This window comes from Ranitomeya variabilis, chromosome 2 (genome assembly GCF_051348905.1).
Source record: "Ranitomeya variabilis isolate aRanVar5 chromosome 2, aRanVar5.hap1, whole genome shotgun sequence".
Classification (NCBI taxonomy): Eukaryota; Metazoa; Chordata; class Amphibia; order Anura; family Dendrobatidae; genus Ranitomeya; species Ranitomeya variabilis.
Window position 1 is genome coordinate 370,560,376 of NC_135233.1, and position 72,089 is coordinate 370,632,464.

General features: G+C 44.8%; 2 protein-coding genes and 1 long non-coding RNA gene across 3 annotated transcripts; all 3 read right to left on the reverse strand.

Moving 5' to 3' along the window:
* Positions 1-23,689: 23,689 nt before the first annotated feature.
* Positions 23,690-33,732, reverse strand: LOC143806027 (uncharacterized). Its single transcript, XR_013221373.1, has 4 exons — positions 31,405-33,732; positions 30,962-31,328; positions 27,240-27,371; positions 23,690-26,318 (listed from the first exon to the last, which is right to left on the reverse strand). It is a non-coding gene; the product is annotated as an uncharacterized LOC143806027 (long non-coding RNA).
* Positions 33,733-38,240: 4,508 nt separating this feature from the next.
* LOC143809446 (uncharacterized) lies at positions 38,241-51,451 on the reverse strand. Its single transcript, XM_077292514.1, has 3 exons — positions 51,278-51,451; positions 39,490-39,594; positions 38,241-38,487 (listed from the first exon to the last, which is right to left on the reverse strand). Exons 1-3 carry the CDS (start codon positions 51,333-51,335, stop codon positions 38,291-38,293), a joined length of 360 nt encoding a protein of 119 aa, XP_077148629.1. The 5' UTR covers positions 51,336-51,451; the 3' UTR covers positions 38,241-38,290.
* Positions 51,452-67,460: 16,009 nt separating this feature from the next.
* On the reverse strand, positions 67,461-71,937 carry LY6G6C (lymphocyte antigen 6 family member G6C). The gene is made up of 3 exons (XM_077292517.1): positions 71,784-71,937; positions 68,717-68,824; positions 67,461-67,707 (listed from the first exon to the last, which is right to left on the reverse strand). The coding sequence occupies exons 1-3, from the start codon at positions 71,839-71,841 to the stop codon at positions 67,511-67,513; spliced, it is 363 nt and encodes a 120-aa protein (XP_077148632.1). The 5' UTR covers positions 71,842-71,937; the 3' UTR covers positions 67,461-67,510.
* Between the last annotated feature and the right edge of the window lie 152 nt (positions 71,938-72,089).

Consider the following 72,089-nt stretch of genomic DNA (forward strand, 5'->3'; position numbering starts at 1 on the left):
TCTGCCTTTTGGGAAAATTTCTCTAGAGGTGAGCCAGGACTGTCTTTTCCTCTGCTAGGATTAGGTAGTTCTCCGGCTGGCGCTGGGCATCTAGGGTTAAAAAATGTAGGCATGCTACCCGGCCACTTCTAGTTGTGCGGCAGGTTTAGTTCATGGTCAGTATAGTTTCCATCTTCCAAGAGCTAGTTCTCATATATGCTGGGCTATGTTCTCTCGCCATTGAGAATCATGACAGTTTGACCGGCCCAAAAAAGGGTTAAATTACTGGCTGAGAAAGGAGAGAAAAAAGAAGTCTGCTACAATTTTTTTTTTTTTTTTCCTCTAGTTCTGAGTGTGCTCTTAATTGAATCACTTGCTAGTCTGCCTATACTGCAGCCTTCCTCTCTTTCTCTCCTTCTAATCCTTGAATGGCTCTGTGTTCACCTGTTTCAAATGGATCTTCAGAGTGTAGCTACAGGTTTGAATAATCTCGCCACAAAGGTACAAAATTTGCAAGATTTTGTTGTTCATGCACCTATGTCTGAGCCTAGAATTCCTTTGCCTGAATTCTTCTCGGGGAATAGATCTCACTTTCAAAATTTTAAAAATAATTGCAAATTGTTTTTGTCCCTGAAGTCTCACTCTGCCGGAGACCCTGCACAGCAGGTCAGGATTGTAATTTCCTTGCTCCGGGGCGACCCTCAAGACTGGGCTTTTGCATTGGCACCAGGGGATCCTGCGTTGCTCAATGTGGATGCGTTTTTTCTGGCCTTGGGGTTGCTTTATGAGGAACCTCATTTAGAGCTTCAGGCGGAAAAGGCCTTGATGTCCTTGTCTCAGGGGCAAGATGAAGCTGAAATATACTGCCAAAAATTCCGCAAATGGTCTGTGCTTACTCAGTGGAATGAGTGCGCCCTGGCGGCGATTTTCAGAGAAGGTCTCTCTGATGCCATTAAGGATGTTATGGTGGGGTTCCCTGTGCCTGCGAGTCTGAATGAGTCCATGACGATGGCTATTCAGATCGATAGGCGTCTGCGGGAGCGCAAACCTGTGCACCATTTGGCGGTGTCTACTGAGAAAACGCCAGAAAATATGCAATGTGATAGAATTCTGTCCAGAAGCGAGCGGCAGAATTTTAGACGAAAAAATGGGTTGTGCTTCTATTGTGGTGATTCAACTCATGTTATATCAGCATGCTTTAAGCGTACTAAGAAGCCTGACAAGTCTGTTTCAATTAGCACTTTACAGTCTAAGTTTATTCTATCTGTGACCCTGATTTGTTCTTTGTCATCTATTACCGCGGACGCCTATGTCGACTCTGGCGCTGCTTTGAGTCTTATGGATTGGTCCTTTGCCAAACGCTGTGGGTATGATTTGGAGCCACTGGAGGCTCCGATACCTCTGAAAGGGATTGACTCCACCCCATTGGCTAGTAATAAACCACAATACTGGACACAAGTGACTATGTGTGTTAATCCGGATCACCAGGAGGTTATTCGCTTTCTGGTGCTGTATAATCTACATGATGTTTTGGTGCTGGGATTGCCATGGCTGCAATCTCATAACCCAGTCCTCGACTGGAGAGCTATGTCTATGTTAAGCTGGGGATGTAAAGGAACTCATGGGGACGTACCTTTGGTTTCCATTTCATCATCTATTCCCTCTGAGATTCCTGAATTCTTGTCTGACTTTCGTGACGTTTTTGAAGAACCCAAGGTTGGTTCACTACCTCCGCACCGGGAGTGCGATTGTGCCATAGACTTGATTCCGGGTAGTAAATACCCTAAGGGTCGTTTATTTAATCTGTCTGTGCCTGAACACGCTGCTATGCGAGAATATATAAAGGAGTCCTTGGAAAAGGGACATATTCGTCCTTCGTCATCTCCCTTAGGAGCCGGTTTTTTCTTTGTGTCTAAGAAAGACGGCTCTTTGAGGCCGTGTATTGATTATCGACTTTTGAATAAAATCACGGTTAAATATCAATATCCGTTACCACTGCTTACTGATTTGTTTGCTCGTATAAAGGGGGCCAAGTGGTTCTCTAAGATTGATCTCCGTGGGGCGTATAATTTGGTGCGAATCAAGCAGGGGGATGAGTGGAAAACCGCATTTAATACGCCCGAGGGCCATTTTGAGTATTTGGTGATGCCTTTTGGTCTTTCCAATGCCCCTTCAGTCTTCCAGTCCTTTATGCATGACATTTTCCGCGATTATTTGGATAAATTTATGATTGTGTATCTGGATGATATTCAGATTTTTTCGGATGACTGGGACTCTCATGTCCAGCAGGTCAGGAGGGTTTTTCAGGTTTTGCGGTCTAATTTCTTGTGTGTGAAGGGTTCTAAGTGTGTTTTTGGGGTTCAAAAGATTTCTTTCTTGGGATACATTTTTTTCCCCTCTTCCATCGAGATGGATCCTGTCAAGGTTCAGGCTATTGGTGATTGGACGCAACCCTCTTCTCTTAAGAGTCTTCAGAAATTTTTGGGCTTTGCTAACTTTTATCGTCGATTTATTGCTGGGTTTTCTGATGTTGTAAAACCATTGACTGATTTGACTAAGAAGGGTGCTGATGTTGCTGATTGGTCCCCTGATGCTGTGGAGGCCTTTCGGGAGCTCAAGCGCCGCTTTTCTTCCGCCCCAGTGTTGCGTCAGCCTGATGTTGCTCTTCCTTTTCAGGTTGAGGTCGACGCTTCTGAAATCGGAGCTGGGGCGGTGTTGTCGCAGAGAAGTTCCGACTGCTCCGTGATGAGACCTTGTGCTTTTTTTTCCCGTAAATTTTCGCCCGCCGAGCGGAATTATGATATTGGGAATCGGGAGCTTTTGGCCATGAAGTGGGCTTTTGAGGAGTGGCGTCACTGGCTTGAGGGGGCCAGACATCAGGTGGTGGTATTGACTGACCACAAAAATTTAATTTACCTTGAGTCTGCCAGGCGCCTGAATCCTAGACAGGCGCGCTGGTCGTTGTTTTTCTCTCGGTTTAATTTTGTGGTGTCGTACCTACCGGGTTCTAAGAATGTTAAGGCGGATGCCCTTTCTAGGAGTTTTGAGCCTGACTCCCCTGGTAATTCTGAGCCCACAGGTATCCTTAAAGATGGAGTGATATTGTCTGCCGTTTCTCCAGACCTGCGGCGGGCCTTGCAGGAGTTTCAGGCGGATAGACCTGATCGTTGCCCACCTGGTAGACTGTTTGTTCCTGATGATTGGACCAGTAGAGTCATCTCTGAGGTTCATTCTTCTGCGTTGGCAGGTCATCCTGGAATCTTTTGTACCAGGGATTTGGTGGCAAGGTCCTTCTGGTGGCCTTCCCTGTCACGAGATGTGCGAGGCTTTGTGCAGTCTTGTGACGTTTGTGCTCGGGCCAAGCCTTGTTGTTCTCGGGCTAGTGGATTGTTGTTGCCCTTGCCTATCCCGAAGAGGCCTTGGACGCACATCTCGATGGATTTTATTTCGGATCTGCCTGTTTCTCAGAAGATGTCTGTCATCTGGGTGGTGTGTGACCGTTTCTCTAAGATGGTCCATCTGGTTCCCTTGCCTAAGTTGCCTTCTTCTTCCGAGTTGGTTCCTCTGATTTTTCAAAATGTTGTTCATTTGCATGGTATTCCTGAGAATATCCTTTCTGACAGAGGGACCCAATTCGTGACTAGATTTTGGCGGGCATTCTGTGCTAGGATGGGCATAGATTTGTCTTTTTCGTCTGCTTTCCATCCTCAGACTAATGGCCAGACCGAGCGGACTAATCAGACCTTGGAGACATATTTGAGGTGTTTTGTGTCTGCGGATCAGGATGATTGGGTTGCTTTTTTGCCTTTGGCGGAGTTCGCCCTCAATAATCGGGCCAGCTCTGCCACCTTGGTGTCCCCGTTTTTCTGTAATTTGGGGTTTCATCCTCGATTTTCCTCCGGTCAAGTGGAATCTTCGGATTGTCCTGGAGTGGATGCTGTGGTGGAGAGGTTGCATCAGATTTGGGGGCAGGTGGTGGACAATTTGAAGTTGTCCCAGGAGAAGACTCAGCTTTTTGCCAACCGCCATCGTCGTGTTGGTCCTCGGCTTTGTGTTGGGGACTTGGTGTGGTTGTCTTCTCGTTTTGTCCCTATGAGGGTTTCTTCTCCTAAGTTTAAGCCTCGGTTCATCGGCCCGTACAAGATATTGGAGATTCTTAACCCTGTGTCCTTCCGTTTGGACCTCCCTGCATCCTTTTCGATTCATAATGTTTTTCATCGGTCATTGTTGCGCAGGTATGAGGTACCGGTTGTGCCTTCCGTTGAGCCTCCTGCTCCGGTGTTGGTTGAGGGTGAGTTGGAGTACGTTGTGGAAAAGATCTTAGACTCTCGTGTTTCCAGACGGAGACTCCAGTATCTGGTCAAATGGAAGGGATACGGTCAGGAGGATAATTCTTGGGTCACTGCCTCTGATGTTCATGCCTCCGATCTTGTCCGTGCCTTTCATAGGGCTCATCCTGATCGCCCTGGTGGTTCTGGTGAGGGTTCGGTGCCCCCTCCTTGAGGGGGGGGTACTGTTGTGAAATTGGATTCTGGGCTCCCCCGGTGGCCACTTGTGGAATTGAACTTGTGTGCATCATCCCCTCTGTTCACCTGCTCCTATCAGGATGTGGGAGTCGCTATATAACCTTGCTCCTCTGTCAGTTTCTTGCCGGTCAACAATGTAATCAGAAGCCTTCTGTGCTTGTTCCTGCTACTAGACAACTCCCAGCTAAGTTGGACTTTTGTCCTTTTGTGTTTTTGCATTTTGTTCCTGTTCACAGCTGCTGTTTCGTTACTGTGTCTGGAAAGCTCTTGTAATCGGAAATTGCCACTCTGGTGTTATGAGTTAATGCTAGAGTCTTAAAGGAATTTCTGGATGGTGTTTTGATAGGGTTTTCTGCTGACCATGAAAGTGTCCTTTCTGTCTTCCTGCTATCTAGAAAGCGGACCTCGATTTTGCTAAACCTATTTTCATACTACGTTTGTCATTTCATCTAAAATCACCGCCAATATATGTGGGGGCCTCTGTCTGCCTTTTGGGAAAATTTCTCTAGAGGTGAGCCAGGACTGTCTTTTCCTCTGCTAGGATTAGGTAGTTCTCCGGCTGGCGCTGGGCATCTAGGGTTAAAAAACGTAGGCATGCTACCCGGCCACTTCTAGTTGTGCGGCAGGTTTAGTTCATGGTCAGTATAGTTTCCATCTTCCAAGAGCTAGTTCTCATATATGCTGGGCTATGTTCTCTCGCCATTGAGAATCATGACAGTATCCTTTGCCATTGTTGTCTGATCTGTTTGCTCGGATTAAGGGGTCCAGTTGGTTCACCAAGATAGATCTTCGTGGTGCGTATAACCTTGTGCGCATTAAGCAGGGGGATGAATGGAAAACAGCATTTAATACGCCCGAAGGCCATTTTGAGTACTTGGTGATGCCTTTTGGACTCTCTAATGCTCCTTCTGTGTTCCAGTCTTTCATGCATGACATCTTCCGAGAATATCTGGATAAATTTATGATTGTGTATCTGGATGACATTTTGGTCTTTTCTGAGGACTGGGAGTCCCATGTGAAGCAGGTCAGGATGGTATTTCAGGTCCTGCGTGCTAATGCTTTATTTGTCAAGGGCTCAAAATGTCTCTTCGGAGTACAGAAGGTTTCCTTTTTGGGTTTTATTTTTTCTCCTTCTACTATTGAGATGGACCCAGCAAGGTCCAGGCTATTCATGACTGGACTCAGCCTACATCTGTTAAGAGTCTTCAGAAGTTCTTGGGTTTTGCTAATTTTTACCGTCGCTTCATTGCAAATTTTTCTGGCGTGGTTAAACCCTTGACGGATTTGACCAAGAAGGGTTCTGATGTGACTAATTGGTCTCCTGCGGCCGTGGAAGCCTTTCGGGAGCTGAAGCGCCGGTTTTCTTCGGCTCCAGTTTTGTGTCAGCCTGATGTCTCTCTTCCTTTTCAGGTCAAGGTTGATGCTTCTAAGATTGGAGCAGGGGCTGTTTTGTCGCAGAGAAGCTCTGATTGCTCTGTGATGAAGCCTTGTGCTTTCTTTTCAAGAAAGTTTTCGCCTGCCGAGCGGAATTATGATGTTGGTAATCGGGAGTTGTTGGCTATGAAGTGGGCATTTGAGGAGTGGCGACATTGGCTCGAGGGAGCTAAGCATCGTGTAGTGGTCTTAACTGATCACAAAAATCTGATTTATCTCGAGTCTGCCAAGCGGCTGAATCCTAGACAGGCTCGTTGGTCGTTGTTTTTCTCCCGTTTCGATTTCGTGGTCTCGTACCTGCCTGGTTCGAAGAACGTGAAGGCTGATGCTCTTTCTCGGAGTTTTGTGCCTGACTCTCCGGGAGTTTCAGAGCCGGCTGGTATCCTCAGAGAGGGAGTGATTTTGTCTGCCATTTCCCCAGATTTGCGACGAGTGCTGCAGAAATTTCAGGCGGATAGACCTGACCGTTGCCCACCAGAGAGACTGTTTGTCCCAGATAGATGGACCAGCAGAGTTATTTCCGAGGTTCATTCTTCGGTGTTGGCAGGCCATCCTGGGATTTTTGGTACCAGAGATTTGGTGGCTAGGTCCTTCTGGTGGCCTTCCTTGTCGCGGGATGTGCATTCCTTTGTGCAGTCCTGTGGGATTTGTGCTCGGGCTAAGCCTTGCTGTTCTCGTGCCAGCGGTTTGCTTTTGCCTTTGCCTGTCCCGAAGAGGCCTTGGACGCACATTTCCATGGATTTTATTTCAGATCTTCCAGTATCTCAGAGAATGTCTGTCATCTGGGTGGTGTGTGATCGTTTTTCCAAAATGGTCCATTTGGTGCCCTTGCCTAAGTTGCCTTCCTCCTCCGATTTGGTTCCTTTATTTTTTCAGAATGTGGTTCGCTTGCACGGCATCCCTGAAAATATTGTGTCTGACAGAGGATCCCAGTTTGTGTCCAGATTTTGGCGGATTTTTTGTGCTAAGATGGGCATTGATTTGTCTTTTTCGTCGGCCTTCCATCCTCAGACGAATGGCCAAACCGAGCGAACTAATCAGACGTTGGAAACTTATTTAAGATGTTTTGTTTCTGCTGATCAGGATGATTAGACCTGTATATGTGCTCTATATGACTGTTTCTCCGTAATAGCCTTGCTCCTACCTGCAAAGAATTGGGGGACTCCCCACCCCTATGATAGGGTATTCACAGTATGTTCTTGTAATTGTATGGGGCAGAAATACTGTTGTTACAGCTGTCAATTAGTACCATTATTAATTTTGGACCTGATGTTATTGTTGTTATTATTTTTCTTGTTTTCCCTTTTTTTTCGGTTCTTTTTAATAGATTACATGTATATATGTACAGTTCACTTATATGTTTGTATCTGTTTTACAGTGAGGTTTTGATAAAGACCCGCTGGGGTCGAAACGTTACCCGAATTGAATAGTCCGCCACCCATTTACCTCCTAAAAAATATATATATATATATATATATATATAGTAAAGAAAAGGAACAGCACAACACTTTGTTACTTATCTTCGGGTGCAAGGCCCCAGGCAACCCGTCCAACGATTGCACCAGATTCAAAAAAAGAGGCAGCACTCCATTAGTTCAGTGAAAAAAATGTGGAAGGTTTAATCGACCCACATAGCCGGGCGACGTTTCAGCTCCATCTGAGCCTTTATCAAGCAGTGAGTAACGATACCTAGTGTCTATTTATATGCGACTCAACAAGTAATACATTAATTCCAATCATAATAAACATACAATTAGTGTTTTATAAATAACTAGCTGTACTACCCGGCTTCGCCCGGGTTAATGACTGCTGTTAGCAAAATAGAATGTGTTAACAAAAATTTATTCTGCACACAAAAACCACAAAACAAATAGATAGAAATGTAATTATTAAAAGGCAAAAAGTAAGCAAATAGAAGCATTTCACAACATATATTAGCTTTGTTATACTGAGAATGTCTTTGTTGCCTATATTAACCAATCAGAGCTCAGGTTAATTAACTGTAGCAAAATAGAAGCTGAGCTGTGATTGGTTGCTATTGGCAGCCTGATAAATCCCCAGCCAACAGGAAGCCCTCCCCCCTGGCAGTATATATTAGCTCACACATACACATAATAGACAGGTCATGTGACTGACAGCTGCCGTATTTCCTATATGGTACATTTGTTGCTCTTGTAGTTTGCTTATTAATCAGATTTTTATTTTTGAAGGACAATACCAGACTTGTGTGTGTTTTAGGGCGAGTTTTATGTGTCAAGTTGTGTGTGTTGAGTTGCGTGTGGCGACATGCATGTAGCGACTTTTGTGAGATGAGTTTTGTGTGGCGACATGCGTGTAGCAACATTTTGTGTGTTGAGTTGCATGTGACAGGTTAGTGTAGCAAGTTGTGTGCAGCAAGATTTGTGCATGGCGAGTTTTGCGCGTGGCGAGTTTTATGTGTGGTGCATTTTGAGTATGTGCAAGTTTTGTGTGAGGCAACTTTTGCATGTGGTGCAACTTTTGTACATGTGGCAATTTTTCTGTGTGTGCAAGTTTTGCATGAGGTGAGTTTTCCATGAGGTGAGTTTTGCACGTGTGGCGAGTTTTGCGTGAGCCTAGTTTTGCATATGGCGAGTTTTGCATGTAGCGAGTTTTGAGTGGTGACTTTTGTGTTTCGACTTTTATGTGGCGAGGTTGGTGTGTGTGTGTGGTGAAATGTGTGCTGAGGGTGGTATATGTGTTCAAGCACGTGGTAGTGTGTGGCGCATTTTGTGTTTGTGTTCATATCCCCGTGTGTGGTGAGTATCCCATGTCGGGGCCCCACCTTAGCAACTGTACGGTATATACTCTTTGTCGCCATCGCTCTCATTCTTTAAGTCCTCATTGTTCACATCTGGCAGCTGTCAATTTTCCTCCAACACTTTTCCCTTCACTTTTTCCCCATTATGTAGATAGGAGCAAAATTGTTTGGTGAATTGGAACGCGCGGGGTTAAAATTTCACCTCACAACATAGCCTATGACGCTCTCGGGGTCCAGACGTGTGACTGTGCAAAATTTTGTGGCTGTAGCTGCGACGGTACAGATGCCAATCCCGGACATACACACATACATACATACACACATTCAGCTTTATATATTAGATATACCTGTATGTAATCTCCTGTATATAGTATATACCTGTGTGTCATCTCACCTATATATAGTATATATCTGTGTGTCATCTCCTGTATATAGTATATACCTGTATGTCATCTCCTCCTATACATAGCATATACCTGTGTCATCTCCTCCTGTATATACTATATACCTGTAGGTAATCTGCTCCTGTATATAGTATATACCTGTGTGTCATCTCCTCCTGTATATAGTATATACCTGTATGTCATCTCCTCCTGTATGTAGTATGTACCTGTATGTCATCTCCTCCTCTATATAGTATATACCTGTGTGTCATCTCTCCTGTATATAGTATATATCTGTGTGTCATCTCCTCCTGTATATAGTATATACCTGTGTGTCATCTCCCCTGTAAATAGTATATACCTGTGTGTCATCTCCTGTATATAGTATATAGCTGTATGTCATCTCCTCCTGTATTAGCCCTCGTTCACACGTTATTTGGTCAGTATTTTTACCTCAGTATTTGTAAGCTAAAATGGCAGCCTGATAAATCCCCAGCCAACAGTAAGCCCACCCCCTGGCAGTATATATTAGCTCACACATACACATAATAGACTGGTCATGTGACTGACAGCTGCCGGATTCCTATATGGTACATTTGTTGCTCTTGTAGTTTGTCTGCTTATTAATCAGATTTTTATTTTTGAAGGATACCAGACTTGTGTGTGTTTTAGGGCGAGTTTCGTGTGTCAAGTTGTGTGTGTTGAGTTGCGTGTGGCGACATGCATGTAGGGACTTTTGTGAGATGAGTTTTGTGTGGCGACATGCGTGTAGCAACTTTTTGTGTGTCGAGTTGCATGTGACAGGTTAGTGTAGCAAGTTGTGTGCAGCAAGTTTTGCGCATGGCGAGTTTTGCGCGTGGCGAGTTTTATGTGTGGTGCCTTTTGAGTATGTGCAAGTTTTGTGTGAGGCAACTTTTGCATGTGTTGCAACTTTTGTGCATGTGGCAATTTTTCTGCGTGTGGCAATTTTTCTGCGTGTGCAAGTTTTGCGTGTGGCGAGTTTTGCACGTGTGGCGAGTTTTGCATGTGGAGAGTTTTGCGCGTGGCGAGTTTTGAGCGGCGACTTTTGTGTTTCTACTTTTATGTGGCGAGGTTGGTGTATGTGTGGTGAAATGTGCACTGAGGGTGGTATATGTGTTCGAGCACGTGGTAGTGTGTGGCGCATTTTGTGTGTGTGTTCATATCCCCGTGGTGGTGTGATTATCCCATGTTGGGGCCCCACCTTAGCAACTGTACAGTATATACTCTTTGGTGCCATCGCTGTCATTCTTTAAGTCCCCCTTGTTCACATCTGGCAGCTGTTAATTTGCCTCCAACACTTTTCCTTTCATTTTTTCCCCATTATGTAGATAGGGGCAAAATTGTTTGGTGAATTGGAAAGCGCGGGGTTAAAATTTCACCTCACAATATAGCTTTGACGCTCTCAGGGTCCAGACGTGTGACTGTGCAAAATTTTGTGCCTGTAGCTGCGACGCCTCCAACACTTTTCCTTTCACTTTTTCCCCATTATGTAGATAGGGGCAAAATTGTTTGGTGAATTGGAAAGCGCGGGGTTAAAATTTCACCTCACAACATAGCCTATGACGCTCTCGGGGTCCAGACGTGTGACTGTGCAAAATTTTGTGGCTGTAGCTGCTACGGTTCAGATGCCAATCCCGGACATACATACATACATACATACATACACACACACACACATTCAGCTTTATATATTAGATGTGCATTATATTTCATTCACTTCGATTTGCACCAAGTGCTAATATATAAAGTGCCTTGTGCCTCTGTGCATTAAAACCGGACTTCATATTGTCCCTCAGATTCTCCTGATTTCTTACTTATTGCGATCATATTGTTAATATATATCTTATTATTGATCATATTATGCATAGATTTATTCACTCACCCCCGGTTATGTGGATCCATGGAGGTCGCCTTATATGTAAGTCGGCGTTCACCACCGCTCACTGCGCATGTCACGAGCGCATCATCACAAAGGAATGTCATATCGGCCAATAGGGCGCTCCGTGTGGCATTTTCCACTCGGCGCATGCGCAGTAGCGCTAAAAACCGCCATATTTGTAGTGGCAACTTTTCTTCTTACAATCTATCTTACCAGCGCATGCGCACTAGCGCAAAATGTCGCCATATCAATGGAAAACCTTTATGTTTATACTTTGCATTATGTCGGCGCTTGTGCAGTAGCACAAAACGCGCCACATATACCACAGCTACATTATTATATTAAAATATTATAATATTAAAATATTAAAAGTACCTTTTCGGCTATAAAGAGTTTTTTATTCATTTAAAGCAGAATGGACCCATCACAGAACCAAATATATTAAAGTTGATATTTACTGATATCATATGTATTCCATATATATATAGACTTTCATGGACTATATACGGTGCTTTAATGTATCTTGGCCTCACGGATGATAGCGTATTCTCGCCATCTCCGTGAGCCAATAGAGTCACTCTGCCCCACTATTTTCCCTCCGGACCAAAGTGTTGCAGCCGTGGCATCTATATGATACAAGCATCTTTGTCCTGGTCATATCACTTATCCAATAAACATTGAAACCTTTTCTTCTTTTTTATTTTTTTATTTTGATTCAATGAATGAATGACCTCGGGGAGATCAAAACATCCAACACCGCGGAGACACGTGATGGTGTCTCCGCGGTGTTGGATGTTTTGATCTCCCCTAGGTTGTTCCTTCCCGGTGAAAGACCTGGCTATTCATTGCTTGCATTGAGAAACACGTGATGGTGTCTCTGTGGCTTTTTTACATGCATTTGCATATTTCCCTTAAGGGATGGGGGCAGTGTTCTGGATCACTGCGTTGAGAAACACGTGATGGTGTCTCCGCTGTGTTGGATGTTTTGATCTCACCGAGGTCATTCATCCTCATGTTTATAGTCTTTTCACTAGGCACTGCTCCTAATAGCCAGTTTCCTACTCCACACTGATGAGGGGCAAATACCCCGAAACAGCTGACTGTGGATGGATACCATGTTTTGGCATAGGTGGTTTTCCTTTATTGGATGCTGCCCTTCCCGTGGTTGTTCCTTCCCGGTGAAAGACCTGGCTATTCATTGCTTGCGTTGAGAAACACGTGATGGTGTCTCCGCGGCTTTTCTACATGCATTTGCATATTTCCCTTAAGGGATGGGAGCAGTGTTCTGGATCACTGCGTTGAGAAACACGTGATGGTGTCTCCGCGGTGTTGGATGTTTTGATCTCCCCGAGGTCATTCATCCTCATGTTTATAGTCTTTTCACTAGGCACTGCTCCTAATAGCCAGTTTCCTACTCCACACTGATGAGGGGCAAATACCCCGAAACAGCTGTCTGTGGATGGATACCATGTTTTGGCATAGGTGGTTTTCCAGTGGTTGTTCCTTCCCGTTGAAAGACCTGGTTATTCATTGCTTGCGTTTAGAAACACGTGATGGTGTCTCCGCGGCTTTTCTACATGCAAAGCTATAAATTAGACCTGTATACCCAAAAACTTGTTCACATGTGAGGGCAGCCTGAGATGCCGATGTGTTCCACCAACTCCATTCACCCCCCCTCAGGGAGCAGAAAGCAAACTACCAGTTAGATGATTTCTATAATTTTTTTCCTGTTTATTTTTATACTGTTTTGCATAAGTTGTATGTCTTTTTATTATCGTATTTTTATACCTTTTCTTACTGTAAGCACTGAACAGTTTTGTATTAAAGTATAAAACTTTAACAAGTTGAACCTTGAATGTTGTAAAAGAATCCATAGCCTAAGGTGTGTGAGCCTTGTAAGTGATAGACAATATTATTATTAATATTTCTGGGACTTATCACCCGTGTATTCGGTGAGTGGTGGCAGCGTGTATGAGCGGGTGTGTGGCCTGGGTCGGTGTGTGATTTATGCTCCCATTACTGCATAGGACAGAGGTTGTATGCTGGACTGAGAGTGGGGAGATAGATTAACCCTTGCAGGCACAACCCCAAGTCACGTGCTGAGAGAGGGCACGTGACGAATTAGTGACACCACGAAGAAGGGATCCGTGACAATTGGTGACAGCGGTGGGATAGAATTATTTCTATTAGAACATTAGTGCATGGTTTAACCCTAGAACGCATACCTGGGGCCTCGCAGGCCTGCCAGGTTACTTGTTTTCTATTTTCTGTAAAAGTACTTTAGTTCGAATTTTGAAAATCTAGGTAATCCTCAGGTATATAGTTGTTAGTAATTTCCAGTTATTCATATATTTTTATGTTACAGACATTTCGGTATAACAACCTTTTTTTGGGACTACCCCATATTCACGCACCTGGGGCCTTTTAGGCCTGTACTAGGTTTACATGTGTCTTTTTGTCTGTATTGTTGCTGGGGAAGAACTTTTATGACTCTGCTATTGCTGCTATTGCTGGGAAGAGTGTGGATTCTGCATTCCCTTTTTTCCAATATCCTTGATGTGTCAGCCCTCAATAGCTACATTGTTTATTGTCAAACTAATCCAGAATTCCATGCCAACAGGAAAGACAAGAGACGTCTATTTTTGACAGAACTTTGTTATGAACTTTTGATGCCTACTATGATGGAGAGAAGCAGCATGATATGCTTATCAAGGCAAATTACGGAGGCAATGATCCGATGTGGAATACGCTTTCTGGAACATCCAGAGCAAAGAGAAAAAAAAAGAAAGCGCTGCTATATTTGTCCAGCAAAGAAGGAAAGAAAATCGGAGCAATTCTGTTCTACTTGCGGACAAAATGTATGCAAGGAACATTCAGCCGAAAAAATAATATGCGAGAATTGTCGGGGGAATATGTAAAGTTACAAATAAATATTCCTGCACCAAGTTTGCTAGAACCAAAAAATGTTTTCATAAAAAAATTGCATATAGAATGCCTATATTTGGCGTGCCCGTTTACTTACTTTTTTGTTGTTTTATGCACATAATTATGTTTTGAAATATACACATCTTAGGCTGTGTTCCCAATAGCGCTGGGGTTCGCCAGAAGGGGATCCATAATGGATCTGACCTCCTGGTAACTCCAGCTAAGGCTGCCAGAATGGCGGGATTCCGCCAGCCTTAGCTGGGGTCACCAGGAGGTCAGATCCATTACGGATCCCCTCCTGGCGGACCCCAGCGCTAGTTGGAATGCATCCTTACCTTGCGATTGTAAAATAAATTTTGAAAAGTATTTTTATTTGAGTTATTCCGTGTTATTTGCACACAGGCCTAAAAGGCCCCAGGTGCGTGAATATGGGGTAGTCCCAAAAAAAGGTTGTTATACCGAAATGCCTATAACATAAAAATATATGAACAACTGGAAATTACTAACAACTATATCCCTGAGGAATACCTAGAGTTTCAAAATTCTAACTAAAGTAATTTTACAGAAAATAGAAAACAAGTAACCTGGCAGGCCTGCGAGGCCCCAGGTATGCGTCCGCCAGCCTTAGCTGGAGTCACCAGGAGGTCAGATCCATTACGGAATCCCGTCCTGGCGGACCCCTGCGCTAGTGGGAATGCATCCTTACTTTGCAATAAACTTTGAAAAGTATTTTTATTTGAGTTATTCCATGATAATTGTAAACAGGCCTAAAAGGCCCCATGTGCGTGAATGTGTAGATTTCTATGGGTATGCGTTCTAGGCTTAAGCAATTATTCCCTGTACTAAAGAATTGGTATCCTTGCGAGGAGTGCACCAGTTCTACAAGGTTTAACGCAGTGCTTACTTAGACATACTTGCAAACAGTTTCCCCTCCCCGTTTTTCTTTTCTTTTATTTGGCAAAGGCTGTTCATCGATATGGCAGCCCAGGACAAGAAGCTTAGCAAAGAGGCTCTGACCGGCCTCTGTGAGAAGAGAGAGGAATAGAGACGGCCGACAGATCCAGGGAGCTGCTGATACGCGCCTTGGTCGAGCAGGACATAGAGCAAAGTGCTGGAACATCTGGGCAAGGAGAGAGCCTACCTCAGATTGACTCAGCAATGCCAGCTCTCGCACCGGAGATGCCTGATGGAAATGCCAGCAATGCCAGTGCTGAGGAGCCTATGGACTATACTTTGCAAATGGACTTACAACGGCTGGGAACAAGTGATCCCAATCTGCACATGCAGCTTATTCTACAGCACCGACAGGCTGACAGAGAGGCTGCAGAACGCCAGGACCGACAGGCTGAGAGAGAGGCTGCAGAACGCTGGGACCGGGCTGAGAGAGAGGCTGCAGAACGCCGTGACCGGGAGGAGAGAGAGGCTGCAGAATGCCGAGAGGACAGAGCTTTCCAGCTTCAGATGGCTCAAATAGAGCGGGGTATCAGTCCTCAGATAACCCCCTCCCAGGACATAAATCCAAGGAGACCACGTCTGGAAAACTTCCCTGTGATGGAGAAGGATACGGACTTAGGAAACCTTCCTTCGGAGGTTTGAAAAAACCTGCAGGCAGTACCATCTACCCCGTGAGCAGTGGGCACAGTATCTAACCCCAGGGTTGAGAGGCAAAGCCCTGGAAGTTTTTGCTGGCCTCCCACCAGAGCTAGATGGGAACTATGAGGCCATAAAAGAGGCCCTGATCAGGAAATACAACCTGACACCAGAAGTGTATCGTAGAAAGTTCCGGAACCTACAACGTGGATCAGCTGACAGCTATGCAGATGTTGTGAGCACCTTGAGGACCACGTTCCACCAATGGATCAGGGGACTTTCTGTTAACAGTTTTGAGGACTTAACGGATCTTATGGTCAAGGATCAATTTCTTCACATGTCCCCCACGGATGTACGACAATTTGTGTGTGATCGGGAGCCACAAACTGCGGATCAGGCTGCAAAGATTGCGGACTGCTATGTGGCTAACAGGATGCCTGAGGTGCGGAAGCCATCGGGATTCAGGTGGAGGGGAGGTAAGCCAAACGGGGACCCTTCCCCCTCTGCCGGCCGATCACCAGTGCTGTCCAAGCCCACCTTCTATGAGGCCCCGGGGAATAGACATTCTTTAGGTGATGCACGCTGGTGCTTCTCCTGCAACAAAGTGGGACATGTTAGCGTTGTCTGCCCTGATAGGGAGAAACACCGAGTGCAATCCAATTTTTTTTATCGGACTGCACTTTTCCATTTTACTCGCTAGTGTGAGCGAGCCCTTCAGCTGTAGCCATTTAATCTCACAAAGGATCTAGCATATTTATTGGCTGAGGCCACCACGTTTGGCATCTGGGATTGTGGTCTTCTGTAATTTGTGGCACATCAATGACGGACCAACATTTGGTGATCAGATCAGGAGGATGATCAGGACCGGTTCTGGTCATACGCGCTCACTTACACTTCAGTAATGTGTCTCCTGGCTTTCATACTCCCTCATTCATACATTTTTATCATCCTCAATGTTTGTAGGACTACACTTTTACTAATGATAGAGCCCCTCATACACATTGCCGATATCGAAGATTGATGAACGTGAATTAAAGGGAACCTGTCACCCCCCCCCCCAGGCGTTTGAAACTAAAAGAGCCACCTTGTGCAGCACTAATGCTGCATTCTGACAAGGTGGCTCTTTTAGTTATTGCTATAACTGTAGAAATAATCCGTTTTGTAATTTGTCCTAAATACCTTTCTTCAGTCCTGGAGGCAGGCCTTTCCCCCCCTGCTGCAGACGCCACACAGCCGTCACTCAAGTCTTCTTGGCACCGGGCGCCTCCTCCTCGGCGCTGTTTTGAAATCAGCCGGCGCCTGCACTCTTTTGTCATGCCTTGGGCAGGCGCAGTGAGCGCTGCCCGTCCTCTGTCCTCATATGCAGTCCAGCTAACTGCGCCTGTGCGGCCGCCCTGCCTGTGAATCCCAGCCCCGCAGTGTGAATAAATCAGAAGACACTGCGGGGCTGGGATTATACGCCCGTCCGACTGCACCCTGCCTTTTTATTTTCCAACCATGGACATTTTTGGTAGACACTTTTAGGCGGCACACCTTGATGTTTTATACCTTATTACATTTGGAACTTCCTTTGTAGATAGGTTATCTGGATGGTCGCTATGACCGCCCTGTTATCTTACAGGAGAGATGATCTCATCCAGAAATGGGAAACGTCACACCTTTATGTTCTGTCTAAAGTCCAAATTACAGGAAGATGAGACGAAGTAGTGAAGTCTAGGAGTGAAAATGTAAGGAAGAAAAACCTAAATATTGTTAGGAGCTTACTATAATATATCACAGATTTTACAGATACTCTATCACAAAGCCGAGTAGACGAGGCAGCAAATCATGATGAAGGTAGATTTTGATTCTTCATCTACCCAGATGTAAATTAGCTCCTTCACTCACCGTGGTCGTGGGCTGACTGCTACTTCTGCCCCAATGTAGACACATCTCTGGAATCCCTACATATTGTATGTCAGACATGTAGTGTGGTCAGAGCCTTAAAGATATTCTCAGCATGTATCACAAAGAGGTCTCACATGGAGAGAAGCAGAAATGATAGAAATATCGTTGTTGTTTTCTTCTGCACATTTAAGCTGATTCCACACTTCCGACATTCACTGACTACGATGTTCAGACCCATCATGGGGTCTCCAGACCTGAACTCAAACGGCTCATGAGCATATAGTATTCGAGGCTGTTGATTTTAGGACAGGAGACTTGTGGATGTGTGAAAGGAGACCTTCCCATGGACGGTTTGTGGGGAGATATTTAGGTTAAGGCTGGGGCTACATGGTGACCTCTGTCACGTGACCAAAGATTGTTAGGTGTCGCTGCTACATTGCAATATAGTGGGATTGTATTATGACCCCGGGGGTGCTGCAACCGCGAATAACGAGTCACAAGAAATCCAATTGCATTTTTTGCGATTTACTTGCACCCTCGAGGTCCCAATATGTTCCCTTTCATCTGCATTGCAATGTAGCAGCGACACCTAGCAAATAGTGATGAGCAGACGTGCTGGGATAAGGTGTACTCCATGCTCAGATGCTAACAGACTGTTTTCGGCGTTCTCAAAATTCTCAAAAAATACGTTATAGTCCCCGTGGCTGTATGTCTCACAGCTGTTAGCTGCAACACATGTACAGTTGTGCTCAAAAGTTTACATACCCCGACACAATTTTTCCTTTCTTGTCCTTTTTTCAGACAATATGAATGATAGCACAAAAACTTTTTCTCCACTCATGGTTAGTGGTTGGGTGAAGCCATTTATTGTCAAACTACTGTGTTTTATTTTTTAAACCATAATAACAACCCAAAACATCCAAATGACCCTGATCAAACATCCACATACCCTTGTGATTTTGGCCTGATAACATGCACAGAAATTGACACAAATGGCTTTGAGTGGCTACTAAAGGTAACATCCTCACCTGCGACCTGTTCGCTTGTAATCAGCGTGTGTGCATAAAAGCTGAGTGAGTTTCTGGGATCCAGACAGACTCTTGCATCTTTCATTTAGCCACTGATGTTTCTGGATTGTGAGTCATGGGGAAAGCAAAAAAGTAGTTGAACTGTATAAAACAGGAAAGGGATACAAAAAGATATCCAAGGAATTGATAATGCCAGTCAGCATCGTTCAAGCTGTGATTAACAAATGGAAAATCAGGGGCTCTGTAAAAACAAAACCACTGTCAGGTAGACCAACAAAAATGTCGTCCACAACTGCCAGGAAAATTGTTCCGGATGCAAAGAAAAATTTACAAATGACATCAGCTGAAATACTGGACTCTCTGAAAGCTAGCAGGGTGGCTGTTTCAAGACGTACAATAAGTAGGCACTTGAAGAAAAATGGGCTGCATGGTCGAGTCACCAGAAGAAAGCCATTACTGCGGAAATGCCTCAAAGTATCTCACCTACAATATGTAAAACAGCACAGAGACAAGCTGCAAAACTTCTGGAGCAAGGTAATTTGGAGTGATGAGACCAAAATTGAACTTTCTGGCCACAACCATAAACTTTACATTTGGAGAGAGGTCAACAAAGCCTATGATGAAAGGAACAGCATTCCTACTGTAAAGCATGGAGGTGGATCGCTGATATTTTGGGGATGTGTGAGCTACAAAGCCACAGGAAACTTGGTCAAAGTTGAAGGAAAGCTGAATGCAGCACGATATCAGCAAGTACTGGAGGCAGATTTGCACTCATCAGCTCGGAAGCTGTGAATGGGACGTACTTGGAAGTTCCAACATGACAATGATCACAAGGCCAAGTTGTTGTTATTGGCTACAGCAGAACAAAGTAAAGGTTCTGGAATGGCCATCTCAATCTCCTGACCTCAATATCATTGAGCCACTCTGGGCAAATCTCAAGCACGCCGTTCATGCTAGACAGCCCAGGAATTTACGGGAACTGGAGGCTTTTTGCCAAGAAGAGTGGGCAGCTTTACCATCTGAGAAAATAAAGAACCTCATCCACAACTACCACAAAAGACTTCAAGCTGTCATTGATGTTAGAGGGGGCAATACATGGCATTAAGAAATGGGGTTTGTGAACTTTTGATCAGGGTCGTTTGGATGTTTTTGGGTTGTCATTATGATTTAAAAAGAAAAAACACAGTAGTTTGACAATAAATGGCTTCACCCAACCACTAACCATGAGTGGAGAAAAAGTTTTGGTGTTATGATTCATATTCTCTGAAAAAAGGCCAAGAAAGCAAAAATTCTGTCGGGGTATGTAAACTTTTGAGCACAACTGTACATGGATTACCTGTTAGTTAGGCAATTCCTGCATGTGTTGCGGCTGTTAAACAGCTGCGAGACATGCAGCCACAGGGTCTTGAACATATTTTTGGAGTATGCCGGAGACACTCTGCACCAAGCACAGATAACACATTATCCAAGATCATCACTAATTATGATCTGACCACACTTTGTGCTACTGATTCAAATACGTGCATAGATTTCAGTGTCTGCTCCTCATCTACATCGAGCCGAGACAGATATCACAGGGTCTATGACCAGTGGCATAACTAGAGTCCGATGAGTCCTGGTGCAAGATTTCACCCGGGACCCCCCATTCTGGTGTATGTATGTATATACTGTATATATATGCCCTCCATCCGTGCATGTACATATATATATATAAATATAATGTCCTCCATCTCGGTATATATGTTACTTATCCTGGGCCCCATCCTGGTATATAACTCCTTTCCTGGTGTGTATATATATATATATATATATATATATATATCCCATCCTTGTATACAGTGCCTTGCGAAAACATTCGGCTCCCTGGAACTTTTCAACCTTTTCCCACATATCATGCTTCAAACATAAAGGAACCAAATGTAAATTTTTGGTGAAGAATCAACAACAAGTGGAACCAATTGTGAAGTTGAACGAAATTTATTGGTTATTTTAAATTTTTGTGGAAATTCAGAAACTGAAAAGTGGGGCGTGCAATATTATTCGACCCTTTACTTTCAGTGCAGCAAACTCACTCCAGAAGTTCATTGTGGATCTCTGAATGATCCAATGTTGTCCTAAATGCCTCATGATGATAAATATAATCCACCTGTGTGTAATCAAGTCTCCTTATAAATGCACCTGCTCTGTGATAGTCTCAGGGTTCTGTTTGAAGCACAGAGAGCATCATGAAGACCAAGGAACACAACAGGCAGGTCAGTGATACTGTTGTGGATAAGTTTAAAGCCGGATATGGATACAAAATGATTTCCAAAACTTTAAACATCCCAAGGAGCACTGTGCAAGCGATCATATTGAAATGGAAGGAGTATCATACCACTGCAAATCTAACAAGACCCGGCTGTCCCTCTAAACTTTCATCTCAAACAAAGAGAAGACTGATCAGAGATGCAGCCAAGAGGCCCATAATCACTCTGGATGAACTGCAGAGATCTACAGCTGAGGTGGGTCAGGCTGTCCATAGGACAACAATCAGTCGTACACTGCACAAATCTGGCCTTTATGGAAGAGTGGCAAGAAGAAAGCCATTTCTCAAAGATATCCATAAAAAGTGTCGTTTAAAGTTTGCAACAAGCCACCTGGGAGAAACTCCAAACATGTGGAAGAAGGTGCTCTGGTCAGATGAAACCAAAATCGAACTTTTTGGCAACAATGCCAAACGATATGTTTGGCGTAAAGGCAATACAGCTCATCACCCTGAACACACCATCCCCACTGTCAAACATGGTGGTGGCAGCATCATGGTTTGGGCCTGTTTTTCTTCAGGGCCTGTTTTTCTTCAGCAGGGACAGGGAAGATGTTAAAATTGATGGGAAGATGGATGGAGCCAAATACAGGACCATTCTTGAAGAAAACCTGTTGGAGTCTGCAAAAGACTTGAGACTGGGACAGAAATTTGTCTTCCAACAAGACAATGATCCCAAACATAAAGCACAATCTACAATGGAATGGTTCACAAATAAATGTATCCAGGTGTTAGAATGGCCAAGTCAGAGTCCAGACCTCAATCCAATCGAGAATCTGTGGAAAGAGCTGAAAACTGCTGTTCACAAACGATCTCATCAAACCTCACTGAGCTCGAGCTGTTTGCCAAGGAAGAATGTGCAAGAATTTCAGTCTCTCGATGTACAAAACTGATAGAGACATACCCCAAGCGACTTGCAGCTGTAATCGCAGCAAAAGATCGCGCAACAAAGTATTAAGTTAAAGGGGCCAAATAATATTGCACGCCCCACTTTCCAGTTTTTGATTTTTGGTCTCTTTATGTTTGAAGCATGGTATTTGGAAAAAGGTTGAAAAGTTCCAGGGGGCCGAATACTTTCGCAAGGCACTGTATATCTCCTCATCCTGGTATATATGTCCCTTATCCTGATATATATATAGTCCCCACCCTTGTAAATATGTCTCATCCTGGGCCCCATCCTGGTGTGTGTATGTGTGTGTATATATATATAATGTGTGTGTGTATATATATATATATATATATATATATATATATATAATGTCAACTGCTATGCCCAGCTATCGCCCCATATCACTGCTTCAAAACTCCGTGAGCAGCATGTCCATGCTCATCTTTCCTCCCACCTCTCATCTAACTTTCTCCTTGACAGCCTCCAATCTGGCTTCCACCCCCACCACTCCACCGTAACTGCCCTGACAAAAATTACTAATGACTTACTCACAGCCAAAGCTAACAGACAGTTTTCCATCCTCCTCCTTCTCGACCTGTCCTCTGCCTCGACACAGTTGACCACTGCCTACTGCTACAGATTATTCTTCCCTTGGCATCAAAGGCCTTGCCCTGTCCTGGATTCCTTCATACCTTTCCGACCGCACATTTAGCGTCTCCCACTCCCACACTACCTCCTCATCCCGCCCTCTCTCTGTTGGAGTCCCTCAAGGCTCTGTCCTGGGGCCCCTGCTTTTTTCCATCTATACCCTTGGCCTAGGACAACTCATAAAGTCCCATGGCTTCCAGTACCACCTGTATGTAGACAACACTCAGATCTACCTCTCTGGCCCAGATGTCACCTGTCCAGAATCCCGGAGTGTCTGTCAGCCATATCCTCCTTCACCTCTCGCTTCCTAAAACTCAAGGTAGACAATACTGAACTTATCATCTTTCCCCCATCTTGCGTATCCCCCCTACCTGATCTATCTATTATGGTAAACGGCATCACGCTCTCTCCCGCACCTGTCCCTGTCCCACACCTGTCTCCTGCAGCCCTGTCCTTCAAACCGCACGTCCAAACTCTTGCCACCTCCTGTCGCCTCCTAATCAAAAATATTGCCAGAATCCGTCCCTTCCTCAGTCCTCAATCTACCAAAACTCTTGTGCATGCCCTCATCATCTCCCGCCTTGAATACTGGAACACCCTCCTCTGTGGCCTCCCCGCTAACTCTCTTGCACCACTCCAGTCTGTTCTCAACTCTGCTGCCCAGCTAATCCATCTCTCTCCTCGCTACTCCCCTGCTTCTCCCCTCTGCAAATCCCTTCATTGGCTCCCAATTCCCCAATGAATCCAGTTCAATCTACTAACACTGATCTACAAAGCCATCCACAACCTGTCCCCTCCCTATATCTCTGAAGTAATCTCCCAATATCTTCCCTCACGTAATCTCCGATCCTCCCAAGACCTCCTACTCTCCTCCACACTTATTCGTTTCTCACACAACCGCCTCCAAGATTTCTCCCGAATATCCCCCATCCTCTGGAATTCAACACCTCAACACATCCGATTATCCACCACTCTCGGATCGTTTAGACGGAACCTTAAAACCCATCTCTTCAGGAAAGCCTACAGCCTGCAATAACCATTCTGCCGCCTCACCACCACCCAAGCTGCTGCCTCATCACCACCTGAGCTGCCGCCTCACCAACCACCCGAGCTGCTGCCACGTCACCAACCACCCGAGCTGCTGCCTCACCAACCACCTGAGCCGCTGCCACGTCACCAACCACCTGAGCTGCTGCCTCCTCACCACCACCCGAGCTGCCGCCTCACCACCGTCGTTAACATGTATTGCTGCGCACGGACCCGACAGGGGTCGACATCCAGTTGAAGTTTGTGCTGACGTCAGCGGCTCCCCACCCTCAGAGGCCTCTGCGACAGCAGTCGTTATGCCCCTGGCTATGAACTATCCATAATCATTCACAATAAAAAGGCCGTTCACTTTGTACATCACGACACCAGACATTTTATAATTAAAACAAACTTTAATAATGGTTACAATTGCATCGGCTTTTATAAATGTGACATTAGGTTGGCCATCGGGCAGAACGGCTACCTCTATTATCTACAGAGAGAATCACAATTGTCACCAGTTTTACAAGTTATATTCTCAGGCGGTCAGAAACCAAAGTTTTGTCTGGTATTGTAGCTCTGTCCAATTTGCATAATTGTTGCAGTACCAGACACAGCCTCTGGATTAAAGTGGAGCTGTTTCTGGACAGAGATCAGACCCTTGTTTTTATGCAATTTTGTACAGCGCCTTTAAGAAATGATGGGTTCCTTGTGACCCTCAAAGTCCTTCAACAAACAGCTTTATCAGGGTATTTTTTTCATTTTACCTCTCATTTAGCGTGCATGCATCTAGACTGAGTTTCTGCAAAGAGGCTTATTTGTAGCTCTAAGATGCAGTACAAATATCAAGTAAAATACATAATATTGTCCTATAATTAATAATATGTAAGTAATGAGTAGATAAGGACCTGCGGCTTGCAATGTTTTAGATTCTCCTGATTCTAAATTACAATTTTTCATTTTTCAGTGACGATTAGTATAAGTGGCCTGGAAAGAAAATAATAATTTCTGGGCTGAATGTGACACAGGGAGAAAGCTTTTTGTTCATTTTAAGACTAGAATATATGGTATGGGATTGGACCACGACGGACATCTCCACCTCGGCTCACTCAAAAAGCCTCATTTACTTCTTGTTTGTAAAACAAACTGAAATATTAGATATCTTCATGTTAGAAACACCCAATTCCGGCACAATTTAGGGGCTACATCTAAAAGTTGGGAAAACAATATTAATCCTGTAATTTTTTTGATAAATGTACAATTTAAAAGATATTTCATTTTTTTTCAATTAAAATGCATGTATTTTTGGCTAAAAAGCATATCTGCTGTAGAGTTTAATTATAAATTTTGGATATTTTGCTTCTACAGCCTCTATGTATCATTGTAAATAGCAGATTGCAGAATGAGTTAGCAGTGTGCTCATTCTCACAATAGGGGATCTGCCAATTTTATGTGTATTTTCCTATGCAAAGGGAAAAAGGACTTGAACTCTAGTACCGCCTATTGATGTAACAATCCTAAAAGTCAATGTTGATCTTTTCCCTTAGACCTCCCCCTGTGTTCTTTGAAGCCTGACCTAGACTGATTTATGGCCAAATCAAAGTTGAGTCATGGTACAAGACGATTTAGTAGAAGAGGGAATGGATCCTGCCGTCAAAGGAGCTCACTAACGATTCATTCATTCCACGTCTGTACAGTGATACATAGAGGCTGTAGAAGTCAAACAGTCTAAAATATGTAATAAAACCCATTTTCAATTTTTTTTAGCCAAATTTATGTATATTTATTAGTGATGAGCAAACATGCTTGGATAAGGTGTTATGCTCCTGATCATGCTCAGATATCACCTTATCCCAGCACATTCGCTCATCGCTAATATTTAGGTTTAAAAACATGACCAGAGAGGTTTCTATGCCCTTTCACATCGGGATATCTGTTGAAAAGCTTAAATAATTTTCTGTTTTGGTTAAAAAAAAAAGGGGGGATACTCATGCTTAATGATTCCCAGCAGCACCTGTTTGGATGCCCACCTAGTTCCTGCTTGCCTCTACTTCCTGTGCCCATTTCAACACAGTGGAATGGACTGAAAATGCACGCTCGAGCGCTCAGTGTCCGCAGTCATGGCCCGCTTCATCCAGTTATTGGCCGAGAAGGCATTTCCGTCCGTTTCCAGAATGTCGAAATATAGGCCTCCCAAATTTATCCCAGGAGGACACAAGTAGAAAGATTAGAAATCTGTACGTATTTTCCATTATATCTCTGAACTAGGCCCAAAACATCATGCTAATAAAGCATATTTAGTTTATTTAAAGGGGGCTATGGTATTACAGACTTCCTGGGATGTCCTACATGTAGTAATATCTGTGGGCAGGACAAGAAAAGCAAATTTATATATACACTGGACTAAAGATCTACTTATCATCCTTATAGTGGCCACTGTAGGAGAAATGTTGTATTACAACAATCAAATAGCTCATAGATGGACTTTCGAGCAAAGATCTTAAAAATAGAGATGAATCAAGTAAAGTAGAAGAAAGGACAGAAGTTTTAATTATAAAATGATTATTCTTTTAATACATAAAATCAGAATATCACCCGAAACTTGGAAGTGCTAATGAATATGATAGAATAAGAGGGGAGAATATTAAGGACATAATTATGTTTTAGCCGGTGATTTTACGATCATCTCTGAAACGTGCAGAGAGAAATATATCTTCCAAGTTAGATCCATCCAGGGTAAGTGTAGGAGCATCGACTGAGGACATTATTAACCATATGGTTTGTTCATAAAAGCCTCCAGAGAAACATGGATGTCTTCAAGACATAATATAGATTAGGAAAACGCTGAGCAGTCCTAGAACAGCCAGGTGAGGAGCTTGAGCTGTGAAGCTTCCGTTGCACATATTCGATATACAGCAGGTGGTATTGCCGAACACAAATTTGAGGACTCCTGTACCTTGTAGGCTCTGATTGCAGATTGTTGACTCAAAGCATCCAGTTTTAGCAAAAAAAGCAATGTTTGCTGTTTTTCGGGAAAAAAGAAAGAAATCAAGATGATACTTTAGTAATACAGAGCCATGAAAGATCAATATGCACTTAGGGAGCATTTTGTGTCCCAATTGGAAGTCTCCATATCAATTCAATATATGACATACAGTAGGACTTTTTAAAACATAGAATTATTTTTCATAGACCTCTTTTATGGAACATAGGTCAAACCATGTTGTACGTAGGATGGGCGTAGACGGACCACCAGTCCGAATTAGTATCTAACTTTTGGAACATTTCCAACTATCTTCTAGACCCTTGTAGCGCGGTATTTATTATTGTAAAGTGGACCACCAGTCTAACTGTAATCTTGTTGAGCTTTATTTTTAGCTATGCTTGGTTTAACTCTAAAGCTGGCCAGGTACTGTAGGTCAGTGTCATCCACACCTATCGATTTTGGCATGACTGGACAACCATCTAATGGGTATGGAGGCCTCTTGACTTTATCCCAATGGCTGATATTAAGGAAGAGAAATATCAGCTCTTGGATCTCATCACATAGCCTTTTGTTCCTAGAAGAGACAATCCACCACCAAAAGTCTCCGGCAGACAAGTACTTTAGAAGACAATGGGGACATGCATTTGTGTCGGGAGGGGGTGGTGGGGTTGAGGTTGTGGAATAATAGCTGTCAGTGGAATGACCGGTCAGCTACTATCTCGTGGATACTATCTCAAGAACGTTTTACTTGGTCAACTATATGGCATCAGATGATACATGAAATCTCCATATGCCGCCTTATCCTATTCATGGCCCCATTTATTTCATCACCATCATATCTGTGATTTATATGGGATATATAACTATGTGCAGTTAGTATGGTCAGATCTTACAGGAGGAATTCATGGGTAAACCATTATTTTGAAGTCATACTTAATAGTCATAATGAACACTTACCTAAGTTGTAGTTAGTGACTCCACAGAATGAATTTTCTTGACATTGAGCTCTGTAGGACGTGGTTAAAAAACAAGTGGATAAAAACCTAAAATTACAGGCATTACACTCTCTTACTGTTGTCTGGCCTTGTCCTAAAAGAAACAACATATAGAACAATTAGAAATTAATTATATTAGTGGTGCTGTAACTACTCTGGGAACAGTGGTTGTGGTCATACTTGAGATGTTGTAACGTAATTATGAAGCATGCCTAGAAAAATGGGGTGGTCGAGCCAGGAGGGTAACGAGGTGCCCACCACTGATTTAGAGGAAACTATATATTAGGCTGGTCTCAACATGGCAAGGCTTATAGCACGTAAACACCAGGAATGGGAGTCCTTAACCCTCAGGACCCCCATATAACCCAGAATGGAGAGAAAACGCTCACCAATCACTTGATGCACAAATGGGTTGCCACCAGAACATCTCACTGAATTGATGAGGATTAAAAAGCTGAGGACTGTTTTTTTGACACCTGGATTTTTACTTTCTAAATCTTGGACAACCCCTTTAACTGTATGCCTTAAGACTGCTCCTAAGCTCCCTCTAAGTGTTGATTGGTATTGGCTAAAATAGTTGTTACAGAAGACATTTATAAAGGGCCATGAATCACAATTGTGATGGTAAAAAGTTGCTGTTTTTTCAACACGTCATACAGGTTCTAAAATTTGCCACTTGGCACCTTTTTCTGATGCTCTCACCGTTTTCTTTTCAAATGTGGGAGGGATCAGAAATTCTGAAGGGAATAGAGAAGTCTGGAGGCGACTGAGGGGTCTTGAAGGGACAGAGCGGTCTGGAGGAGACAGAGAAGTCTGGAGGTGATAGAGAGGTCTAGAGGTGTTAGAGGAGTGTGGAGGGGACACAGGGATTTGGAGGGGAATAATAGCCTGAAGGACATAGACGAATCTGGAGGATATGGAGGAGTCTGGAGGTGACAGAATGGTCTGGAGGTAAACGAAGGGTCTGGAGGTGACAGGTTGTGGAGGGGATAGAGGAGTCTGGAGGGGATAGAGACGTCTGGAGGTAACAAAGGAGTCTGGAGGGGATCGAGAGGCCTGTAGGGGACTGATGAGTCTGGAGAGGACTGAGGGTTCTTGAGAGGACAGGGGGGCCTGTAGGGGATAGAGGAGTCTGGAGGTGCCAGAGGAGTCTGGAGAAGACTGAGGGGTCTGGAGGGTGACAGAGGGGACTTAAGGCAATAGAGGAGTCTGAAGGTCACAGAAGGGTCTGGAGGGGATAGAGGGAGTCTGGAGGTGACTTGGGGGTCTGGGAGTGACAGAGGAGACTTGAGGGGACAGAGAAGTCTTGAAGTGATAGAGCAGTCTGGAGGGGGACAAGAGTCTGGAGGGCATAGGGGTCTGGAAGGGATAGAGGAATCTGGAGGGGTAGAAGGGGTCTGAAGGTGCAGGGGGTATGAAGGAGGGCAAGAGTCTGGAGGGAATAGAGAAGTCTGGAAGCGATAGAAGGGTCTGGAGATGACAAAAGGGTCTGGAGGTGAGAGAGATCTGGAGGGGACAAAGGGGTCTGGAGGTGGACAAGATTCTGGATGGGATAGAGGAGGTTGAAGATGACAGAAGAGTCTGGGAGGATAGAGGGGACTGGAGGTGAAAGAAGGGCCTAGGGTGTAGAGGAGTCTGGAGGTGACAGAAGGGTCTGGAGGTGACAAAGGGGTCTGGCAGCAGTTCTCTCATGGAGAACAAAAGAGAGCTCTGCTGAATCGATTGCTTCTCCATATGGAGGATTCGGGAGACACAGCTGCCAGCAGAATGATCATTCGGCTGAGAAATATTTAATATTTATGGGTGGCTTAACATAACCAAGGTAAGTCAAAGATTTGTACCTAATGGTCAAAATATTTGTTTTAATTTTAGCCAACTATGGTCATTACTAGTGTCGAAATCTGGAGAATCCAAGTCATGGGACTGTAAGCAGATGTAATCCAGTAGCCGATCTTCTTTCATGTGCATTTCTCATGAAGCCACTTTGTGGATCATGAGCACAAGCGGACCCTTTATTGTAGCGGCTCCTGTATTGTGGTTTGTTTTTTTGAGATCATACACAGTCTGTGATTCATGATTCTGATCAAGTCATTACCACTAATGATGGTCTTAGCCAACAGAAGACTCGTCGTGATGGAAAATATCAGGGCGGATAACAAGAGGATAATGGGCTTGTTTTCTGAGGTTACAAACATGTCACCCGTTGTTTTATGGTGGTTAACAGAAATATGTTTTTGTTATTATCAGCAGCTCCTTCTATAACAATGGCCTGATACAGCTTCCCCAGATGCCTCCCAAAACCTCAGAATTCAGGAGCAACTATAGACCCATTATCTCACTTCTCTTCCTCTGTGTCACACTCACAGGGGTCCAGGAAGTTGAGATATGGAAACTTGTTTGACCAGATTCTCCCTAACACTCAGGGTAAAAAATAAACTTCCATATCTGTGGCATATAAAGCTTTCTCAGATCAATGAGCAACACCACCGCGGTTGGATGGGAAAAACCCTACACATATGAGGCCATCTACTCTGGAGGAATTAAGTCAGGAGTAGCTGGCTTTACCAATAGTTGGCACCCCAACCTCCCGGTCATTTATTTTGTTGACCATCCTAGCATATCCTGAAATTCATCCTCACAGAATTTGCATTTTGCTGTAGATTAACCTCATTTTGTTAGGTAATATGTGTTCCAGATTTACCAAGGTTAATTATGCCATAGTCTTAGGATATCTTCAAGCAGAGTTTTCTTGACGTGGATTTCTCAGGCTGAAAAATCCTCATTAAAAAGCTTCAAAATAGTAATTTTTTTGGTGTGCTTTTTGATGCCGTTGTTACCTATTGGATATTTTTTTCTGCTTTAGTTAATTCAGAAGCCAATTCAGATAATTTTTTTTCAAGCAGAAACATCTCAAGAAATGACATATTGACTTAGTGCACACTGAGTCTTTTTGTAGAGTTTTCTAAGCAAACATTGAATACAAACTCCAAGTTTTGGAAGATATTTGAGATTTGGAGGAGGATTCGGAGAGTTTCTGCTCAGGTTCGCTTAGATTCTGATACAAAAACTACTCAAAAAACTGTGTTCTCATGTAGGTTGTTCACAAAGAGTTTTTTGGAGTGGATTCTGCTTCAGATAAAAATCTACTTCAATTACTTTTTGAATAAGCTTTGGATATCAATAGGAATCGTGCTAATAGTGCATTTATGACCACCAATTAACAGTTCAGATACAGGTATGAAAAATTTCAGTAAATTATATTTAATTATTGAACCTAATCTACATCTTGTTTTATACCTCAGGGCTGCATTCATAATTAAGGTGGTTATTACTAGAAACCCTCATCAATCTTGTGTGTAAGCATATCCCTAGTAGCTTATCTGAGCGTATAGATTCCAAGGAGGAGCAATTAGTTTTCGTGCACCTGTACCTGGGGTTAAGACTATACTTGATACCTAAACAAGCTTTGTGCAAATATTAACTACTCAGGAAATGATAGAAAATCTTAACTTTGAAGTCTGCAGAATTGTGACTGCAGCTTTGGACTGTAATATAAGTTGCAACATGAGCACATTGGTTTATCCTCCCCTAAGCTACATAGGCTGAAGCTGGTGGCACCATTGGAAGGCCTTGCACTTTGGAGAAGCAATATAACAACTTCAATAAATATATATAAGTACATACCTGGAATTGCATAAATGGCTAGAAGACACAGCAGCAAGTAGGAGACCATCCTCTTATATTGAAGTAGTCACAACTTCCTGTATTGGGAAGTAAGCCGTATATCGAGGAGCTTAGGTGTAGCTTGGCTCTTCGGGAGTTGGGAATACACTGGTTGCCGGTTTATTAAGGTGCTCTATATGGGGGCTATCTTCACCCTTGGGAGTTTCAAGGTGGGGCTTTGGTTTCAGTGGTAAATACAAGGAGTGGGAGGAAGAGAATTCAGGATGTACATATTTGTGGTAGTGGAGGCGAGGTGTGGTATGAAGTGCTAATTGTATCTTTTTGTTGACTTGATGGTCAAGCGTCACTGATGCTCATTATCCCTGTACTGTACATAAAAATAAAACATATTTTCAGGGTTACATTACGTGATGTCTTTACAAACCCAAAAAACATCTACTTACCTTGATTTACCTGTAGAAAGATCTCTCTTAGGTCTTCTGCCAACGGTATCACCTTGAGGAACCTCTACTTTCGTTCGTACATCAAAGAACCCAGGTGCCTTCTGCCTGTGATGTATGGCCTGACTTTCCAAGCATTTTTCAAAGGGCTAACGTACCATATGGGTGATTTGAGTTGTTGCACTGGGAGCCAGTTGTATTAGCTCGATGTCACCTTCAAAGCATCTACTAATGTCTATTAGATAACCCATAAGTGACTGAGCTAGTGGTACTCATGGTTCAGAATCACTGGTGGAATATAGATATAGAGGCTTAAATGGATTGGTCCGTAAAAAAAAAAAAACAATTACCCAAAGGATAGATGATAATAGTATGATTGCTCAGGGTTCTGTTGCTTGAGACCTCATCGATCTCAAAAACAGAACAGGTCTGCTGTTTGAATGGAGCAGTAGTGAGCATGTGCGACCACCACTCCTATCAACAGAGAATGGAGCAGTGGTGAATAGAGTAGCTCACTACTGCTCGATTTATGTTCTCGTGATGAGGGTATAAGCAGATTACTTGGATGCAACAATGCAGACAAGGAGAAGGCAGAGGTAGTCAACCAACACTTTAACACAGAGGGGATCTAGACATAAGGATATAGATAGATAGATAGATAGATAGATAGATAGATAGATAGATAGATAGATAGATGCAATATTGGAAGTAATAACAATAAGGGTAGCACAGTATGTTACTATACGTATTAAGCTGAATGCAATATCTTACTCATGTTCTGTTTATATACACCGTCGTTATTATCTAACAGTTGAACATCTATTCATGCCTTTATGTCTTAACTTAACGGGCATCACTCTCAATGCTGGGCCCATTACTGTTGTACTCTTTTCAGGTGCTCTTGATTGTTACACTGGCCCTAACAGGGGTCACCGATACTTCCCGCTAGGCAGCAAGTCCTCAATAGATGAGTCGCTTGGCGCTCAGCGGGTTTGTCTTACTGACCACCTTCGTTCCCTCAAGTGCAACCCAGGACCACACCCTGTACTGTATGTCTAAGCTGGAAGTAAACCACTGATTCACTCAGAACTTGTAATCAGCACGACAGACGTTCCCTCCTGTCCAAATATCAGCACCTGACATTCGGTGTTTGACCTGCCGAGTCTGGACATTGGGCTGCAAAGCCTGGGCTCTGGGTCTTGACCAGCGAAGTCTGGGCTTTGGGTCTTGACCAACGAAGTCTGTCATTTGTGCTTGACCAAACGATGTCTCACCTGCTTCAGTATCAAGCTACTCTTCTGTATCGATGCTTCGCGGATGAACACAAGTTCTCCTTCTCACGTCTGGGCACCCGCAGAGTTTCTGCTTCGCCATCCCGACCTTTTATATTTAACAATTGCGCCACAGCTGTCTTCTCACCTTTCAAGTTCTTCCCATCAGGAATGCTTCCACCATTTTACAGTTTCTGTCTGCTCGATTTGACCGGCAGATGGCAACATTTGGTTGTGAAGGCTGGGGAACGTTAATTAATTACGTCTTCCGCTTTCCACCCTCTTACAAGGGTCCCAGCAGTCAGTCCTCCAGAGGTCATGTGTGTCATTTATCATATACCCTTTGGATAGATAATATTTGTTATTTTTCGGACAACTCCTTTAAGAAGTATTGGCTGTTTTCAGCTATCCTTAACCCCGCCATACAAATTAGATGGCTGTCAACCAAACAATGGTCTGGCCAATCATTCAACTGACAGACATCTCAGCCAACTCTGCCATAGTTGGCTGAATGAGTGCTCCTGTGTTTTCTATGAAAAAGACACCATCAGATAACTCTGCCAGCGGCTTATCTCCAGGAGAACAAGGAGATCAGCAGTACGAAATGAGACATGTCCAATCGACGTCTCCCTCGACAATCAGCGCCCCCATACCCACTGGAGTGTCTGCCAAACCAGTTGATATTGGCAGGTTCGGTCAACATTATTCTAATGTGTATGGGGTCTTTACGTTAGGTCATCATATCAAAATTACTATGAGATTGGTGGAGGTCCAATTTGCAGTACCATTCATGGCCACTACACAATGTACAGAGCTGTGCCACCTCCTATTCACAATAGTGGTATCTTCAATCAGTTTATCGTGAGGGTGCCGTAGGATAGGTCAGACTTATCAACATTAACCACTTCCTAACAGTATGAATATAAATTGTTTCACTTTTTTCCTTCCCTACAAGAGCCATAACTTATCTATTTTTCTGTTGATATAGCCATATGAGTTCTTGCTTTTTTACTGGACGGCTGTGGTTTTGAATGACACCTTTCACTTTACTATGTATCATACCACTGCAAATCTACCAAGACCCAGCCGTCCCTCTAAACTTTCATCTCAAACAAGGAGAAGACTGATCAGAGATGCAGCCAAGAGGCCCATGATCACGCTGGATGAACTGCAGAGATCTACAGCTGAGGTGGGACAGTCTGTCCATAGGACAACACTCAGTCGAACACTGCACAAATCTGTCCTTTATGGAAGAGTGGCAAGAAGAAAGCCATTTCTCAAAGATATCCATTAAAAGTGTTGTTTAAAGTTTGCAACAAGCCACCTGGGAGACACACCAAACATGTATAAGAAGGTGATCTGGTCAGATGAAACCAAAATCGAACAATATGTTTGGCGTAAAGGCAACACAGCTCATCACCCTGAACACACCATCCCTACTGTCAAACAAGGAGGTGGCAGCATCATGCTTTTCTTCAACAGGGACAGGGAAGATGGGTAAAATTGATGGGAAGATGGATGGAGCCAAATACAGGATCATTCTTGAAGAAAACTTGTTGGAGTCAGCAAAAGACCTGAGACTGGGATGGAGATTTGTCTTCCAACAAGACAATGATCTCAAACATAAAGCAAAATCTACAATGGAATGGTTCACAAATAAACGTATCCAGGTGTTAGAATGGCCAAGTCAAAGTCCAGACCTCAATCCAATCGAAAATCCAACGTACAGTGCCTTGCGAAAGTAGTCGGCTCCCTGGAACTTTTCAACCTTTTCCCACATATCATGCTTTGAACATAAAGATACCAAATGTAAATTTTTGCAAAGAATCAACAACAAGTGAAAGACAATTGCGAAGTTGAACGAAAGTTAGTGGATATTTTAAATTTTTGTGGAAATTCAAAAACTGAAAACCTTTTCTCACATATCATGCTTCAAACATAAATATACCAAATGTAAATTTTTGGTGAAGAATAAACAACAAGTGGAACACAATTGTGAAGTTGAACGAAATGTATTGGTTATTTTAAATTTTTTGGGAAATTCAAAAACTGAAAAGTGGGACGTGCAATATTATTCGGCCCCTGTAACTTAATACTTTGTTGTGCCACCTTCTGCTGCGATTACAGCTGCAAGTAGCTTGGGGTATGTTTCTATCAGTTTTGTACATCGAGAGACTGAAATTCTTGCCCATTCTTCCTTGGCAAACAGCTCGAGCTCAGTGAGGTTTGATGGAGATCGTTTGTGAACAGCAGTTTTCAGCTCTTTCCACAGATTCTCGATTGGATTGAGGTCTGGACTTTAACTTGGCCATTCTAACACCTGGATACGTTTATTTGTGAACCATTCCATTGTAGATTTTGCTTTATGTTTGGGATCATTGTCTTGTTGGAAGACAAATCTCCGTCCCATAAGTTGAAGTGAAGGACAGCATCCAGTCAAGGTGAAAGTGAAAAATTCTTCTTTATTGTGCCATAAAATGCGACGTTTCAACCCAAATGGGTCTTTATCAAGCAAGTCCCAGTCTCAGATCTTTTGCAGACTCCAACAGGTTTTCTTCAAGAATGGTCCTGTATTTGGCTCCATCCATCTTCCCATCAATTTTAACCATTTTCCCTGTTCCTGCTGAAGAAAAGCAGGCCCAAACCATGATGCTGCCACCACCATGTTTGACAGTGGGCATGATGTGTTCAGGGGGATGAGCTGTGTTGCCCATATCGCTTGGCATTATTGCCAAAAAGTTCGATTTTGGTTTCATCTGACCAGCGCACCTTCTTCCACATTTTTGGTGTGTCTCACAGGTGGCTTGTTGCAAACTTTAAATGACACTTTTTATGGATATCTTTGAGAAATGGTTTTCTTCTTGCCACTCTTCCATAAAGGTCAGATTTGTGCAGTGTATGACTGATTGTTGTCCTATGGACAGACTGTCCCTTTTCAGCTGTAGATCTCTGCAGTTCATCCAGAGTGATCATGGGCCTCCTGGCTGCATCTCTGATCAGTCTTCTCCTTGTTTGAGATGAAAGTTTAGAGGGACGGCCGGGTCTTGGTAGATTTGCAGTGGTATGATACTCCTTCCATTTCAATATGATCGCTTGCACAGTGCTTCTTGGGATGTTTAAAGTTTGGGAAATCATTTTGTATCCAAATGCAGCTTTAAGCTTCTCCACAACAGTATCACGGACCTGCCTCTTGTGTTCCTTGGTCTTCATGATGCTCTCTGTGCTTCCAACAGAACCCTAAGACTATCACAGAGCAGGAGCATTTATACGGAGACTTGATTACACACAGGTGGATTATATTTATCATCATTAGGCATTTAGGACAACATTGGATCATTCAGAGATCCACAATGAACTTCTGGAGTGAGATGGCTGCACTGAAAGTAAAGGGGCCAAATAATATTGTACGCCCCAGTTTTTGAATTTCCACAAAAATGTTAAATAACCAATACATTTCGTTCGACTTCACAATTGTGTTCTACTTGTTGTTGATTCTTATCAAAAATTTACATTTGGTATCTTTATGTTTGAAGCATGATATGTGGAAAAAGGTTGAAAAGTTCCAGGGGGCTGAATACTTTCGCAAGGCACTGTATATGCACCCTAGCCCCCCATTTATATGCATCCTGGCTCCCCTCATATATATATCCATTCTGCCTCCCCAATATATATCCATCCTGGCTCCCTCATATAAATCCATCCTGGCACCCCATATATGCATCCTGTACTATACCCCCCATATATGCATCCTGGTCCCCCCATATATGCATCCTGGACCCCCTATATATATGCATCCTGGACCCTATATATATATATATATATATATATATATATATATATATATATACAGTGCCTACAAGTAGTATTCAACCCCCTGCAGATTTAGCAGGTTTACACATTTGGAATTAACTTGGCATTGTGACATTTGGACTGTAGATCAGCCTGGAAGTGTGAAATGCACTGCAGCAAAAAAGAATGTTATTTCTTTGTTTATTTTTTTTTTAAATTGTGAAAAGTTTTTTCAGAGGGTCATTTATTATTCAACCCCTCAACCCACCAGAATTCTGTTTGGTTCCCCTAAAGTATTAAGAAGTAGTTCAGGCACAAAGAACAATGAGCTTCACATGATTGGATTAATTATCTCTTTTTCCAGCCTTTTCTGACTCTGCCGAACTTGCAGAGGCCGGCGGTGAATGTGTGTGCCCATCGCATGCGGCGCATGACACTGACGTCATACGCTGGTGACGATGGGCGCACACTTGACAGATACGATCGGGACGTGCGATGCCGCCAATTCAGGTAATGAACACTGCGTGCACGCGCCCCTGCACATTCTCTGTCTGTAGTTTTAAAGGGCCCATGCCCCTAAACCACAGACTTTTTTTTTTTTCTCTCCTTCTTCCCACTGCCAATGCCAAGGGCCCACCAGGGATTTCCCCGATAACCCGCCAGGCCAGACCGACCCTGACTATACCTATACTTCTCTGCTGTATCTGTGCATCATGAATTGTGGTATGTGTTAAGGGGGCCCACTGAGACTCTTTTACCCGGTGCCCACGAAAAGGTGGAGCCGGCCCCGATCACATCACCCTCGGCTATCACCACCTCATACATTTGCGATACTGAGTGGGTACTGTGTAATTCCCATGACGTATAGGTGACAGCACAAGGGTGACCACACTGACTGCCCCTTGCACCCATCTTCCTTTTTATGTCATTCCCACTGTCTACATTTTTTTCCCATCTTATACATTCCCATTACGTGAGTCACCGGTGGCCATGTTTGTGTAGCCGCGTATTATGGAGACGGGGACATAGGAATGAATGACGACACCATTTTTGTTTGTTATATCGGTTTTGTACGGTAATTAGAAGGCGAGGATTTGTGTATTTTGGCAGCCATTTTGATCATATGACTAATACTTGCTCATAAATAGAATAGCAGTGGTTTTTTTTGTGATGGAGTCGGGTGACTTTAATCTATTCATTTAGAGAGAGGTGAAGCTTTGTTTTTCTTTTGGATGCCATTTTGGACAAAGGGAATTTTTAGAAGGCCCCGTTATTTAGCTGTGAGAATGATGTATGGTCATAAACTCCCCTCCAAAATTCGTGACAGAGTTCCCAAGTGCTTTGTGATATTTTAGTACTGTAATACATGCTAATGGTACCATTTTTTTAAAAGGAATAGAAACGGACCATATAGGGTGCAAACTTTAGCGATTTAGTCATTTACCCCATGTGCAGGACATTGCAGTAGCCTAGGTATCCATGGTTATGATCACTAACAACTACCTGTGACTATATGAGTGGTCGTAACCATGGATACCTAAGCTACTGCAATGCCCTGCACATGTGGTAAGTGACATGTTGTAATGTGTGAGATTTAATTTACAATTTGGCAGATTTCCTCATCTTTAGTTTAAAGCCATCCAGCCCAACATCCACGTACAGTCGGCTTTCTATAGAAATGGGTTACATGGATATCTACTAGACGGGAATAAGATTGTGAGCCCTGGTGGGCTTGTGAGACTGCTGTGAGGAGATTTTGACACCATATATACAAAAATATACCAAACAGAATTTGCTTTATTTGATAAATCGGTTGGATAGGGACCAGATCAACACCTGGAAACATATAGAGACATCAGGACCAGGACGCCGGCAGAGACGAGGGACATCTTGTTAGTGATGGCAGAGTTGCACAGATCCGTATCACAGCATGTCTGCTTATAAGAAGCTCCCGATGGTACATAAGGAGGTGGAAAACTACACGTTGACGGCGGAGTGCAACCTTTTACTGTAAAGTGAATATTTTCTGCAACAGAGAGAATAACATATTGTGAGATGCTGATTTATGCGAGATATTTCCTTTCCGTAAGACCGTCCATCCGGACCAGGGTTGGTGCTGTGTATTTTTTATATACACAGCTGCAAACCTATTGCATAGACAAAGCTCCCAGGTCAGTATTCCATGTCCGGGGGACGGGAGCGCTGCCAATCACCTCTTACCTGATGTCGCTCCTCTTTTGATTACCCGTGCTGGCACGACATTGTGCGTGCGTCTCCCCAAAGAAGATGACGTCGCACCCACCCAGATACTCAGTAGAGGAGCAACGTCAGATAAGAGGTGACTTGCAGGACTCCCGTCCACCAGTCATGGAGTACTGACCTGGCTGCTACACCGGGGTCCTGTCAATTGATTCTCTCATCTCTAATTAAAGGGGTTGTTGCAACTCAGCTAATAGTCCCTACGTATGGCTTAGACAACAATTGGCAAGTCACTGGTGGTCTCGACAATGGAAACCCCAGTGATCCTGAGAATGATGTCTCTGAATTTGTGCATTCATTGTCTATGGGACCGTTGGAGATAGAAAAGAACAGCGTTAGTGGTATCAACAATAGTCCCATAGACAATGAATGGAGGGATGACTCACGCCACTACTCCATTGCAACATGGCATCCATTTCCCGGATCTTAAGATTGATGGGAGTCCCTGTGGTCAAAAGCCTAGTGTTCAGCAAACTTGGGACAACCCCTTTATTCCCTTCCTGACAAGTGACGTCATATGTGGATATACGGGGCTGGCTCAGGAGCTGAGCCCGCACCATACACAGAGGCGCGAGCTCCTGAGCCACAGTACACAATAGTCGTGAGCCTACTGAAGGCCCCTGTTGTGCCATCTTGGTGCTCCTCTGAAGCTCAACATAGAAGATTGGTAACTTTATTACATATTGCAATAAGAAGGTATTATGGAATATAAGACAGCTGGTATATGGAATATAAAATATGACAAGTGGCTGGTGTTACATGTACTCACCATAAGTAAAGGACAGTAGTAAGCATCTATATCCTGCAGAACAGGGCATTGTATGTTGGCTGTTACAGCTAGTATCCGTACACACATAGCACTGCAGGGATGTCACTGAAAAGGAAGAGAAAATCCCAGAAATATAATCACAATTCCATAAAATATTCGCCAGGAGTGACACTGTGCACCGCCTGTTGGTGGCTGTTGTGTAGTCATATACTGTACTTTGTGGGCGTTATTCATTGTTGCAATTAAAATGATCCAAATTGTACAAACTCTCTGCTGTTTGTAATAAATCCATCAGACAAGAACAATATAACAAACACAACTAATAAAACGAGTGATCTCTCCAAATTCTACATTAACTGAAATTTCAGATTCATTTATCTCTTTCCTGACAAGTATCTTTAAGACTTAGTAGAGCACCTCTGGCTGTTATGACCTGCTGCAGACATGATGCATTGCCAAACACCAGCTTTTTGCTGCAGACCAAAGGAATCTTTGCTCATTCCAGAAGGGCAATGACCTCCAGTTTTATCTTGTCTTCCATATGCTACAGATTTCCAGGGTCAAAGAAAATTAATCTGTCCCAAAGCAGCACTGATCACCCTCCATGCGTCACTGTAGGCATCACCAAGATACCACCATGCTATACCATAGACATCACCATCACTGAGCCACAACCATGCTTCATTGTAGGCACAACCATGCTATACCGTAGGCATCACCATCACCAATCCACCACCATGCTTCACTGTAGGCACCAACGGCCACCACCATGCTTTACTGTAGGCATCACCATGCCAACACCATACTTCACTGTAGTCAGGATTTTCTTTTCAGCATATGCCTCATTATTCTTCCTCCAGACATATCACTGATCTATAGATTCAAAATGCTTCAGTTTTATTTACTCCCTCTGAAGAACAGAATCCCAAAACTTCTGTGGTTAATTCTATCATTTTGAGAATATTGGAGGTGACTCTTCTTGTGCTTTTGGATCAGTAGAGGTGACATCTTGGAGTTTGGTCATGGAGACCTTCAAAATTTAATGTGCACCTCAATACTCAAACTGAAATCTCAGCACCTGCTGCCACCAAATTTTGGTGCAAGTCTCTTCCAGTTTTTGAACAACAGGTCTCCGCAAGAATCTGGTGACAGCTGGTGACATCTTCCTCTTACTACCGGGCACACTCAGGGATTTTTGGTGCAAGATCAAAATTTAATACATACAGTAGCCACTAGTTCCAAACGTTTCAGTCGTGATAGACCTTCATCAGTGTACTAGGATTAATTTTTAGATGCTAGTGTGAGTAGAACACAAACAGTTGCCAAAGATCAGCTTAAGGATGTAGCCCAGAGTGTGGGTGGTCAGTGACCTGCAATCAGGTATACTGTGACTCAAACTAGATATGTGCCGAGTATCAGAGTATCATATGTCACGGTGTCCACCGCAAGACAAAGAGGTGTCACCTCTTTGTCTTGCGGTGGACACCGTCACATCTCCTCACACTACTACACCATGACATGTATACGCAGCACAGTGCACACAGCAGTGTCATCTCCTCCTTACACTTCTACACCATAACATGAATACGCAGTACAGTTCACACAGCAGTGTCATCTTCTCCTTACACTACTACACCATGACATGTATACACAGCACAGTGCACACAGAAGTGTCATCTCCTTCTCACACTACTGCAACATGACATATATATACAGCACAGTGCACACAGAAGTTTCATCTCCTCCTCACACTACTACACCATGACAGGTATACCCAGCACAGTGCACACAGCAGTGTCATCTCCTCACACAACTACACAATGACATGTATACACAGCACAGTGCACACAGCAGTGTCATCTCCTCTTCACACTACTACACCATGACATGTATACACAGCACAGTGCACACAGCAGTTTCATCTCACACTACTACACCATGACATATATACGCAGCACAGTGCACACAGCAGTATCATCTCCTCCTCACACTACTACACCATGACATGTATACACAGCACAGTGCACACAGCAGTGTCATCTCCTCACACTACTACACCATGACATGTATACGCAGCACAGTGCACACAGCAGTGTCATCTCCTCCTCACACTACTACACCATGACATGTATACACAGCACAGTGCACACAGCAGTTTCATCTCACACTACTACACCATGACATGTATACGCAGCACAGTGCACACAGCAGTATCATCTCCTCCTCACACTACTACACCATGACATGTATACACAGCACAGTGCACACAGCAGTGTCATCTCCTCACACTACTACACCATGACATGTATATGCAGCACAGTGCACACAGCAGTTTCATCTCCTCACACTACTACACCATGACATGTATACGCAGCACAGTGCACACAGCAGTGTCATCTCCTCCTCACACTACTACAGCATGACATGTATACACAGCACAGAGCACATAGCAGTGTCATCTCCTCCTCACACCACTATACCATGACATGTATACACAGCACAGTGCACACAGCAGTGTCATCTCACACTACTACACCATGACATGTATATGCAGCACAGTGCACGCAGCAGTGTCATCTCCTCCTCACAGTACTACACCATGACATGTATACATAGCACAGTGCACACTGCAGTGTCATCTCTTCACACTACTACCCCATCACCTGTATACACAGCACAGTGCACACAGCAGTGTCATCTTCTCACACCACTATATCATGACATGTTTACACAGCACAGTGCACACAGCAGTGTCATCCCCTCACACTACTACACAATGACATGTATACACAGCACAGTGCACATAGCAGTGTCATCTCCTCCTTACACTACTACACCATGACATATATACACAGCACAGTGCACACAGCAGTGTCATCTCCTCCTTACAATACTACAACATGACATATATATACAGCACAGTGCACACAGCAGTGTCATCTCCTCCTCACAGTACTACACCATCACATGTATACATAGCGCAGTGCACACTGCAGTGTCATCTCCTCTTCACACTACTACCCAATCACCTGTATACACAGCACAGTGCACACAGCAGTGTCATCTCCTCCTCACACTACTACACCATGACATGTATACACAGCACAGTGCACACAGCAGTGTCATCTTCTCCTCACACCACTATATCATGACATGTTTACACAGCACAGTGCACACAGCAGTGTCATCTCCTCACACTACTACACCATGACATGTATACACAGCACAGAGCACACAGCAGTGTCATCTCCTCCTCACACTACTATACCATGAAATGTATACGCAGCACAGTGCACACAGCAGTGTCATCTCCTCCTTACACTACTACACCATGACATGTATACACAGCACAGTGCACACAGCAGTGTCATCTCCTCCTCACACTACACCATGACATGTATACATAGCACAGTGCACACTGCAGTGTCATCTCTTCACACTACTACCCCATCACCTGTATACACAGCACAGTGCACACAGCAGTGTCATCTTCTCACACCACTATATCATGACATGTTTACACAGCACAGTGCACACAGCAGTGTCATCTCCTCACACTACTACACAATAACATGTATACACAGCACAGTGCACAAAGCAGTGTCATCTCCTCACACTACTACACCATGACATGTATACGCAGCACAGTGCACATAGCAGTGTCATCTCCTCCTTACACTACTACACCATGACATGTATACTGTTATGGTTCCCAATGGCAGGGGAACATCAGAAACATAGAAAAACGGACAAGCTCTCGGGTGATGGAAACTAGAGCTGACCGCGATGCTAAACCTATACACACAACTAATAGTAGCCAGGGAACGTGCCTACGTTTTCGCTAGACGTCTCGCACCAGCCGGAGGACTAACTACCCCTAATAGATGAAACACAGTCCTGGCTTGCCTCCAGAGGAAAATTCCCCACAGGAGATAGTAGCCCCCCACATATAATAACGGTGAGTTAAGGTGAAAAGACAAACGTAGTATGAAAACAGATTTAGCACAGCGAGGCCCACTAACTAGATAGCAGAAGGATACAATAGTGGACTTCGCAGTCAGCTACAAAACCCTATCAAAAACCATCCTGAAATTACCTTAAACTCATGTGCCAACTCATGGCACCGGAGTGGCAATTTCAGCCCACAAGAGCTTCCAGCTGCAGAGAATCACATAACTGCAAACTGGACAAAACATACAAAAATAGACTAAGGACAGAAATGTCCAACTTAGCTGGTCAGCAGACTGGGAGCAGGTACATGCAACAGAAAGACTCTGGTTACATTGATGGCCGGCATTGGAATGACTGAGGAACAAGGCTAAATAGGAAACTCCCACATCCTGATAGAAACAGGTGAAAAGCTCACAAGACACCAGTACCACAAGCGACCACTGGGGGAGCCAAATAACCGAATCACAACAGTACCCCCCCCCTTAAGGAGGGGGCACCGAACCCTCACAAGAACCACCAGGGCGATCTGGATGAGCCCTATGAAAGGCACGGACCAAATCAGAGGCATGAACATCTGAAGCTGAAACCCAAGAATTATCCTCCTGACCGTAGCCCTTCCACTTAACCAGATATTGAAGTCTCCGTCTGGAAACACGGGAGTCCAAGATTTTCTCCACCACGTACTCCAATTCACCCTCAACCAGCACAGGAGCAGGAGGCTCAACAGAAGGCACAACTGGCACCTCATACCTCCGCAATAACGACCGATGGAAAACATTATGGATAGCAAAGGATGCTGGGAGGTCCAAACGAAAAGACACAGGGTTAAGAATTTCCAAAATCCTATAAGGACCGATGAACCGAGGCTTAAACTTAGGAGAAGAGACCCTCATAGGGACAAAACGGGAAGACAACCACACCAAGTCCCCAACACGAAGACGAGGACCAACACGACGATGGCGATTAGCAAAATGCTGAGTCCTCTCCTGGGACAACATTAAATTGTCCACCACCTGACCCCAAATACGATGCAACCTGTCCACCATAGTATCCACTCCAGGACAATCCGAAGATTCCACCTGACCAGATGAAAAACGAGGATGGAACCCCGAATTGCAAAAGAAAGGGGAAACCAAAGTGGCAGAACTGGCCCGATTATTAAGGGCAAACTCTGCCAACGGCAAAAAGGTGACCCAGTCATCCTGATCAGCAGACACAAAACACCTCAAATAAGTCTCCAAGGTCTGATTAGTACGCTCCGTCTGGCCATTCGTCTGAGGATGAAATGCAGACGAAAAAGACAAATCAATGCCCATCCTGGCACAAAACGCCCGCCAAAATCTGGACACAAACTGAGATCCCCTGTCAGAAACTATATTCTCCGGGATACCATGCAACCGAACCACATTCTGAAAAAACAGAGGCACCAACTCAGATGAGGAAGGCAACTTGGGCAAAGGTACCAAATGAACCATCTTAGAAAAACGGTCACACACCACCCAGATGACAGACATTTTCTGAGAAACAGGGAGATCAGAAATAAAATCCATAGAGATGTGTGTCCAAGGCCTCTTAGGAATAGGCAAGGACAACAACAATCCACTAGCCCGAGAACAACAAGGCTTGGCCCGAGCACAAATATCACAAGACTGCACAAAAGTACGCACGTCCCGAGACAGGGAAGGCCACCAGAAGGACCTAGCCACCAAATCCCTGGTACCAAAAATTCCCGGATGACCTGCCAACGCAGAAGAATGAACCTCCGAGATGACTCTACTGGTCCATTCATCCGGCACAAACAATCTACCAGGCGGACAACGATCAGGCCGATCCGCCTGAAACTCTTGTAAAGCACGTCGCAGGTCAGGGGAGACAGCAGACAATATCACCCCATCCTTAAGGATACCCGTAGGTTTGGAATCACCAGGGAAATCAGGTTCAAAACTCCTAGAAAGGGCATCAGCCTTCACATTTTTAGAACCTGGCAGATACGAGACCACAAAATTAAACCGAGAGAAAAACAACGACCAGCGCGCCTGTCTAGGATTCAGACGTCTGGCCGACTCAAGATAAATCAAATTCTTGTGATCAGTCAAGACCACCACCTGATGTCTAGCACCCTCAAGCCAATGACGCCACTCCTCGAATGCCCATTTCATCGCCAAAAGCTCCCGATTACCAACATCATAGTTTCGCTCGGCGGGCGAAAATTTTCGAGAAAAGAACGCACAAGGTCTCATCACTGAACCATCTGAACTTTTCTGTGACAAAACCGCCCCCGCTCCAATCTCGGAAGCATCAACTTCCACCTGAAAAGGAAGTGAAACATCAGGCTGGCGCAACACAGGGGCAGAAGAAAAGCGGCGCTTAAGCTCTCGAAAGGCCTCCAGAGCAGCAGGAGACCAATCGGCAACATCAGCACCTTTTTTAGTCAAATCAGTCAAAGGCTTGACCACGCTAGAAAAAACAGTTATGAATCGACGATAAAAATTAGCAAAGCCCAAAAATTTCTGAAGGCTCTTAAGAGAAGTCGGCTGCGTCCAGTCACAAATTGCCCGAACCTTAACAGGATCCATCTCAATAGAAGAAGGGGAAAAAATGTACCCCAGAAAAGAAATCTTCTGAACCCCAAAAACACACTTTGCACCCTTTACAAACAGAGAATTGGTCCGCAAAACCTGAAAAACCTTCCTAACCTGTTGAACATGAGACTCCCAGTCATCCGAAAAAATCAAAACATCATCCAGATACACAACCATGAATTTATCCAGATATTCACGGAAAATATTGTGCATAAAAGACTGAAAGACCGAAGGGGCATTTGACAAACCAAAAGGCATTATCAAATACTCAAAATGGCCCTCGGGCGTATTAAATGCGGTTTTCCACTCATCCCCCTGCTTAATTCGCACCAAATTATACGCACCGCGAAGATCAATCTTAGAGAACCACTTAGCTCCCTTAATGCGAGCAAATAAATCTGTCAGCAATGGCAAAGGATACTGATATTTGACTGTGATCTTATTTAAGAGTCTATAATCAATACAAGGTCTCAAAGAACCATCTCTTTTGGCTACAAAAAAGAACCCTGCTCCTAAAGGAGACGAAGAAGGACGAATATGTCCTTTTTCCAAGGACTCCCTAATATACTCTCGCATAGCAGCATGTTCAGGTACAGACAGATTGAATAAACGACTCTTAGGAAATTTACTGCCAGGAATCAAATCTATGGCGCAATCACAATCTCTGTGAGGGGGAAGAGAATTAAGAGTAGACTCCTCAAAAACATCACAATAATCAGACAAAAAAGCCGGGATCTCAGAGGGAATAGATGAAGCAATGGAAACCAAAGGTGCGCCCCCATGATTTCCCTGACATCCCCAGCTTAGTACAGACATTGTTTTCCAGTCAAGGACTGGGTTATGGGTTTGCAACCATGGCAATCCCAGCACTAATACATCATGTAGATTAAACAACACAAGGAAGCGAATCACCTCCTGATGGTCTGGAGTCATACGCATAGTCACTTGTGTCCAGTATTGTGGTTTATTACTAGCCAATGGTGTAGAATCAATACCCTTTAAAGGTATAGGGACTTCCAGAGGCTCTAGATCAAACCCACAGCGCCTGGCAAAGGACCAATCCATAAGACTCAAAGCGGCACCAGAATCCACATAAGCATCCGCGACAATAGAAGATAACGAACAAATTAAAGTCACAGACAAAATAAACTTGGACTGCAAAGTGCCAATAGCAGAGGATTTAGCAACTTTGTTTGTTCGTTTTGAGCATGCTGATATAACATGAGTTGAATTCCCACAATAGAAGCACAACTTATTTTTGCGCCTATAATTCTGTCGTTCGCTTCTGGACAGAAAACTATCACATTGCATACTCTCTGGTACCCTCTCAGAAGACACCGCCAAATGGTGCACAGGTTTGCGTTCCCGTAAACGCCGATCAATCTGAATAGCCATTGTCATGGACTCATTCAGACCCGTAGGCGTAGGAAACCCCACCATGACGTCTTTTACGGCATCAGAGAGACCTTCTCTGAAATTTGCCGCCAGAGCGCACTCATTCCACTGAGTAAGCACAGACCATTTTCGAAATTTTTGGCAATATATTTCGGCTTCATCTTGCCCCTGAGAGAGGGCTATCAAGGCCTTTTCAGCCTGTATCTCTAAATTAGGTTCCTCATAAAGCAACCCTAAGGCCAGAAAAAACGCATCCACATTGAGCAACGCAGGATCCCCTGGCGCCAATGAAAATGCCCAATTTTGAGGGTCACCCCGCAATAATGAAATCACTATTTTAACCTGCTGTGCAGGATCTCCAGCAGAGTGAGATCTCAGAGAAAGAAACAATTTACAATTGTATTTAAAATTCAGAAAACAAGATCGATCTCCGGAGAAAAACTCTGGTAAAGGAATTTTAGGTTCAGACCGAGGAGCATGTATAACAAAATCTTGTATATTCTGAACTTTAGCAGCAAGATTATTCAAATTTGTAGCCAGACTCTGGAGATCCATATTTCAACAGATAAAATCTGAGCCATTCAGGGGTTAAGAGGAGAGGAAAGCAGGAGACTGCAATTAGAGCTGGAGTGCAACTTCAGAGAAAAAAAAAAAAAAATTCCACACAGTTCCTTTTCTCTCCTGCTTCAGCCCATAGATTAAACATGTAGGCTGGCCATACTGTTATGGTTCCCAATGGCAGGGGAACATCAGAAACATAGAAAAACGGACAAGCTCTCGGGTGATGGAAACTAGAGCTGACCGCGATGCTAAACCTATACACACAACTAATAGTAGCCAGGGAACGTGCCTACGTTTTCGCTAGACGTCTCGCACCAGCCGGAGGACTAACTACCCCTAATAGATGAAACACAGTCCTGGCTTGCCTCCAGAGGAAAATTCCCCACAGGAGATAGTAGCCCCCCACATATAATAACGGTGAGTTAAGGTGAAAAGACAAACGTAGTATGAAAACAGATTTAGCACAGCGAGGCCCACTAACTAGATAGCAGAAGGATACAATAGTGGACTTCGCAGTCAGCTACAAAACCCTATCAAAAACCATCCTGAAATTACCTTAAACTCATGTGCCAACTCATGGCACCGGAGTGGCAATTTCAGCCCACAAGAGCTTCCAGCTGCAGAGAATCACATAACTGCAAACTGAACAAAACATACAAAAATAGACTAAGGACAGAAATGTCCAACTTAGCTGGTCAGCAGACTGGGAGCAGGTACATGCAACAGAAAGACTCTGGTTACATTGATGGCCGGCATTGGAATGACTGAGGAACAAGGCTAAATAGGAAACTCCCACATCCTGATAGAAACAGGTGAAAAGCTCACAAGACACCAGTACCACAAGCGACCACTGGGGGAGCCAAATAACCGAATAACAACAGTATACACAGCACAGTGCACACAGCAGTGTCATCTCCTCCTTACACTACTACAACATGACATATATATACAGCACAGTGCACACAGCAGTGTCATCTCCTCCTCACAGTACTACACCATCACATGTATACATAGCACAGTGCACACTGCAGTGTCATCTCTTCACACTACTACCCCATCACCTGTATACACAGCACAGTGCACACAGCAGTGTCATCTCCTCCTCACACTACTACACCATGACATGTATACACAGCACAGTGCACACAGCAGTGTCATCTTCTCCTCACACCATTATATCATGACATGTTTACACAGCACAGTGCACACAGCAGTGTCATCTCCTCACACTACTACACAATGACATGTATACACAGCACAGTGCACACAGCAGTGTCATCTCCTCACTACTACACCATGACATGTATACACAGCACAGAGCACGCAGCAGTGTCATCTCCTCCTCACACTACTATACCATGAAATGTATACGCAGCACAGTGCACACAGCAGTGTCATCTCCTCCTTACACTACTACACCATGACATGTATACACAGCACAGTGCACACAGCAGTGTCATCTCCTCCTCACACTACACCATGACATGTATACACAGCACAGTGCATACAGCAGTGTCATCTCCTTCTCACACTACTGCAACATGACATATATATACAGCACAGTGCAAACAGCAGTGTCATCTCCTCACACTACACCATGACATGTATACATAGCACAGTGCACACAGCAGTGTCATCTCCTCCTCACACTACTACACCATGACATGTATACACAGCACAGTGCACACAGCAGTTTCATTTCCTCCTCACACTTTGACAGACATACCCTATCCAGTTAGATAGAGACATACGTCATATTTACCCTGTATACCTATCCTTACTTACTAGTGTTGAGCGATACCGTCCGATACTTGAAAGTATCGGTATCGGAAAGTATCGGCCGATACCGGCAAAGTATCGGATCCAATCCGATACCGATACCCGATACCAATACAAGTCAATGGGACTCAAGTATCGGACGGTATTCCTGATGGTTCCCAGGGTCTGAAGGAGAGGAAACTCTCCTTCAGGCCCTGGGAACCATATTAATGTGTAAAAGAAAGAATTAAAATAAAAAATATTGCTATACTCACCTCTCCGACGCAGCCTGCACCTTACCGAGGGAAGCGGCAGCGTTCTTTGTTTAAAATTCGCGCGTTTACTTGGTTACGTGAAGTCCCGGCTTGTGATTGGTCGCGGCGGCCATGTTGCCGGGACGCGGACCAATCACAGCAAGCCGTGACGTAATTTCAGGTCCTGCAGGATTTTAAAATTACGTCCCGGCGTTGTGATTGGTTGCGCCGCAGTCACATGGGCGACGCAACCAATCACAAGCCGTGACGTCACGGGAGGCTGGACACGCGCGTATTTTAAAATGCGCGCTTGTCCAGCCTCCCGTGACGTCACGGCTTGTGATTGGTTGCATCGCGGTCAACCAATCACAAGCCGGGAGGTTGGACGCGCGCCGCATTTTAAAATGCGCGCTTGTCCAGCCTCCCGTGACGTCCCGGCTTGTGATTGGTTGCATCGCGGTCAACCAATCACAAGCCGGGAGGCTGGACGCGCGCATTTTTAAATGCGCGCTTGTCCAGCCTCCCGTGACGTCCCGGCTTGTGATTGGTTGCATCGCGGTCAACCAATCACAAGCCGGGAGGCTGGACGCGCGCATTTTAAAATGTGCGCGTGTCCAGCCTCCCGTGACGTCACGGCTTGTGATTGGTCGCGGCGGCCATGTTGCCGGGACGCGGACCAATCACAGCAAGCCGTGACGTAATTTCAGGTCCTGCAGGATTTTAAAATTACGTTCCGGCGTTGTGATTGGTCCGCGTCCCGGCAACATGGCCGCCGCGACCAATCACAAGCCGGGACGTCACGGGAGGCTGGACACGCGCGCATTTTAAAATGTGCACGTGTCCAGCCTCCCGTGACGTCCCGGCTTGTGATTGGTTACGTCGCCCATGTGACCACGACGCGCCCAATCACAACGCCGGAACGTAATTTTAAAATCCTGCAAGGACCTGAAATTACGTCACGGCTTGCTGTGATTGGTCCGCGTCCCGGCAACATGGCCGCCGCGACCAATCACAAGCCGGGACTTCACGTAACCAAGTAAACGCGCGAATTTTAAACAAACAACGCTGCCGGTTCCCTCGCTGAGGTCCGGGCTGCGTCGGAGAGGTGAGTATAGCAATATTTTTTATTTTAATTCTCTCTTTTACACATTATTACATTAATGTTGTTTCGATACCCGATACCCGATACCACAAAAGTATCGGATCTCGGTATCGGAATTCCGATACAGCAAGTATCGGCCGATACCCGATACTTGCAGTATCGGAATGCTCAACACTATTACTTACCAGTCTGAGAGCTGGATAAGATGAGGATAGTAAGGTATAGAAGGTGTTTAGTCTCCATCGTGGTCAGGATGGTCTGGATTCTGCTTCTCCTTCTGCTTCCGCTAAGTTATGACCTTGCTCCACGCTGTTTTTATATCTTTGTTAATCTTAGCTATTGCAGCATCACCTGTGTATGAGGTGGAAAAAGACACCTAATAAAAGGCAAAGTTCAATAATGGCAGTAATGAGAAAATGTTAGCCTCCCCTACATAAGACTTGTGTCATCAGGAAGCAGTCTTTGATAATAAGGACCTTTCACCAGTTTTAGCATGCTAATCTGGCCAAATCGTGGAATAGTGGCTGCAGAACTGAATAAGATGTCTTCAAGACTAGGAGCATTAGCGCAGATTCTTCTTTGGGAGCTTGTACTTATTTTCTCCTGTGAGACATTGACCAATCATAAGCAGAAGGCATCCTGCAGGAGAAAAAAAGAACACGCCCCCAGAAAAGTCTAGACCCAACTTTCTCCTTGAGACATGCAATGACACACCGCCCTGCTGTCCTCCATGAGCTCTGCAAATAATGTATAGAGAAGTGTAAAGCTTTGATTAAAAAAAAACAACACATGACTTTCATCTCTGGGCACTGTCAGCTCTGCTGTGCTCTCCCTCCCCCCACGCTAAATGCTCTGATGTGAAATCAGTGAGAAGTGTTTTTAATGACACAAAGCTCTGTTCTGCTCTTTTCTATGCTGTAGGTGCAGAGACTTACAGAGGGGAGCAAGGCGGTGTGTCATTACTGGCCTCACACAGAGAAAACGGAGTCTGCTTCCTTTGGGGTGTGTTCTTTTATTCCCTCTATATGATTCCTCTTGCTTATGATTGGTCAACATCATACAAGGGAAAAAGTACACACCCACAGAGACAAATCTCTGCTAACACCCTATTAGTCATAGGATAAATTAGAATTTAAACTTTTCAACAAACTCATGAAAGGTCATCTTTGAAGCAGATTTTTGTGTTAAATATATTTTTTCTGGTTTCTCCAAATGTAACACTAATTACCACTTTTAATGACTAATGCAATCTTAAAACTGAGCTATCCAACTAGCTCAACCTAGAGGTGGATTCACATTTACACTTCTGAATTTTGCTGGGTAACAGTCTCCATGGTGTTTTATTGTCTGTCAGTGTGCTAAAGAATGAATCTCAAGAATCCGTCTGTTTGTTGTGCTTGTATAGGAGACATCATAGCAGCTAGTCTCCTCCCACCAGCTTAGAGTCAAGTGCCAAATAAACGATAGAGACTGAAGAAGGGAAACTGGTGAAGATGCAGAATACAACTGATATAATATCTCAAGATAGTGTAATTTCTCATGTACACACAGGACAGATTATTCTGAAAAGTTACTTTAAAATATAGTCATTAGAGAAAAGATCATTGTGTTGTGCAAGCAAAGAAAAGGATACAAAAAAATAGCAAAAGGCTTGAGTGATCCTAGAGATAGAGGTGGACCCATAGTTCACAAGGTCAAAGATAAAAGAATATTGACTCCATTACAGTACTTGGTCTAGGCAGAATGATGAAACAAAAGTGGAATTGTTCAGGCTTATGGATCTACAGTATGTCTTCAGAAGGGAGAATGAATGATACGCTCAACAGAACCCCCTGACTATGGTAAAGCATGGCGGCGGCTCAGTGAGGTCTACAGAGAAGCACAGTATTGGATTGATGATGCCTACAGTGGGTGCATGTGTTGACTTGGTGATGCCTACAATGAACAACTGTAGTGCATTAGTGATTCCAACAGTGAAGCATGGTGGGCACTCGGGGATGCATGCAGTACAGTTAAGTGTTGGCTGGTGATGCCTAAAATTAAGTATAGTGGTGGCGATGTCTACAGTGAAGCATGGTGATGGTTCTGTGATACGCTGGAGCTGGTTTGAGTCCTTTAGAACTGGAGACGTGCAGCGAGTGGTGGGCAAGATAAATGTAATCAAGTATCAGGAAATCCTAGGAGAAATTGTCTTGACTTCTATGAGGAAGCTCAATCTTGGGGTACCTTAGACTTTTCAACAAGGGGTTGATCCCAAGCATACACCATAGTCTACTAAGGCTTAGCTTCAGAAGAAGTCTTGGAAATTTTTAGATTTTTCTACCATCTATTGACATGAACCCAATAAAATGTTTTTGTGGGATTTGAGGAAGGCGGTTATAGCACCCAAACCCGAGAATATTAGTGACTTGGAGACCATAGGCCATGTGGAATGAGTTGATTCTTCAGGAATGCTGCCAGAAGCTGGTGTTTGGATACGCATCACATTGGCAGCAGGTCATAACAGCTAGAGGGGCTCTTCTATGTGCTAAAGACGCTTGTCATGAAGGGGTGAATAATTTTGAGAATTCAGTTGTCAGTATTAGCTGCATTTTGTGGTGAATTTGGATAAACCACTTGTATTAGTTGTATTTTGCTCTTTACATTGTTCTTCTTTGAATACTTTATTGGAAACAGCAGAAAATTTGTACATTTTGCTAATATAGCGAATCTGCAAAAGGGGTTGAATTGTGATTGCAATTGTGCTGACAGCTAAGCCACTTTTGATCACTTGGACCTATTATAGAGTCCATTGGGTCTCTTCTGCTACTTTTTATGTCACGGACATTACTACAGGCTGCACTACTGCCATTACAAATACTAAAAACTTTAACAAACTGGCAATAACTATTGCTTATGTCTCAGTACTAAAAATGTTAAGAAGCTGTTCCTAGATGCAACTTTGATGCAGCTTCCAACTATCATACAGTGATTGCACCCTATAGAAGTGATAACACAGGTATGCAAAATTTGGGTTCATGAAAATATTTTCAAATACAATGACTGATTCTTATGTTTTCTTATGCCCTGATTTAAAAAATAAAATAAAATCTATTTTTAATAATCACATATGGATTTTCCACAAAGCGCGCATTAAATTACGTACAAGAGAGATGAACAAGAAAAATCTTTTTGTAGCCAAAAATGTACACAATATTATATCTAAAAATGTATTGAACATACAGTCTGCAACTTTATTGGAAATTAATTTTTGTGCCTTTTTCCCTTTCTCTTCAAAGCTTCTTGTGATACCTTTTCTCTTATAGAAGAACTGCGGATCTTCTCTGTGAAGCATTCAGCAGTAGTCCCCCATCATGGTCACGTTCCATCTACCTTGTATCGTCATTCCATCTCCTTGATATCCTGATTAAATTGTTCTCCTTACTCTTTGCTAACAGTACCAAGGTTTTCAGGAAAGTAGTCCAAAAGGGAATGTAAAAAATGTAACTTCAATTTTATCAGACAAACCAAGGCTTTGAAATGTTTCAGAATGTTCTTCATGATGGACTTAAATTTTGGAGCTTTGTTATTACCTAGAAATTTCTTCACGACTTCTTTAAAATTCAAAGCTCTTTTCTCAACGGATTTTATTTTTGTGCCAAACACATCATCCTTAATGAGTTTCCAAATATCCGTACCTCCAAAAATGCCTTCAATTTTGCCTTGGACAGTCCCTGAAGCTTGGTATACTTGGTATAGGTACTTAAAAGTCTCTCCTTCTTTTGGTAAAGCTTTTAGAAATTGCTCCAGGCTTAATCAGTCCAGGCTTAATTTGAAGTGGTGGCAGGAGAACTTTAGTGGGATTAATTGAACTTTCTGGAACTATTTTCTTGAGTCCAGGTTGCAAAGGGGTTCTGGTTGGTCAACTTTTTTGGCTCCATTGATGAGTCCTATCCTGGCTGTCCCATTCACACAAAAAAGCATTGGTACTTTTCCCTAGGAGCAAAGAGAGAAATTTCCGATCGCCACATATTGACAATCCTTGATCCTCGTAGGTAAGCTTCTTGAGAATAAAGTCTAAATTCTCACAGCTTTCCTTCAAGTGCACAGAACGCCCTACAGGCACTGAAGCATACTTGCTGCCATTGTGCAGTAGCACAGTTTTCAGACCTTTTTGGATGAATCAATATTCTGTCCCCAGGGCCTGTGGCTGCAAATATGGCTCTGTGAGATGCTGAATCTCTTCACCCTAGTTACAATTGGTGACGGTCGTAGATAGCTTAACTCAGCTGAAGGCACACATGTTCTGAAGAATCCAGAAGAGACATTGATTTCTTTAAGAATTCTTGTTGAATGCATAAACAGCAGCAGGTAAAAAAAACTTTCTTCGGACAAACTGAAAGCACATGTGCCTCTAATGAAGCCAAGATGGAGACTGAGACACAGGGAGAAGAAGAAGGAAGTGACATGACACCCAGCAGAGGGAGACAGGGAGACAGAAGGGACAAACTTCATGGAAAAAGAGGATTTCAGCTATGCAAAACACAGGCACGCATAACAACAATATACAACATGAGAAACTGCAAAACAGCATGTAAAATGTACAGGACAGTCTGTAAAATGTCTCATTCATGGGACAAAACACACCCTGTCTGAAATCTTTAGATTTCATAATTCTTATGATGTCCTCTGTGGATGTCACTGTAGACCTCAAAAACAAAAGGAAAACAAGCATGCAAGTAACAACAACAGTTGTAGTCCAATTGGCATGGTCCAATCTTCAGTTGGAGGCATGAAGTCCTCAACAGTGGGATAGTCCGAGTCCAAACGTAAACCCATCTTCAGATTGGGGAAGCCGCAACGTGCAAACACTTCCACCTACCCAACAATCCGCTGGAGAAAGTTCAAATGTTCGAATGTTCCAACACAGCTGGAGGAATATATGGCAGTAGGCTCCCCGCCGTGAGCTGTGTCCATAAACTACGACTTTATGTGATGTCCTCCTTTGGTAAAAGTAGCACAAGCTCAGTGACTGGATGGAAGAAAATACGAGTTAAACCGCCTTTCGTAACCTTGACTTCTACCTTACAATCTTCCCGTCATTGCTCGGTGTAACCTTTGCGATAAGACCCATTGGCCAGTTGTTGTGATGAGCTTCTTTATCTTTAAGGAGGACGAAGGCTCCCTCTTGGAGATTAGGTTTTGCAGTCTGCCATTTGTAATGACTTTGAAGCAAGTGTAGATATTCAGTTTTCCAGCGGTGCCAAAAGACATTGGACAAGTGTTGTACCCGTTTCCACTGACGTCTGTAAATGTTCCTATCCACAAACTTGGGGAACAACATCGTGAGACTTGGAAATGCTCTAAGACCTTCAGAGACTTCTTCCACGCCTCCCACCTTTGTTGTTTCTGGGATGGTAGCGGAATGTCCCAATCCGTACTCTTGGCGGTCAACTGTCTCAACAGTATCTTGCCTTGAATGTTGATGGGTGCGATAAACCCGAGAAGATCATAGATGCTGTTCACAACAGATAGGACTCCTCGTTTAGTGAAAGGTTTATCACAAGCTGACACCTGGAAAGTGAACATGTCCTGCTTAATATCCCAAAACAGACCAAGGCTGAGTTGCGTGGGAGGAACGTCAGAACCCAGAACAAGATCCCTTACACCGGCAGTGTGATCCTCAGATGGAAATGCTTTCATTACCTTTTTACTGTTGGAGATGATCTTGTGGAGTCTAAAGGCCCCGTCTCACATAGAGAGATCGCTAGCGAGATCGCTGCTGAGTCACAAGTTTTGTGACGCAACAGCGACCTCAGTAGTGATCTCGCTATGTGTGACACGTACCAGCGATCAGGCCCCTGCTGCGAGATCGCTGGTCGTGTCGGAATGGCCTGGACCATTTTTTGGTCGTTGAGGTCCCGCTGACATCGCTGAATCGGTGTGTGTGACACGGATTCAGCGATGTCTTCACTGGTAACCAGGGTAAACATCGGGTTACTAAGCGCAGGGCCGCGCTTAGTAACCCGATGCTTACCCTGGTTACCAAAAAAAACAAACAGTACATACTCGCCTTTCGGTGTCCAGGTCCCTTGCCGTCCGCTTCCTGCTCTGACTGAGATCCGGCCGTACAGTGAGAGCACAGCACAGCACCGCTGACGTCACCGCTGCGCTCTGCACTCACTTTACGGCGGCAGTCAGAGCAGGAAGCAGACGGCAAGGGACCTGGACACCCAAAGGCGAGTATGTACTGTTTGTTTTTTTTGGTAACCAGGGTAAACATCGGGTTACTAAGCGCGGCCCTGCGCTTAGTAACCCGATGTTTACCCTGGTTACCCGGGTGCTGCAGGGGGACTTCGGCATCGTTGAAGACAGTTTCAACGATGCCGAAGTCGTTCCCCTGATCGTTGGTCGCTGGAGAGAGCGGTCTGTGTGACAGCTCCCCAGCGACCACACAACGACTTACCAACGATCACGGCCAGGTCGTATCGCTGGTCGTGATCGTTGGTAAATCGCTATGTGAGACGGGGCCTTAAGGTTTGCTGTTGACAGCATTTCCTGAGTCCTAGAGAGCAGATCGATTGTCTCTTCACTTGTGGGAAGAGACTTAAGCCCATCATCTACGTAGAAGTTTCTTTCCACAAATAGATGAGCATCAGACCCATACTCTCTCTCACCTTCCTGTGCTGTCCAGCTTAATCCATAGATTGCCACTGCAGGCGAGGGGCTGTTCCCGAAGACGTGCACCTTCCTCCTGTAGTCTATGACCGTGTTATGGACGTCATTGTCTTTGTGCCATAGGAATTTGAGGTAGTTTCTGCTGTCTTCTCTCACAATAAAATAATGAAACATTTCTTGAATGTCGGCCACTAGTGCGACAGGTTCTTGCCTGAAGCGAATCTGCAGCGCCCCAGAGTCCTGGTCGTTGCAGTGCTGTGGCTCCGCCACTATGGGGAGCTATGGTGCGTCCGATGGCACTGAAGGAGTTCATCCGATCAGGTATCACAGACACCAATACATTTCACAGCCGGGCCTCCGGGGGGAGCTAAGGGTGCTATTTATTAGGCCACTCCCCACCATAGTGGGTAAACTGGGGGTCAGGCAGGAAGTTAGATCAGAAAGCTGACTGGGTTGGAACCAGGCAACACCTTGTGGCAGAGGGTGTTGTAGGGGAAGATACAGTAGGGTCTCTGTCAGGGGTGGGATCCTGACAGAGGCTTGGCAACGAGAACGAACGTAACGGGACCGTGCCTGCTCCGGGTAGCGGCGGTGCCCAAGAAAGGATTAGAAGAGAGATAGATTGTGCTGAGTGAGAAACGGGATCACGCAAAGGAGAAATACCAGTAGGAGTCGTGCTGTAAGACCGAAGCAACATCCTACTGAGGCGCACTACCGGTGGCCGGAACGCCGAGGGAGTAGAATAACATTCAGCTTCAAGCAATACTCCAAACAGCGGCAGGACAGTCAGTCTCAGGCGGGCTGTCTAACTCAAATCACCTATGAAGTCTTGGGAGGCAATTGCGGGAGAGGGGCGTCTCTAGGGTCCCGGAAGAACTCCAGGCCTACCCGTCAAACGGGTGCCGTTCCTACCCGAACCTCAGGGAGGGACGGAAGATTAGCAGAACATCATCTAGTCGAGTTGTGAGGGAACATCAGAAACAGACACAACAGTTGTGGGGTACTTTCCGTAAGCACAGCAGGGAAGGACTACAACACATAGCGCTAGGGGGAAGGCACAGATTTCCTCCTGTGAAGAGAACTCTGGAAGTGCCATTGGACCGGCCGGACTTGTGCAGCCTGGTGAACCGTATTCTGGACTGAGGACTCAGAGATCTTCAGTAAAGAGGTAAAGAGACTGCAACCTGGTGTCCTCATTATTTACCGCGACCTGCACCCCACAACTGCACCGTTACAACACCTCTTATTTCACCGGATGTCCCCCACTGACAGACAGGGCCACGGACCGGGTCTAGCCACCGTGACAACCCCAGGACTGAGACCTAGAGGCCCGGCTCCGGGTACCCCCTAGGCCCTGCGGCGGTGTGGGGGCGCTCCAAAACAGTACTCCTATAAGGCTGTTGTTTAGATTAGGCCCAGTGAGGAGCAGGCTATTTAGGGAGATGCCTTCATACTGAGCACTGGAATCAAACACCACTCTAATTTGGTCGGGTTTGCGAGGATGGACACCAAACGATGGGAGATACCAGCATTCTTCACCTTTTAGCGAGGGTGCGGGTTCTGCGTGACCTCTGTCGAAGATATTCTGCACGAAGTCGACAAAATGTTTCTCCATCTCTGGCCTTCTCTTTAAGGTGAATTTTAGGGATGAAAACCTTGCCGTTGCTTGTTGCAGATTATAAGGTAGCCTTGCTCTTGGAGAATGAAAAGGTAAAGGTTCTATCCAGCTATTTGAATCGTCTTGGCCGAATTCTTTTTCCATAATTTTTATGAACTCTTTGTCCTCCCTTGCAGGTGCTAGCTGGTTGTTTTCTCTAGTAGAGTTGAACACTCTTGATCCGAGATCATCATTGCGGGACAGGAATATGTTGGTGTCGTCAGAGGTTTCTTTCTTCCTCTTGTTATCGCTTATCTTCTTTTTCACCCAGTAATGATGTGCGCGTGGTTGAAAGTAAGTGCTGCAACCATTTGGTAGGATGTGAGTCTTAAATGAGGAAATCCTCGTGGGTCTCTTCAACTTTCCTATACAGGCATTGCTTATGATAACCCAGCCTAGGTCAAAGTGTTGAGCAAATAGAGCATCGTGTGGCCCGTTGATTTGCTGAAGTACCTTGTGTAGTCGCAGAATGTCTCTGCCAAGCAAGATCAGAATGTTTGCGCTGTTGTCGAGAGCTGGCATTTTGCCTGCCAAAGTCCTTAGATGAGGGTGATGGAGTGCAGCCTCTGGAGTTGGGATTTCCTCCCTGTTGGACGGTATCTGGTTGCATTCAACCAGAGTGGGTAAGGGTATCTCCACATTTCCACATTGTTCTCAAGAGAAGACACCATGAGTCCATTTGCTCTTCTCTCAGAGACCTCCGTAACACCGCTGCAGGTGCTCAGGGTCTAGGGGTGAGAGTTTCCCTTTAAGTCAAACATATCAAAGAGCTCTGACCTTGCAAGTGACCGGTTGCTCTGATCGTTCAGGATAACATACACCCTTGCGGTTTTCTCTGGTCGACCCTTGGGATACACATTCACCAGGCATATCTTCGCACACGACTTGTCCCAGAGGCCTTCTCCGCAGACTTCTGTGCATGAAGAAGATATTGTGATAGAACTCACTGTTTGAACAGTAACCTCCCCGCCTTGCCTCGTGGTGGGGGAAGGCATAGGCTGTGCAGTGTTAGATTGGAATGAATGGAGCGCTTGCACATGCTCCTCACTGTTGCACTCCAAACACTTAATAGATATTTTATAGTCCTTAGCAAAGTGTTTGGTAGAAGCGCAGCACCTGTAACATATCCCAAAGTTCTTCAGAAGCTCTTTGCATTCCTGGAGTGGTATCTTTCTGAAGCCGATGCACTTCGTTAAGGGGTGAGGTTTCTTGTGAATGGGACACATACGATTAGGATTCTCAACCTTCTCACCTTTGTTGCTCTTATCTTGTGATACCGTAGGTGTGGGAAGAACATCAGTCTTCTTGACGGACATTGGAGCTCGGCGGTTCCTGTAGTTAAGACATGGACTCTCGTGTTTAGGAGATGAAACAGGGTCGCTGTGTTCTTCATAGGAAAAGCTTGGATCAGTCTTACACTCTGCAATATTTTCGATGAACTCGCAGAAGTAGGAAAATGGAGGGAAGGAGACTTGGTTTTCCCTTTTGTATGTTATTTGCGGCAGCCTCATTACAAACGCTGGAAGGCGAGGGAGCAGGGGGAGCGTCAGAGATGGGGGAGCGTCCGAGATGGGGGAGCGCATGAACAGCGCAGTGCGCATGCCCAGGAATGCCAGCCCCGCACTGTGCATAATGAATAACACAGTGCGGGGCGGGGATTCAGCAACAGGGTGGCCGCACTGCCCGCACAGGCGCAGTCCGGCACCCTGCATCTGAGCTGTGACTGACAATGAAGACTGCGCCTGCCCCAGGCAGGCACGCACAGCGCAGGCGCCGAATTTAAGAAGAAACAGCGCTCAGGGGGCGGCGACCATCACCCCTGAAGAGAAGAGTGACGGCAGTTGGGAGATTCATAGAAGAGGCTTCGGACCGCCTCCAGGTACATTATCAGGTTTTTGTGGCAAACTTTAAAACGCTTTATTGAGGGATTAATTGAATCAAAAACTAAAAGAGCCACCTTGTTAGAATGCAGCATTACTGCTGCACAAGGTGGCTCTTTTAGTTTATAACGGCTGGAGGGGGGTGACAGTGGCCCTTTAATGAGCTTAGTTTCTGCCACACATGGGACTGGAATTGTGTGACTGACCGGACTGTGGTGACTTGCCTTCATATTGGCCTGCACGTATGTTTCTGTGTGTAAGGTTTGGTGCGGTGCAGGTTTCTGGTACATTCCGATGCACAGAGGAGGATCAGGATGCAGGGTTGGCAGCGTATTGTACTGACCTTGGGTGCAGGATGAGGGTAAACACTCTGTGTCCTGTTGTCTCAGGGGAGATCTGTGCGGTCAGGAAGGATGGCAGGAGCAGGGGGAGCGCTGTATTGGCTTTTTACATAGTCTCTAGTACGCTTAAAAGGGTCTTCAGTATCAAAATCACTTAAACTGACACTGTCTCTTTCGCTCCCACTAATGGCTTGTTCCAGGACTTTTAACCTTGCCATGGCTGCGGCGTGTTGGTATTCCTTCTCTAGGGCCTCTATTTCTGCCTTTTTTTTGCCCCTGTTTCGGCTGCCTCTATTTCCATCTCAGTTTTCTTTTGAGCAAAGGCAGCTTGTATTTTAGTGGCCTCAGCTTCTGGACGTGCTCTTACGAGCTGTTCGCTGAGAGTTGAGGATTTTGAAGAGCGTGACTTAGATGATCACTTTGACTTGCTGAGCCGGAAATACAAGATGACATCTCGGCTATTGGCGCGATTCTTGCCTCTGTCTTGGCTTTTATATCGCGTTACAGCTCCTGGCTGTAAAATGATTTAACCCCTTCAGATGGATTTACATCGTGGGACATAACGACAGAAGGTATGGAATATTGTTGTTTGTTTTTTTAACTTTGTTACAGAACGAGGGTCTTCAGGTGGATTACCAGTCTAATAGAATATTACAACAACCTGTGTCTTTATTTCATTAAAATACTTTGTAATAATGTGTGTTTTATTAACCATTTAGTACTATTGGATTAATAATGGGTAGGTGTCATAATTGACGCCTCTCCATTATTAACCTGGCTTAATGTCACCTTACAATAGCAAGGTGACATTAACCCTTCATTACCCCATATCCCACCGCTACACGGGAGTGGGAAGAGAGTGGCCAAGTGCCAGAATAGGCACATCTTCCAGATGTGCCTTTTCTGGGGTGGCTGGGGGCAGATGTTTGTAGCCAGGGGGGCCAATAACCATGGACCCTCTCTAGGCTATTAATATCTGCCCTCAGTCACTGGCTTTACCACTCTGGCGGAGAAAATTGCGTGGGAGCCCACGCCAATTTTTTCCGCCATTTAACCCTTTATCTTGCAAGTTACAGCACCCAAATTTTGAACATACACACTACTAACATTAGTAGTGTGGAATATGCAAAAAAAAAAGGGATATGAGATGGTTTACTCTCTGTAAACCATGTCTCATATCCTGTCGGGTTTGTGAAGGAGGAAGAAAAAGCCGGCAATTGAATTACCGGCTTTTCTATAGAACACCGCTGCATATTTCTCGCAAGTCACACTGCTGGTCCGTGTGGAATCCGATTTTTTCTCGCACCCATAGACTTTCATTGGCGATTCTCGGCCGAGATACGCTGACAATCGCAGCATGCTGCGATTTCACTTGGATCCTGAATACGGGCGAGAAAATATCGGATGATGGGAGCTGCACCATAGGTTAACATTGGGTCGAGCACTATGCGATTTTTTCTTGCATTGCACTCGTCCGTATTACGGTCTAGTGTGACCCCGGCCTTAAAGGGATAATCATTCAAAATTTGAAAATTGCTAATTTTGTAACATTTTTCTCAAATTTGGATCTTTTTTTATAAATAAGCACAAAACATATCGACCTAAACTTACTATTATCATAAATTATAATGTGTCACGAAAAAACATTCTCAAAATCACTGGGATTTATTACCAAATAAAGTGACACTGGTCAGATTTTAAAAATTTGGCTCCGTCACTAAGGGGTTAAGAATTCTTGCTGAATGCATAAACAGCAGCAGGTAAAAAAGACTTTCTTCAGACAAACTGAAAGCACATGTGCCTCTAATGAAGCCAAGATGGAGACTGAGACTTAGGGAGAAGAAGAAGGAAGTGACATGACACCCAGCAGAGGGAGACAGAAGGGACAAACTTGATGGAAAGGGAGGATTTTAGCTCTGCAAAACACAGGAACACATAGCAACAATAAACAATATGAGAACTGCAATACAGCATGTAAAATGTACAGGACGGTAAAATGTCTCATTCATGGGACATAACAATCAATAAAGAGTCTCCACTCACTCACATTGTACTCAATGTTACATTTTTCCCTCAACCCAGGAACACCACTGCAGTACACTAGAGCACTGTCTTGCGAAAAGTATTAGAGGAATTCCTTTTCTCTGCTTCCGTACCATGAAAAACAGGTACCAGGAGCGAGCAGGTTCTTTTCCTTTAGTCAAGAGCCTAAAAGTTTTTCAAAATGTTTAGGATGGTCAAAGTCACTGACTAAATCAGTTAATTTGAGCTGTGAAAATAGCTGCGGCTCGTTGGGACTGACGTGACAATCTTCACCAGAATTCTGCCCTTCATGATCTGAATCTTCTGAATCAGGTGTGTCTTCAAATTTTTCTGGAGGTGAAGGCACAGGTATTCCTGGACCATGAGGCCAAAGGCGAATCGCTGATGGAAGGTTCTGATATGTAATTTCCTTTTTATTTTTAAGGTTGAATTCCTCTTGGCTGCATGTTCAAAAGTAGCAGAGCAATCATCACTATAATGATTTTGCAATTCACTCCAGATCATAGGCACGCCAAAACAAAAGTTCTCTTTGTTCCCTTTAGACCAGTATCGTAGTTCTACAAAAACAATACAAACTAAATAAGGAGCCCACGACTTGTCCTGATTACCTAGTTTTACACCAAAGTACGCCTAATACACTTTTCTAACTAAATCCATAATGTTTCTTCAATACAAAACAACCGTAAATGTAGTAAAAGTTGTTGGGTGAATTACGACACCCCCTTGTAGCCATTTTGATCACGTTGTTAGAAACAGAAGCTTAAAGGGAACCTGTCACTCCCCCCAGGCGTTTATAACTAAACTAGATGGCAGCCCGATTCTAAAGAATCGGGAGTCTAGAATCCATATATACTTTATTTATTCAAATGTAAGAATAATTTGGTGGGTGGGGACCCTCGGCCTCCGATTTGGTTGGCGGGGCCCCACGGCCTCCGATTTGGTGGGTGGGGTCCCTCTGCCTCCGCTTTGGTGGGCGGGGCCGCTCGGCCTTCGATTTGGTGGGCGGGGCCCCTCGGCCTCCGATTTGGTTGGTGGGGCCCCTCGGCCTCCGATTTGGTAGGCGGGGCCCCTTATCCTCCGATTTGGTGGGCGGGGACCCTCGGCCTCCGATTTGGTGGGCGGGGCCCCTCGGCCTCCGATTTGGTGGGCGGGGCCCCTCGGCCTCCGATTTGGTTGGCGGGGCCCCTCGGCCTCCGATTTGGTGGGCGGGGACCCTCGGCCTCCGATTTGGTGGGCGGGGACCCTCGGCCTCCGATTTGGTGGGCGGGGACCCTCGGCCTCCGATTTGGTGGTCGGGGACCCTCAGCCTCCGCTTTGGTGGGCGGGGCCCCTCGGCCTCCGATTTGGTGGGCGGGGTCCCTCTGCCTCCGATTTCGTGTGCGGGGACCCTCGGCGTCCGCTTTGGTGGGCGGGGCCCCTCGGCCTTCGATTTGGTGGGCGGGGACCCTCGGCCTCCGATTTGGTAGGCGGGGCCCCTCGGCCTCCGATGTGGTGGTCGGGGCCCCTCGGCCTCCGCTTTGGTGGGCGGGGCTGGGCCCCTCGGCCTCCGCTTTGGTGGGCGGGGCCGCTCGGCCTTCGATTTGTTGGGCAGGGCTCCTCGGCCTCCGATTTGGTTGGCGGGGCCCCTCGGCCTCCGATTTGGTTGGCGGGGCCCCTCGGCCTCCGATTTGGTTGGCGGGGCCCCTCGGCCTCCGATTTGGTGTGTGCTCTGCCTGGGGCCACTGTGCTCTGCCTGGGGCCCCATATGCTGCCTGGGGCCCCTGTGCTCTGCCTGGGGCCCCATATGCTGCCTGGGGCCCCTGTGCTCTGCCTGGGGCCCCTGTGCTCTGCCTGGGGCCCCATGTTCTGCCTGGGGCCCCTGTGCTCTGCCTGGGGCCACTGTGCTCTGCCTGGGGCCCCATATGCTGCCTGGGGCCCCTGTGCTCTGCCTGGGGCCCCATATGCTGCCTGGGGCCCCTGTGCTCTGCCTGGGGCCCCTGTGCTCTGCCTGGGGCCCCATATGCTGCCTGGGGCCCCTGTGCTCTGCCTGGGGCCCCATGTTCTGCCTGGGGCCCCTGTGCTCTGCCTGGGGCCCCATATGCTGCCTGGGGCCCCTGTGCTCTGCCTGGGGCCACTGTGCTCTGCCTGGGGCCCCATAGGCTGCCTGGGGCCCCTGTGCTCTGCCTGGGACCACTGTGCTCTGCCTGGGGCCCCATATGCTGCCTGGGGCCCCTGTGCTCTGCCTGGGGCCACTGTGCTCTGCCTGGGGCCCCATATGCTGCCTGGGGCCCCTGTGCTCTGCCTGGGTGTAGGACACTGGTGACGTCACTTAGCTCCGGACATTAGCTCCGGACATTAGCTCCGGACATTAGCTCCGGACAAAGCCACGGAAGTTGGCACAAATTGCAGGAAGTAGTATTCTAGGCAATTATATATTAGAAGAGCCATCTTGTGCAGCACTAATGCTGCATTCTGACAAGGTGGCTCTTTTAGTTCAGGTCCCTGGCACTGCTTAAATAATAGGTTTTGAAATGTGTCCCTCATACCGTAAAATCATCCCAGGGGCTGGTCTTTCCCCTCTAATCCAGACGCCTCCCAGCCATCAATCATGGCCTCTGCGCGCCGCCTCCTCTTTCTTCATCAGCGTCCCCCAGGCGGCGCGCACAGGCTCGGAGTGACGGCTGTGAGGCATCTGGATTTGGGGGGAAAGACCCGCCCCTGGGACAATTTCACGGTATGAGGGACAAATTTCAAAACCTATTATTTCTGCAGTGCCAAAGACCCGAACTAAATGAGCCACCTTGTCAGAATGCAGCATTAGTGCTGCACAAGGTGGCTCTTTTAGTTACAAAAGCCTGGGGGGGGGGATGACTGGTTCCCTTTAATCCACCACAACCACTAAATACTGAAATGAATCGTGGTAAGCGCACCACCACACTCTGTCTAAAAGCAAATCTGCCTTTGCTCCCCATATCAACCAATCACGGTGCAGCTTTCAGTTCTTTTTTTTGTGATGGAGTCGGGTGACTTTATTCTGTTCATTTAGAGAGGGGTGAAGCTTTGTTTTTCATTTGGATGCCATTTTGGATAAAGGGAATTTTTAGAAGGCCCCGTTATTTAGCTGTGAGAATGATGTATTGTCATAAACCCCAGTCCAAAATTCGTGACAGAGTTCCAAAGTCCTTTGTGATATTTTAGTACTGTAATACATGCTAACCGTACCATTTTTTTTAAAGGAATAGTACCAGGAAACGAACCATATAGGGGCAAACATTAGCGATTTAGTCATTTACCCCATGTGCAGGGCATTGCAGTAGCCTAGGTATCCATGGTTATGATCACTAACAACTAACTGTCACTATATGAGTGGTCGTATCCATGGATACCTAAACTACTGCAATACCCTGCACATGTGGTAAGAGACATAGCAAATCAGAAGAACTATACCTCATTTCTAATTGGAGGTATTTGCTATTATTATTATTATTATTACACCTACTACATATTGAAATAGGATCTTGGAGATGGAAATACCCCTCTATCAGCATTCTTATTGACACCTACCTGCACCAGGATGTATATTTACACCATATATTCGGTTTGTGTCCTAATGTGTGAGTTTTAATTTACATTTTGGCAGATTTCCTCATCTTTAGTTTAAAGCCATCCAGCCCAACATCCACGTACAGTCGGCTTTCTATAGAAATGGGTTACATGGATATCTACTAGACGGGAATCAGATTGTGAGCCCCGGTGGGCTTGTGAGATTGGAGTGAGGAAACTTTGCTTTGACACCATATATACAAAAATATACCAAACAAAATTTGCTTTATTTGATCAATCGGTCTGATAGGAACCAGATCAACACCTGGAAACATATAGAGACATCAGGACCAGGACGCCAGCAGAGACGAGGGACATCTTGTTAGTGATGGCAGAATTGCACAGATCCGTATCACAGCATGTCTGCTTATAAGAAACTCCCGATGGTACATAAGTAGGTGGAAAACTACACATTGCCGGCGGAGTGCAACTTTTTACTGCAAAGTGAGTATTACCTGCAACAGAGAGAATAACATATTGTGAGATGCTGATTTATGCAAGATATTTCCTTTCCGTAAGATCGTCCATCAGGACCAGGGTTGGTGCTGTGTATTTTTTTATATACACAGCTGCAAACCTATTGCATAGACAAAGCTCCCAGGTCAGTATTCCATGTCCCATGGACGGGAGCGCTGCCAATCACCTCTTACCTGATGTCGCTCCTCTTTTGATTACCCGTGCTGGCACGACATTGTGCGTGCGTCTCCCCAAAGAAGATGACGTCGCACCCACCCAGATACTCAGTAGAGGAGCAACGTCAGATAAGAGGTGACTTGCAGGACTCCCATCCACCAGTCATGGAGTACTGACCTGGCTGCTACACCGGGGTCCTGTCAATGGATTCTCTCATCTCAAATTAAAGGGGTTGTTGCAACACAGCTAATAGTCCCTAGGTATGGCTTAGGCAATAATTTGCAAGTCACTGGTGGTCTCGACAATGGAAACCCCAGTGATCCTGAGAATGATGTCTCTGAATTTGTGAATTCATTGTCTATGGGACCGTTGGAGATAGAAAAGAACAGCGTTAGTGGTATCTCCAAAAGTCCCATAGACAGTGAATGGAGGGATGACTCACATGCGGACCACTACTCCATTCCAACATGGCATCCATTTCCTGTATTTTGACATTGATGGGAGTCCCTGTGGTCAAACCCCCAGTGTTCAGCAAATGTGGGACAACCCCTTTATTCCCTTCCTGACAAGTGACGTCGTATGTGAATGTACGGGGCTGGCTCAGGAGCTGAGCCCGCACCATACACAGAGGCGCGAGCTCCTGAGCCACAATACTCAATAGTCGTGAGCCTACTGAAGCCCTTTATTGTGCCATCTTGGTGCTCCTCTGAAGCTCAGCGTAGACGATTGGTAATGTTATTATATATTGTAATATGAAGGTATTACGGAATATAAGACAGGTGGTATATGGAATATAAAATATGACAAGTGGCTGTTGTTACATGTACTCACCATAGGTATAGGACACTGATAAGCATTTATTTCCTGCAGGACAGGGCATTTTATATGGGTCGTTGTTACAGCTAAGATCCGTACACGCATAGCACTGCAGGGATGTCACTGAAAAGGAAGAGAAAATCCCAGAAATATTACACAATTCCATAAAATATTCACCATTAGTGACACTGTGCTCATACTGTACTTTGTGGGCAATATTCACTGTTGCAATTAAAATGATCCAAATTGTGCAAACTCTCTGCTGTTTGTAATACATCCATCAGACAAGAACAATGTAAATAACACAACAAATAAAATGAGTGATCTCTCCAAATTCTACATAAACTGCAATTACAGATTCCTTTACCTCTATCCTGACAAGCATCTTTAATAGTAGAGCCCCTCTGGCTGTTATGACCTGCTGCAGACATGATGCATAGCCAAACACCAACTTTTTGTTGCAGACCAGAGGAATCTTTGCTCATTCCTCAAGGGCAATGGCCTCCAGTTCACTAACATTCTCGCTGCAATCTCCTTCAAATCCCATCAAAGATTTTCTATGGGATTCAAGTCAGGCGACTGATGGCCGCTCCAGAATCATACAGGTCTTGTTCTATAATCAAGCCTTGGTGGACTACGAGGTATACTTGGGATTACTGTATTGATAGAAGGTTCATTGACGTCAAAGCTTCAGCTACTTCGCAGAAGGTATGACAATTTCCTTATACTTGATTGATTGTTATCTTGTCTTCCATATGCTACAGATTTCCAGGGCCAAAGAAAATGAATCTGTCCCAAAGCAGCACTGATCACCCTCCATGCTTCACTGTAGGCATCACCAAGATACCACCATGCTATACCATAGGCATCACCATCACCAAGCCACCACCATGCTTCACTGCAGGCACCAACATGCTATGCCATAGGCATCACCGAACCACCACCATGCTTCACTGTAGGCACCACCAGGCTACCACCAGGCTATACTGTAAGCATCACTAAGCTAACACCATACTTCACTGTAGGCAGGGTTTTATTTTCAGCATATGCTTCATTATTCTTCCTCCTGACATATCAATGATCTATAGATTCAAAATGCTTCAGTTTTATTTACTCCCTCTGAAGAACAGAATCCCAAAACTTCTGTTGTTATTTCTATTGTTTTGAGAATATTGGAGGTGATTCTTCTTGTGCTCTTGGATCATTAGAGGTGACATCTTGGAGTTTGGTCATGGAGACCTTCAGCATTTAATGTGCACCTCAATGTTCAAACTGAAATCTCAGCACCTGCTACCACCAAATCTTAGTGCAAGTCTCATCCAATTTTTGAACAACAGGTCTCCTCAAGAATCTGGTGACAGCCGGTGTGACATCTTCCTCTTTCTGCCATGTCCAAGTAGCGTATTACAAATTCTGATTGTAACTGTATCTCTAGGAACATTCACTGCCTTTCTAGCTTTTTATATCATTTTCTTTCTTCATGCAAGAAAATGATCTCTTCTCTTACTGTTTTGACAACTAACATACAAAAAACATCATGGTCCAAAACCCCTGGCCAGTCCAGGTATTTGTTGAAAGACAAAAGAAATAAGGAAAAGAGGAAATAAAGAGAAGTGGAAAGAGGGGAAACGGAAGATGAAAGGAAGAAGAAACAGTAGTTGGCTTTTGGGAAACTTCACTTTATATAGTATATTTTCTGCAGTTTGATTTGTGGTGTTTTGTTTCAAGCTCACTTGATGCAACAAAAAATCTTGATTATTATATGAGTCACTGGAGACAACAACTGATTCTATTCATGTGGTGAAAAATTCTAAGACTGCAGTAGTATTAACAGATGGCATTACTGCTGAATTTGGAGAAACCACTTATAATAGCTGTGTTGCACTATTGCATAAAAAATGCGGAAAGTGTGTACAATTTTTAAACAGGGTGGCAAATAAGCCAGGGGGGGCATGACAAAGCAGAGTGCACACAGCAGTATCATCTCCTCCTCATACTACTACACCATGACATGTATACACAGCATAGTGCACACAGCAGTGTCATCTCTTCCTCACACTACTACACCATGACATGTATACGCAGCACAGTGCACACAGCAGTGTCATCTCCTCCTCACACTACTACACCATGACATGTATACGCAGCACAGTGCACACAGCAGTGTCATCTCCTTACACTACTACACCATGACATGTATACATAACAGTGCACACAGCAGTGTCATCTCCTCACACTACTACACCATGACATGTATATGCAGCACAGTGCACACAGCAGTGTCATCTCCTCCTTACACTACTACACCATGACATGCATACACAGCACAGTGTACACAGCAATGTCATCTCACACTACTACACCATGACATGTATACACAGCAAAGTGCACACAGCAGTTTCATCTCACGCTACTACACCATGACATGTATACACAGCACAGTGCACACAGCAGTGTCATCTCACATTACTGCACTATGACATGTGTACACAGCACAGTGCACACAGCAGTGTTATCTCCTCACACTACTACACCATGACATGTATACACAGCACAGTGCACAAAGCAGTGTCATCTCCTCCTCACACTACTGCACCATGACATGTACACGCAGCACAGTGCACACAGCAGTGTCATCTCCTCGCACTACTGCACTATGACATGTATACACAGCACAGTGCACACAGCAGTGTCATCTCCTCACACTACTGCACTATGACATGTATACACAGCACAGTGCACACAGCAGTGTCATCTCCTCACATTACTACACCATGACATATATATGTACAGCACAGTGCACACAGCAGTGTCATCTCCTCCTCACACTACTACACCATGACATGTATACACAGCACAGAGCACACAGCAATGTCATCTCCTCGCACTACTGCACTATGACATGTATACACAGCACAGTGCACACAGCAGTGTCATCTCCTCACACTACTGCACTATGACATGTATACACAGCACAGTGCACACAGCAGTTTCATTTCCTCCTCACTCTTTGACAGACATACCCTATCCAGTTAGATAGAGACATACTGTCATATTTACCTGTATACCTAACCTTACTTACCAGTCTGAGAGCTGGATAAGATGAGGATAGTAAGGTATAGAAGGTGTTTAGGCTCCATCGTGGTCAGGATGGTCTGGATTCTGCTTCTGCTTCCGCTAAGTTACGACCTTGCTCTGCACTGTTTTTATAGCTTTGTTAATCTTAGCTATTGCAGCATCACCTGTGTAGGAGGTGGAAAAAGAATGTACACCTAATAAAAGGCAAAGTTCAATATTGGCAGTAATGAGAAAATGTTAGCCTCCCCTACATAAGACTTGTGTCATCAGGAAGCAGTCTTTGATGATAAGGACCTTTCACCAGTTTAGC

Excerpts from the sequence above, each read along its gene's own strand:
- LY6G6C (XM_077292517.1), bottom strand. The coding sequence starts at position 71,841 with ATGGAGCCTAAACACCTTCTATACCTTACTATCCTCATCTTATCCAGC. Across the intron at positions 68,825-71,783 it reads CTTATCCAGCTCTCAGACTG|TGACATCCCTGCAGTGCTAT; the intron begins GTAAGTAAGGTT and ends CTTCCTTTTCAG. Across the intron at positions 67,708-68,716 it reads ATCAGTGTCCTATACCTATG|GTAATACTCACTTTGCAGTA; the intron begins GTGAGTACATGT and ends TCTCTGTTGCAG.
- LOC143809446 (XM_077292514.1), bottom strand. The coding sequence starts at position 51,335 with ATGGAGACTAAACACCTTCTATACCTTACTATCCTCATCTTATCCAGC. Across the intron at positions 39,595-51,277 it reads CTTATCCAGCTCTCAGACTG|TGACATCCCTGCAGTGCTAT; the intron begins GTAAGTAATAGT and ends CTTCCTTTTCAG. Across the intron at positions 38,488-39,489 it reads ACTACTGTCCTTTACTTATG|AAAATATTCACTTTACAGTA; the intron begins GTGAGTACATGT and ends TCTCTGTTGCAG.